The 54,937-nt window shown below is 34.6% G+C and overlaps 2 protein-coding genes across 3 annotated transcripts; one reads left to right on the top strand and one right to left on the bottom strand.

Annotated features, from left to right (window-relative positions):
* The first annotated feature begins 19,779 nt into the window (after positions 1-19,779).
* LOC104593478 (non-specific lipid transfer protein GPI-anchored 2-like) lies at positions 19,780-48,505 on the top strand. 2 transcript variants are annotated; one of them, XM_010253343.3, is made up of 5 exons: positions 19,780-20,296; positions 26,191-26,244; positions 43,440-43,493; positions 43,608-43,661; positions 48,113-48,505. In XM_010253343.3, exons 1-5 carry the CDS (start codon positions 19,945-19,947, stop codon positions 48,238-48,240), a joined length of 642 nt encoding a protein of 213 aa, XP_010251645.1. In that variant the 5' UTR covers positions 19,780-19,944; the 3' UTR covers positions 48,241-48,505. The 2 variants fall into 2 exon arrangements, with proteins under 2 accessions (XP_010251645.1, XP_010251646.1); XM_010253344.3 differs by lacking the exons at positions 43,440-43,493; positions 43,608-43,661; positions 48,113-48,505 and adding an exon at positions 29,211-29,614 and having other exon boundaries at positions 19,882-20,296.
* A 127-nt stretch (positions 48,506-48,632) lies between these two features.
* On the bottom strand, positions 48,633-50,758 carry LOC104593479 (hyccin). The gene has a single exon (XM_010253346.3). It carries the CDS (start codon positions 50,078-50,080, stop codon positions 49,046-49,048), a length of 1,035 nt encoding a protein of 344 aa, XP_010251648.1. The 5' UTR covers positions 50,081-50,758; the 3' UTR covers positions 48,633-49,045.
* Positions 50,759-54,937: the final 4,179 nt, after the last annotated feature.

Raw genomic sequence — 54,937 nt, 5'->3', positions numbered from 1 at the left:
GTAATAGCTTATAATATGGAAATTTTAAATACCTTTTGTCCTTAATAGGATAACAGAATGGATGATGTGTAAAGATTACAAGGTTATTTCGAGAGAAATCTTTACAATACAACATATATTAGTGCTAATAGATGTGTGCATTAGGAAATGGAAGAAAAATGGGGAAGAAAATAAGTGCCCATGAATTAGGTGGGAAAGCTGAAAGGGAAAAAAAACTAGCACAATTTAAAAACAAGTTTATAATATAAAGAAATTGGAATTTAATTAGATGGAGTGATTAATGATATTTGACTTAAAATGGAAAATAACATAAAAAAGTATCAAAGGATATCTTAAGAGAATTTAAAGGAAAATGGAAAATAGTAAAGAAACTTGGTGGTAGAATGAACAAGTTGAAAATATAATCAAATTAAAACAAGCATGTTACAAAGAATGACAAAGTAGAGATTTAAACCATGTTAGGTGAACCAAAGGGTATTGTTAAAAGATGAGAAAATCAAATAAAGATGGAAAAACTATTTTAATTAAAATTTTATATATTTATAGAGATATCTTTGAATCTAATTTCTAATGCAACAAACATAGCTTAATTTGGAGTTTTCTATGCAAAGTTATGGCCATTTTATGAGAGAGATATGTTTAGACCAACTAAGTTAGTTGGCTTAAAGAAGACCGACCAAACTACTCTCAGTAATGTTGATAGTAATGGTTGGTCTAAAGTGGATTGATCCTCCATAATGCCTTTTTTTTTGTGATTCCTCTTCTCCAAAGATTGAGAAACAAGAAGAAACCTAATGAAAATGAATCTCCTACTCAAAAAGCTTCTTGTTGAACTAGGATTGATAACTGTTAGAGGATAAAACCTATTCAAGGATCTCACTTAACAGCTTAAGCTTTTAGGTTGAATGGTTCTTTGAGATGGTATCAGAGCGACTTTGATAAAGTGATTTAGTGCTTGATCCTTGTCACCCCCATTATAATTAATTAAGTTTCAGCACAAGATATGGATGGGCCTGTGCTTATTCACACTTCAAGCCCAATGGGCTTTCGTGTGAGGGGGCATGTTAGAGAATAAAACTTATTCAAGGACCTCACTTAACAATTTAAGCTTTTAGGTTGAACGGTTCTTTGAGAACCTCCAATCCAAGTATAGTAGGATCTCCTACCTCTTCCATAAATACTCTCTCCTCCAAATTTGTAGAGGACCTTTGGTAAATCCTTCTAAGAGGCCTATAAGCTTGAGGGATCAATTAAAACTCGTGACTAAAGCATCCTTTGAAGAAGAGACAGCTAGAAGATTCAACAAGGCTATTAAAGCACCAAAAAGAGACTCTTTCAAGTCAAGCTCAAGCATTGGGGAATTGATTACATTCTCCCTAAGGTAGCTAGGTTCTTATTGTCTCTTTTGTTTGATTGATTTTTTTATTGAATGAATGCCATAGGTTGTAGCCTTGTAGGTAGCTTTTCATTCATTAGTTGCATGTTAATTTCCTTTTCAATGCTTATAGTTCATTGTTTGTTTGTTTACTTTTTCTTTTATATAGTATTTTTTTCTTTGCATCCGATTTACTTGATTAATTTGCATCTTAATTGCTTAGTTTACCATTCCACATCTTAGGTCATGCATAAACCCTAGGGTATCATGTTTTATCATTATATGTTCTATTTTGCATGCATCATAACTAGGTTGCATTCTAGCTTCATGCAGTTGTTCTTTTTGTTTCTTTCTTCATCTTCATGCTTCAGTTTTTGTTTGCATTAGATCTTCTTCATTGGCATTTACATTAAATCCTCAATTCACCATCTCCTTTGCCAGCCAACTGCTTTTTTTATTCTCTCACTTCACTATTTTTCTTCTAGCTCTCCTATCTGGCAAAGATGTGGCATCCACTGGCATATCAGTCTCAATTATAATTGGGTCCATCAAGAACTTGGCCTAGTTTGGGACCATGAAGACATGAAACCGATATATATACAATATATACTGGTCCTGGTTTGGGTTGTTGATGCATAGAAATCACTTGGAGCAATATATACAGCTCAATGTATGGTGGAGGCTGAATCTCATAACTGGCTAAATCATCCTTTAGCATGGAGCGGTTGTCTGGCAAAATGAACATAAAAGCCTCGTGTAAGGTGCCAATCAGCCGGTTGTCTTGCATCTGAATTGGGGGTAACCCCATTGTGTAATCCTTTAAAAGAAATAAATAAATAAAAGAAGCCTCTTACCAGAATTTGTTTTCTAGGAATAATGAGAGGCAGAGGCCCATCAATTGTGTACAGCCTCCAGATTTCAACGTGTGAAAGCACTAATTCTAAATCACCTATATATATAGTTATTAACTGGTGAGAAGGATGAAAATGTCCATAAGGCCCAAATTTACAGTCCTTCAGCCCCCGCCCCAGATTGTTTCTTCATCATATAACTTACAACTAGTGGGGATTCAAGCATGGAATTTATTAAGGGAAAGTGAATAAACAGAAACTAATAATTATTATAAAGAATAAATGTAATGTTGTTTAATAAGATAATTATTTTTCATATTGCCTGTTAGTGTTGTATTTTGTTTATTTTATCTTATTAGTGATTAAATATTATAATTTTTTTTGTAAATATATAAAATTAGGTGGTTGTCATAATTAAACTAATCTATAAATTAACTTTTTATTCATAATTAAATTAATCTAAGCCTGAGCTTGAGGTCTAAGATTTCGGATTCGGCTTGGGTTGATACTCAACCTAACCCAATCTGCCCAAGTTGCATCCTGATGAGCAATGTGACATTTGTAATTGGACTAAGCCAAACCAAGTACAACCCATGCGTGCATTATTTTTGGGGTTTTAACTATTTTTAGATAAAAAATATTAGTATTGAAGCCATGAATGAGCTATGGGGTAATGGATATACCCTCATTGTATAGTCTGATGAACCAAAAAAATAATAATAAATAAAAGATCTCAATCCAACATTTTGATAGTGTATTAAGGTTGCCTGGCCTAGCCCAACCTACACCCCAAATGTAGCAGTATTTGTCTAGGCCTAGGACATGGAGTTAGGGACATGCTTGCTTATAAAACTATAATTTTTTACAAATTAAAAATTTTATTTAATTTTAATCTATTATATATATATATATATAATTTCTAGGTTGAGCTTAAGTATTGCTCTCTAGGGTTGTCAATGGACTTTGAAAGCCCAATACTCAATTTGACTCAGAATTTGATTATCTTGGATTTAGATGTTAGAACTTGCATCTGATTGATAATTGAATTAGATGTGGATTTAACCTCATCTGATCCAATTAAAATTTGAGTCCAATAAAAATTATGGAAAAGTACACTTCACCACACTGCAAAATTCTGAACACCATTGCAACCTTACACAATTCAAATTGACAAACACCCCCACTCTAAAACACCAATACCTGCCCGTGTATTGGCATCAATTCCAAGCTGATACCTACCCCAACTGTATGGTGGGGCTAAGAATTCTTAGGGTGGGTTGAACAGTCATTCTCCCTAAAAATTATTATTTTATGTATATATGTAGTATAATTATGTATACATACAGATATTATGTATAATTATATAAAGTTTATAATTGTAAATTTAATATCTTATGTTTATACACATTTATTATACATATATGCTTTAAAAATAATTAGCTTTTAAGCTTTTTTAAATTTTAGTCCTTTTAAACACAATAAGATGGTTGTGGATTAAATCAAAATCTGATATAACAATCAAATGTAGATGTAGGTTTAGATATTTCATAATTGGATGTGGATATGGATGTAGCTAGATCTTATCTGAATCCGATCCAATTATAGTCCTATTTTCTGCATTATGTGTGGGCTTTGTGCAAATCTAAGTTAGACCTACCTTAGAAGAAAATAATATCTTGAGCCTAGAAATTTGTAGGTCTAATCAGGTTAGGATAAGTTATAGATGATCATCCCTAAGTAGGAGTCTCATGCAAGGTTTAAAGTATCGGAAACGTAAGGTATATTGGAAAGATAATTTTAAGAGACGTATCGGGATACGCTTTGGATACGTATAGATACGGACGAAAAATCAAGATACACATAAATATGCTAAAAAACACAAATAAATCCTAAAAAATATATTAATAACGATAAATAAAGTTATTTAAAAGTAAAAAACTGTAATTTAATTGTCTATATAAAATTTGAGATATAAAGACACACTTAGTAACTATTGACAAATGATGGAACAAGTAAAATGTGAAAACACAAAAAAAACTAAAATGTATATTGATATACATTGGTTTTAAAATAGTCAATATAATTTATCTTAATATTTATTAATACATAAATTTTAATAATTAATTCTAACATTTATTGATAAGCATATACTAAGAAAGAGAGAAAGTTTACTTAAAAAAAATGCATAAACTTATAGCAAGCAAATGGGCATGGCTTAGTGGTGATTGGTTTACCTCTAGTTCTTAAAGTCTAATGGCTAGGGTTTGATTCTTGCTATTTGCTAATTTGTAGTTTTTTATACTAAAAAAATGAATTTAATGAGAAAGAGGGTTATTAATTAACGAAATTAATGAGAAGAGAATTCCAATTAGGCGCTAAAATTGAAATTGAAATTTAAAATTATGCATTAAATACATGAGTAATTAACTAATTAATGACAGAGAAATTCATTTAAATATAGGAGTAAATATAAAATTAATGAGAGGTAATTCGGCCTTAAATATAATTTAATGAAATTAATGAGAGATAAGGGAACTTGTATCAGGCTGTATCGGATTGTTTCGGCTGTATCGAACTGCTTTGGAACCGTATCGGCCGATACAGACCTTAAACAGTCTGATATAGGGCTAGGGCCCGAAACGGTCCGATATAGACCGATACATACGAAAAGAAACGCTATAGATAACTTCTATGCGTTCCGTGTATCGGACTTGTACCAGAACGATACGTATCGGCCGATGCGGTCCGATACGTTGCGAAATTTTGAACCTTGGTCTCATGACATTTTTATAATCAGAATGCAAATGGTTTGTTTTATTACTTTTAATATATGCGTGCATATTCTCTCAAAAAAATATATATGTGTGTTTATACATGTATGCATGTATTTTATCAATAAATAATGTTATATTCTACATGTAAAAAAAAAAGATCTCCCCACATCAAAGTGCAGAGTTATTGCCTTAAGAACTTTGCATACACATTTAATGTACAACCCGGGGCCTGGTCATTGGGTCAAATGGGACAATGGTCCAACTGCCCAAGTCAAACAATTTTTTATCAGGTCAATAATTTTGATCAAGTTCTTGATTTTAATTGAACCAGACCTAGAATTTTGGCCAGGTAATTGTTCAAATGGTTCAATCAAGCTGATCAACGACAAGTTAAAAACACTATTACTAACAGACTCCTCTTTTTATTCTCTCACTTTACTATTTTTCTTCTTCTAACTATCCTGTCTAGCAAAGATGTGGCATCCACATGCATACTAGTCTCAATTTTAATTGGGTCCTGCTTTGCGTTGTTGATGCATGCAGTTGATAGAAATTACTTTGGAGCAATATATACAAAGCTCAAATGTATGGTGGAGCTTGAAGCTCATAACTGGCCAAATCATCTCTTTGGCATAGAGTGGTTGTCCGGCAAAAAGGACATAGAAGTCTTTTAGGGGGCATTCTTTTTTGGATTTTGAGAGGGGAAAAGTTGGTTAATGGGATTTTAATTCCCATTGACCAAGAAACCCTTGTTCTTTTTTTTTTTAGGTTTATTTAGGGATCAGGGAAAATTTATTTTCCTGAGTATCATTTAATTGAGTAAGTGGAACCTATTTCTTAGGTGGATAAATAACTTTCTCATGTTGGGAGAAAATCACTAACACTTGAATGGGACAAAAAAAATTCTTTTTAATAATAAATTTTTATGAATAAAATAGTTATTACCTTATTTACCTGAAAATATAAAAACATAGGTAAGGAAAGACTTATTAAGATAACTACATTTACGTGGATAAATAACTTAAATAAAAGTGAAGAGAGCCTTAGAAGAATAATAATTCAAAGTTAATCCATCAGAGGCCGTAGAGCTCAACCCAAGCTGCTCAAAACATGACTCGAGAATCGAGATTTCAACGTGTGAAAGCACTAATTCTACATCATTTATGGAGAGCATAAAATGCCGGGGGACCGGCGTTAAATTGATGCACTTGGACAGTTGGAGTTTCTTATCATTCTCTACAATCTACAATGCAAAAAGGATGAAAAGCTTTTAAGCCACAAAACCAAGCTGATGATGTGTCCGATTGGAAGGCTTTTTCATGGCAGCTTTTGGCTTTTCAAGGTGGATCTAATAAATAATTTTTGATGAATGTCTAGAAAGCCCAAATTTATTGTTCTTCAACCCCTTTTTAGCACTTTTTAAAATCGGATTGGCCTGGACGGCTGGATTGGAAAAACCGGGAACTGGTCATTTGTTTTCCTCTAAAATTACTTTTTCTCCAAAACTGTTGATTTTGATCAGTAAACTGTTGAACTGGACGACTAACTGTTCGAATAATTTTGACCATTTTCCAATTTTTTAAAATTTGTTAAAATCTTTTTATTTTTTTATCAGAATGGACCGGCTATTCAAATAAAATGGCTAGACCGTTTGAACCAAAAACTGGACCCCTAACCGGTTCGATCACCAGTTCGTTTTTAAAAACCATGCTTTTTAGTGTCCTTCAACTAATTGAGGGCTGGCTCGAACCAATTGAAGGTTGGATTGTTGGTGTGTTAACGTTGACGTGAAATTGAATCTCGCAATCAGCATTTTGGGGAAAAAGGGGGTAATGGTGCATGGCACCGAATACTAAAATAAAAACCCTTATTAGTGTCGATTTGGGAGGGATGAAGTTCCAAAATGGGCCCTACGTGGAACAACCTATAAACTATATTCTTGGTAAAAAAACTGGAGAGCCCAAATAAGCTGTGTCATTCAGTCATTTAAAGGGTTATCTGCTTCAGCTTCTTTTAAGTGTCTGTTTGGGAGGTTTTTTGGGACGTGGCTTTTAGCAATTCCAAGAAGCTATGTTTGTAAAAGTTTGGAAAGCCAACCACTCTGTTCAGGACTCAAAAAAACACAGCTAAAATGAGGTTTTATTCCAAATAAGTTTTCCGGATCACGGGTGCTCAACCACCACAGCTGAATTAACGTACCTCGCAGTCAATGCAGAAACCCTCTCGAAAGGACTCCGAAAGTAACTTAGCTGAATCTTCAGCTTAGACCCCATTTGGTAGACCCTCAGCTTCGATTGAACTGTGCTAAAGTTAAAATTAGTTTCACTAAAAGTTGATTTCTTGACTGAATTAAAGTTAAAATTAGTTTCACTTGTAAACTCTGCATATAGAGCTCACCTTGCAAGGCTAAAATCTGTTGCTTGACAACCTTCCGAAATGAGATGTATTCCTACTAAGGCTAGGCTGTATTTGGCATTCCTTATTTTAAGGATTTATCTCCGTTTTACTTTTAAAAAATAGGTGTTCACAGAGTTATTTTAATTTTAAAAAAGAGATAAATCCTTAAAAGAAGGAATGCCAAATGCAGCCTTAGTTCAACCAAAAGGCACGCAGCAGCTCATCCCCCGTACGTGCATGGTCAAAGTCTCAAAGATAACGAGTTCTTCTACAAGAAAACACCTGGCTTATTTAAGATGCACAACCTGTTTGCTCCTCACAAATGGGCATTTCACATGCACATCCACCGTGAATATTCACTAATAAGTATGGGAGATGTTCCCAATGCATAGTAGGATGTGCGTGTGAGGAGCAGATCCGGTCTCATCTGCCATATGCTACACTAATGCCTTCCAAGTGTAAACTGCCATAAAAGTGGTGATTAACTAGGAACCAAACTCATAGATTATTAGTTGGCACCCTATTAGACCTGGCAAAAAGTTGGCCCAACCCGCATGAACCTGACCCAACCCAACCTGAAAAAACAGGGTTAGAGTCTCATATTTGCTACCTGAATGTGAAAATGACCTGACCCGAAAAAAAGGGGTTGGGTTGGGTTGGGTCATGGGTCAACCCGCTGACCCGATTGTCAAGTCTAATTAGGATTATTTATACATTATTAGAAGTTTCCACTCTTTAATTTTTTCTATTTAATCTTACTTTTTATTGTTCTCTTTAAATTGTTAAATGTTCAAGTTTTTTATTTAATATTTGGAATTTTAAGGTTAATTCTTTTAATTTTGACATTTTTATTTAATTTTTTTATATATTTTTTTAATTTCAATTATTTTTTTGGATGACCCGAATTGACCCATTGGTCAACCCTAACCCAAATATTTAGGGCTAGGGTCTAACATTTGACAATCCAACCCGAAATCCAATCTGGCCCGAAATCAACCCAAAATACTTTGACCCAACCCGAACCTGACCTACCCAACCCAATTGCCGGGTCTACACGCTATACCAGTTAAGGCTGCATAAATGCTTTCGGTGCTTTTTGAGGGAACCTTTGAAATATAAGAAAATTATACATCAAATCCCACCCATCTCCGGTCGCAATGACGTGTGGGCAACTACAAACGTGTAAGCCCTAGTATAATATAATCCCACTGTCTAGTAATTTTTGTTTTTTCTAGGGGTTTTATTGCAACGCGTGGGTAGCCCTCCCTAAAAGAAAGGGTTTTATTATTCATTCCACCCCATAAAAGGGGTTTGTTTATTTTTCAGATTTTGAGAGGAAAAAGTGGGTAAATGGGAATTGAATTGAGATATCCATGTTCTCTTTGTTTCCGGCCTTCTAAGTAAACAGTAACTATTTCTCAGTTGGATAAATAATTTTCTCATTTGAGAAAAAAGTTGCATTTATATAGGTATTGTCTTATTTACTTGGAAAGTAAAAGAATATGGGTAAATGTATTTATATGGCTTAGTAATTTCTCGAAAAACAAACGGGCCTAGTACAATTTATATAGTTCGAACAGTGACAAATGGGGGAATGAAGGGGGAAATGAATCATAGGTGGAGGTGTTGACAACTAAAAAAACTAATAAAAGTCCATGAGGTGGACTGAATTCTAAATTTCCCAAAGAAAAAAAGAAACAAACTTAACCTAAGCAATATTTTGAGGTGGCTGCTCCTCCACCTGGAGTAAAGCTTGGGGATAAAAAAAAAGAACTTGTCCCTTGTTTTGTTGGCCAATCCATAGCAAAAATTGCTTCTCTTAAGACATGGGGAAATTGAACATTAACCTACCAACCCTACACCGAAAGGAGTATTCGCTATGATGTTGGAGATACTCCACCAAGGCACAATCAAACACTTCAGGCCATGGTTTTCGAATTGCTGTTGATTCAAATGGTTGGACCGTTTGGCCTGAAAATTGTCCAAACAACTAGTTTCGTTTTACCTCAAATTTAGTCCTTAGTCAAAAATCATTGATCCCGTTAACAATTCATTGACTCAGATGGTTAAATCATTAACCTATTCGATCCGTTCAAAGTGTTTGACCATTTTTTTATTTTAATTATTTTTAAACTTTTCAATTTTTTTATTAAAATTAGTCATCCATTCGAACCAAACGATCAAATCGTTAACCGATAAATCAGTGGCCACAACGGTGGTTTATAGTGGCTATTATTGCTTTCCAAAACTGACCAAGCTTCAGCAATATTGATCGAATATGATGAACCCAACGCTTTTGCAGTTAGCCTCGAGAACATGCCCCAACTCATCTCTAACAAGTAACAACTCAACCAATAGCACTCTCACCGTCAACTTTTCGTGAAGCATCGAAATTGATCTTAATTACTCCCTAATCAAGCAGAGCTGTCGAGTAATTTTTTCAATATATAAATGCTTTCTGTGGTTCTAAATTGCCTAGTCAAGTAATCTTCTGGATGCACAAGTAATTGAATTGACTTGGAAAAATCCCAGTTTCATTTTAATGTAATTTGTCTTGGAGCATAAGGCACAAAATGAGTGTTCTATTACTCTTGTCATGGTGTTGTTGAAATCATGGCAAGGCATATAAAATTGTGGGTCACCTCATCAATCTAAATTCCAGAGTGAGCGTGTGTTCATTATATATTATGTCTATAGCGAGTCCTTAATCTAGCTAGCAAAACCCTATTGTGTGTTCATTATATTTTTTTACCAGTTGAGAACAAAAAAGAAAATAGTGTGTGAATATATATAAAATCCTAATGGATAAATGGCTCATCAAATAAAATGAAAATAAAAGAAGAAATAAAATATATTTCAGCCATGGTTTTGAAAAGTGGACTACATCGGACGGTTGGACCAGTTGACCCGGGAACAGTCAGACAATCAGTTCCATTTCACTCCAAAATTGCTCCTGAACCAAAAACCATTGATTTGGTCAGTGATTCACTGACTCAGGCGGTCAAACCATCAATCCGGAAAATGGTTTTTGGCCATCATTTTATTTTAATTTTTTATTTTTAAATCAGAACGGGCCATCTGTTTAAATCAAACGTCAGACCATTCGACTGGGAAACGGTTCCATGTCTGGTACAGTTTTTAAAACCTTAATTTCAGCAATACTACAAAGGAAAATAAAGTAAAAAATTACTTCATCATTGGTGAATCTCTCACTATATTTACCATCAATAAAAGATATAATGCCATAAGAGTATAACATCTAACAAGCTAATAACCAATCAACAAGTATTCCAGTGGTGAAACTCACCTCTTCAGACTTCGTTAATTACTATAGAAATTGTTCAATAACTATTGAATGTCTCTAGAGATTATATATAAAAGGATGACCAACCTAGTAGATACGCCTATGACCAGTGGCGGAGTCAAAAATTTTCTTTTGGCTAGTCAAATTAAACAAGAAAATAAGATAGAGAGTAGAAGTAGGGTTTCAGTAAAATGGCCTGAGAATTAATGTTTGGGTCTATTACATTTTTTTTTAAATAGAAATAAAAAACCTCCTTTTAATTTTGAGAGTTGGAGGAGAATAGTTCAAATTTTGGGGGGCTAAGGACCCAGTTTATTATGTTTTTGACCCAATCTCCACTTAATAATCATATTAATCATGATTTTTAAAAACGAATCGATGATTGAATCGGTCAAGGGTCCGGTTACTGATTCGAATGGTCTGGTCGTTTGACTCAAATAACCGGCCTCTTCTGACAAAAAAATTGGAAAATGGTCAAAACTGTTCAAACAGTTCGAACGGTTTGAACGATTAATCGACCGATTCAGTAGTTTACTGACCAAAATCAATGATTATGGAGAAAAACAAAACCAATCAAATGATCGATTTTCGGTTTTTTCGATCCGACCATCCGATCTGATCCAATTTTAAAAACCATAATATAAATAATGATTCTAACAAAAAGTTTGAGAAACGAAAGACCCACCAATATATTTGGCTCCACCCATGCCTATGACCTTTTTTTTCTACACCAAATGACCTAATAGTTGAGATGATGATCACTTGGCATTAACATCCTTCCAAACATGGAGGCGCAGGTTGATTTCTTGTGCACCTACTCTGTTCCCACCTTATTCCATTAACGTGTAATATATAATAGCAAAAGAACCCCATGGTACAGACAAAAACCAGATAAAAATATAGAATATCAACCCAGTAATCGATATGGTCACTTGCACCCCTCCATATGGAAAGATTGGGATCAAATCTAAAAATAAAAGAAAGAAAAGAAATAAAAAAAAAAAACAAGAAACCAGGACTCAAAATGTCATCAATATTATTTTTGTTTTTTTAAGATTTGTTTTCATCAGTTCTCCTAATAACTTAATAAGTTGGAATAAAAAGTGCTCATATATTGGAAGTCCCGTCATTGCCAAAATACCCTTGTGTGAAAAGACAGAATACCCTTCATGTCAACAAGTGTGAGTAGACCTCTATCTTGGATTTTTCCCCAAGATGGGTATCTTTACCATTTAATGCTAATATTTGCCTTAATTTCACATCCAAGCCATAAAAATTAAATTAAAATATTTCAATATCATCATATAATGTTATTTCAAATATTTTTTATCTTTATTCCAATCAATGAGTTAATGTATTTAAAGAATCACCAGAAAAATTTATCACCAATAAATTATATAACTTTTTGTCTTTTCATCCTTTTATTTTTACTTGCATGCATAGCACGTGCCTTCCCACTAATATAACTGTGTATAAGTAGAGTTCATCCTTACAAGTATAAATTTTGTTATCATTTCACATTTTTTTTATTTATGTTTTGTATTTTAAAAATATTTTCTCTTTAACATCTATATAATATTTCAAAACAACATAGAAAGAGTTTCTTTTTTGAATAATTTGAAAAAAAAAAGTCTTCGAAAATAAGAAGTATTGTGGACATGGATTTGACTTGTACCTCATCAAACAGCGTGGGTTGTTTTGGGATGCTCTACACTTGACACTTGCAATTCAGGTCTTCATTTGTCTTTTCAGTTAAAAAAAATATTGAGTGTAAATACTATTTTATTCACACTCGTTATGAGATGTCATTCAAGCATGCTCCCATCAATCTAAATATTTTAGGGAGAATTACTGTTCAGCCCAGGGTCAGAATTTTTAGGCCTAAATACAATTAGGGTACCGCGGGCATTGATACATAGAGTGAAGGTATTTGATATTTTGAATGTTTATAGATTGCAGTGGAACTCAGAAATCTGCATTGGATCTATCCGTACTTTTTCAAATGTTTATTTTTATTTTAAAAAGAAGATGATTCAAGTGAGCTGGGTGATGGAGCTTTCAACCATTAGGCTGGAAACCACATAACGTCAAAATGCTGTGGTGGCATCATGGCATGAGCCAAATCTTGGATTATGACCCATCAGTTTAGAGCCGTACACTTGAAGCATTACTTTAAACAGAAAATTGTGGTTGTCTTAATTTGACAGCTGGACCGTCAACAGGCCTCTCCACACATGATATCTTAGTTCACACAAACTTCTTGTAATGGTATTGTGTTAGATAAGTAATGCAATGGCTGTTTATGGAATATGGAACCAATAATAGTACCCTACACTAACCATTAGTCTAAGGGAAAATCTATGATGCGGGGAAGATATGGTATGGATCTATGGAAAGAGTTTTGATCAATTAAAATCCACCCATGAATTTTGATAAATAACACCTGATTGACTATCAAATTTATGATTCGAGTTGATTGGTCAGAAGTTTTTCAGATATCATATCTTTTCCATATCATAGTCGAATGATTCGAACCCCAGCCATAAATGTTAAGTGAGATGTTGAATTGGTGTGGGAGTCATGTATTTGTGAGCGGTATGGGATATTATCCTTAGTTCAATAGTTCTACAGTCTGATCAACGGCCATTATTTCAGTTAATTTGATCTCCTAGATGCATAATAGTCATGCAGGAAGAGCACTATTGGCAGCCCATGCAGCCAGGCTGTTGAACATGGATAGTTTTCTCATTTTAATCGGACTTTAAAGCCCCTATTTGGTAACACTTTAATAAGGACTTATTTGAATAAATACTTATTTTAAATGGTGGGGTCACACAATAAATAGAAAATATACACTTATTCATGTTTGACAAAAAAGATTAAACTAAACGCTTATTTTGAAAATAAGAACTTAAAAAATAAACTGGAATTGGGTGGCTTTTTTTAGTGTTTGTTCAATAAGTACTTATTTCCCTTTTTTTCTTTCTTTTTTTTTTTTTTGAGAGGGACAAGACTGTCCCCAATGTTGTGTTCGTTTTCCAAGGACAGCCCCCCATCTTCAAAAGAAGATCAATATTTACTTCCTTCTCCTTTAGTAGTGGAGACTCAAACCAGCGGTGATCAAGCACTCTTCCATAGAACCACCACCACCGCCTTCTCTCTCTCTCTCTTCTTCTTCTTCTCTCTCCTATTCCTTCTTCCGCTGTTGAACCAAGTCTTTCCCAAATCACCAATACCTCTCTCCTTCTTTTTATTTATTTATTTATTTTTAAACTTTTCTTTTCTTTTCTTTTCTCTCTCTCTCTCCTTTATTTCTTTCTTTCCTTCTTCATTTCTCTCTTAGTCTCTTTCCCTCCTCTCTTCCTAACACCATTAATACCATTGTTGCAGTGAACATGGAAACTAGTTCAATTATGGGAAAAATATTTATTTATTTTTTATTTGTCTTTGTGTATATCCAATATATGGTTAAGTTAGGATTGTAGTGGTCATTTCTACAAATATAAGTACTTATAGGATAAGTGACTCAACAAATACTGCATCACTTAAAATAACTATAAGTGATTTGAGAAAAGACCTCTCAAACACTAATAATAACTTATTCAAAGAAGTACATAAAAATAAATACTTATGAAATAAGTACTAATTATTTTCTAAACATACCCTAAATCATGTACTAGAACCAAAGGATACTTGCAGCAATGATGATTGATGAGGGCGGATTTGGCCCTCCAATGATATTGTGACACATGGCACCTCGAAACAAATAGGTAAAACCTAGAACAACTTGCCTTAGCTAAATTGATGGTGTCCCACCTAGCGGCCCAGGCACGGCCTGGTACAGGCGTGACCTGGCATAGGCGCGGCCTGGCCACCTGACCCTGGCGCAGCCTAGCACAGGCGTGGCCTGGCCCTGGCGCGGCCTGGCCCTAGCACGACTTGGCGGCCTAGCCCAGATGCGACCTAACCCTGGCGCAAGCTGGCAGCACAGGCACGACCAGGCAGCCTAGCACAGGCACGACCTGGTGACCTGGCACATGCGCCGACCTAGCGACTTACAAGACGTGCTTGCCAACGAATTCAACATGCATATCCAAACACTTCCACGATCCTTGGAAGTTGGCCCATGTGCCGAACGATCTGGAGGGTGGTCAACGTGCATGGCGGTTACCTCCAGGAATCTCGAACCACTTAGATGACCTCGCAAAAATCTCGGATATGGTGCATGAAGCCCACACCAAACAATGCCTATATAAAGGCACCAACCTCAGAAGCAAGTAAGCATGCAAGCAAGTAAGCAAATTCTAGCTCTCAGCTCGCAGTCTACTATGAGAGTACTGACTTAAGCATCGGAGCGACCTCGCCGGGTTAGCCACCCCGGGTCCTCTGACATTTAGTTCCTTGCAGGCCTCTAAAGAGCAACGAAACTCATCAATCTAGTTCGCCGCCTGGTCAGCTCGACACCTCACAGGCAGCCCTGCACCTGGTTAGCTCGGCACCTCACAGGTATCCTCGCACCTGGTCAACCCGGCGCCTCACAGGCAGCCCTGCACACTGCACCTGGTCAGCTCAGCACCTCACAGGCAGCTCGACACCTAGGCAGCTCCGCTTCGGTCTCTGAGTCATCGGCCACTTGGAAGCAAACCAAGTGATGAAATACTTAGCCAAAAGATTGATACATGACCAAAAATTAATTCTTCAATTATATATCTTGTGAAGGCCCATATATCAAACTTTTTATATGACCATGATCCATTATTATGAGTAAAACTACAAAGAATTTTATTTCTTAAATTGATCTTTCATGAGGAAAATATTAAGTATAATTTTGATTTTTTATGCCAACAAAAGAATGGAATAGGAAATTCTTTGCACTAGTTTTTCTTGTTTCTAAAAATATGTACAAATCCCATTTTGTGTTATTTCAATATTTAGTTAAAAATTAAAATGAAAAATATTTTCGTATTCTTTCTTCCTCATGAGTGAAACTTTACCTTAAGAATCATGTTGTCCAAAACCTAAATCTAAATGGATAAATAGCTAGTTAAATAAACTAGAGAAAAATGAAAATAAAATAAGAAACAAGATATTTTTGGCTCCAAGAATTATAGATGGAGAGTATTACATGCATGCCTTCAAACTTAAGAAACCCAAACTAGTGAGGGAAAACACAATTAGGGTATTTCTCCTTTTTTGTCTTCTTTTTGGAAAACAATACAATTGGAGTTTTCCCCTTTCTTTGATCTTTTTTTATTACCATATAATGACCAAAAGATCCATTTACTACTTACATACCTTTGGCATTTCAAAATGTCAAAAGTTAATTATTTTTTTACACTTTCAACCACCTAAGTCATACTTAAACTAGTTTAAAAAGTCAATTAACCCCCTAAAATACATGTAACTCCACTGCTAAGTTGTAGATAATTTTAGAAAATAATAAAGGTGTATTTTTTAGATATGACTTTTAAAAACAATGCATTTTTATGGGAAAGTAGATAAGAGAATATAAAGAAATCAGGGATAATTTATAAGTTCCTTCTACATTGGGAGTCTAAATGGATGGAGCTCTAGTGAAAGGGAAAGGTATTGATCATGTGTGTTGTAACGATAACAAACTCATTAAGAGTACTAAAGGCGTGCTAAGTATATAGCTAATCCAAGTAAGCTTCTTTGAGTTACACTTTTATAGTATCTTGCTAAAGAAGACGACATGGAAGCACTGTTTGATTCAACTGAATGATCTAAACATTGTCAACACCATTACCACTCTCTCCAAAGTTTTGGATTGCTCGAGGGATCTCAAATAATTAATGAACTATAAAGGCTTAGAAGGTTTAGGAGCAACTCAAAAAAACTTTTGCTACAAGTCCTCAAGGAGGAAAGAAACATTAGGTCCATGGTCTAAGTGTCATATCTTTTAAGTTATTGATGTAATCATTTGTTTGATATGCACAAGCACAACACAAGATGCTCAACAAGACCAAACTCAGTGAATTCAACCTTAGAGACCAATAGCTAGAATAGATTTAGTTCCTACGATTTCGTGGACTTAAAATAAGATCTGAAATGTTGAAAATCATTTTTGAAAGCTAAAGGAAGAATGCCCAAAGCTTTGGATTAATTTTTCCAAGGTTTTTAAGTGTTGGGATGCAAGTACTCAACTACCCTTGGTAGTTGAGGCATGAAATGCCCTGGTAGGCCGGTACTGTTCTATAATGGATTGCTCAAAAATGCATAGGTGACTAGCCTTAATAGTTAAGGCATGAAATGTCCTCGCATTATGTTATAGTCGACTACCTAAAAATAAATAGTTGACTACCTCTAACAAGTTGAGTTTGAAAACACATATCAGTCAACTGATTAGAGGAACTAGTTGATTAGAGGAAAAAAGATTCCTCCCTTTGTTTGATAGGCAACTACTAACTAATTATTGTCATCTATTTTGTTAGATTTTTTTATCATTTGAATACCTAATGACTATTTCTATTTTTGGTATGCTTTCTATCTTGTTGATGGAACCTTGAATCACTTCCATGAATGGTTAAAGTCCTCGAAGAATTAAAAAAAAAATTACTTGCTTTCCATCTTCTATAAATAAGAGAGGTTTTGACTTGAATCAAATAAAGAAGCAAGAAAACAATCTGTTCATACATTGCATATAGTGTATAGTTGTTTTGAGAGGGAAAGTTCACAAGAGTCTTTTTTCTCTCTTGAAGAAATTTTTGAGCTTCAATAGTTCTAAGAGTGAGATAAGTTGAGAAATCATTGTGCTTGTACAATCTCACTAAACTATTGTAAATCTCTTTAGTGAGTTGAGCATCTGAGTTATCTCTAGCAATTGAATAGTTTTTGTTGTATCATACTATATCTGCCTATTGAGAAGTTTTTTGTCCTGCTATATTTTGTGCTATATTATAACATCACTTGAATGAATGAAGTTTGTTCCACCACTAATGGTTTGATTGGAACCTGAAATTTCAATCAGGGTTTGGTAGAGACCTTGAAGATCAACCATATTAGGTTTGGCAGACACCCATGAAGTTCTATTGAATGAGTGTAGTACATGTAAGAAAGTTTTTAAAAGGATAAAGGTGTAACTGAGACATAATGGCCCAAAAAAGTGAGGCATAAGCCTCAAGGAGTTGTAAGGTATAAGGCTAAAAAATTAATTAAATTTTATAAATGATAAAAGTTAAGAATGATGGAAGGTACATATATCCATAAAATAGAAGTTTATAAGAAATAAGTATTAACTTTTAAGCATTAAATAAAATAATAATTAATCATCTAACAATTATAAGCATTTTATGTTTCGGTTTCAAAATGCAATCTTATGAAATTACACATGAAGAATCATCCATATAATTGATATTAGATTTATGGTCATCTAATAGATGGGGAGAAAAGAAACAACTTAGTTGATTTGATCTATGCAAAAAAAAAAAAATAATAATAATAATAAAAAGAAAATAAATTCATTAGGAAAAGAAATGAGAAAAATAACAAATTTGGGATGTTAGAAAAGAACAATAGAAACAATCCCACTTGATTTATCTAAGAGAAACTAATAACTTGATTTGCCCGATTGGTTTTTCATTGTTACTTTTTTATTTGGCCCATAATTATTAAAGTGCTTCTTCGATATATTTTGAAGTTTGAACTATAAAAATGCATAAAAATGTGTTTTTTTTTTTGCATTAAATCGCTAAATAATGTCGATACTTGAGGCTTATACCTTTTTATGCTTGACACCTTGAGGCTTATGCCTCATTATAACAATGGCTTAAGCTTCAAACCAAAGTTGTAAGGCTTAAGCCTTGAGACAATACCAACCGAGGGGTCACTCGTTGATTTACTCCAACATTGACGTGGAATCGATTCTTGCAACCAATGAAATTGGGCAAAACGCTGGGGGGGGGGGATATTAGTGGTTTGTGGCACCAAATACCAAAATAAGAAAAGCAAGGCAAAATCTGTTTGCCTCACCTCAAGGCTTAAGCTTCTTAAAATATTACTCATAAGTTTATCCAAGGTTGTAAGAACCTTGAAAAACCTATGCTTGTAAAAGGTTTTGCTGGTGGTAAGGTTTTCCAAACCTTTGTGTATGCACTTTTCATTGCTTTTCTTGTTCTTTATTTTCTACTTTACTTTCAAGTTTTTGTAATTGCTTTATTTCTAATTGTTACTAACATCTTAGTAATTGCCTAAACTTGAATATCTAGCTATCTTATGGCCTGCTCTTTACCCTTGCCTAATTTTCTTTTCAACTACAATATATAGATATCTTGGTGCTGTTATACATCGAGTTACTAACATCACTAACATTTTACTAATTGCACTAACATTTATTTTCTAGCTACAATAAGTTTTGAGCAGTTATTTGGATTTACTGTTCATTTTTTAGTTAACTAATTTTATGTTCTCTAAGCCTTTTATTCCATTATAACTTATTCTATTTATCAAAAAGCTTAGATTTAGTTTTTGGAAATTTTTTTTAAGTCATATCCATTTATCTCCCCTATTGGAAGGAAAAAACATATAGAAATGAAATAAAATGCAAAGAAGGGAAAAAAAAACAAAGAGAGGGTGAATAACATGAAAAGCATTATTTTATATTCCAGGTTTTTTTATATATTAATTGAATAACAAAGTATTAATACAAACTCAAGGGTGGCCAATACCATCACATGCAAGATTTAGCAAAAGATTTTGCCCGTTGGGCAATAGTATTGGCAGCTTGATTCTTAGTTGATTATTGTTATTTTTTAATAATAAATAAATACTCGGTGGTGTCCAGCTACTACATTCAAATCAGCCTCCATAAGATTGCCCCTACACTACAGTACATCACTGCAACATCTCCCGATGACATCATTTCAGATATTATCATCGGGAGATATTTTCAATACACGGCCGAAATGTGCTGATTTGATCTCCCATGGAAATTTCTTACGAGAACCCAATTGGCCGAATGTAAATCCCAAGTGAGTACTGAGTACTAAGAATTTAGTATCGGTAGGTGGTCGGTTCATTTCATTGTAGGGGCTTACAGGCAACCGGCTGGAACGGCATCGTCTTATTTATAACGTAGCCAACTGCCCATCGCTTTGTTCACTCCTTGGGTAGGTTGCCTGTCACTGTCTGACCTTCATTGAACCCTATATCATCGTTTACCCGTCTCCCCTTGCCAAGTAGTAGTAAGTCTCAGAAACTCCAAGCGAAAGAGAAAGGAAGAGTGAAATGGGGAGTACTGGAATCAGGGTTTCCGGCGTAGTGGTGGTGGTAGCGGCGATGGTCGTCCTGATGGCATTTTCCGAGGTGAGGGCTCAGGCGCCAGCCCCGGCGCCGGACTGCTTAACGAAACTGTTGAATTTGTCGGACTGTTTGACGTTCGTGGAAGCCGGAAGCAATCTGACAAAGCCGGAGAAGAACTGCTGCCCTTCGCTTGCAGGGCTGGTGGAGAGCAGTCCGGAATGCTTGTGCCAGCTTTTGGGTAATGCCAATAGCTTTGGAATTCCAGTCGACGTTAGCAAGGCTTTGAAGCTTCCTTCCGCTTGCGGTGTCAGTACTCCCGATCCTAGCTTGTGCTCAGGTAAGCCTTGTCTCAAATCTTCAATTCATGATTTGGGGGGGCTTTCCCGTGGCGGCTTTCGGCTTTATGAATGAGCCCCACGACAGACCGGAAAGCCCAACCAAAGCTTCGGGGAGAACCTGTTTTGGTGGATTCTCCAAAGCAGCTCAACCAAAGCTTGTTTCGGTCGTTAGCCACTTCATTAGCTTAAGTTTGTGTTTCTTAATTCTTATATTGCACCCTAGTGCAAGTTAGCCGCGCTGCCTATAAGTTTGCTTTGATACGCCGGTGATAAGTGCGCATTGTCATAATGGCACCGCCATCACCGGCCGATGGGAGGTTGAGCTGTGCTGTCGTTGTCGAATTCCACATATGGGATGTGCTGTGGGGCACTTGTGCGGCGCCCACTCTCGTCGTTGTCTTATTTTGCCCTTTTAAAAAGATATTATTATTTTATTTACAGAAATTTGCGATTTTATTTATGTTAAATAAAATCATATCCTGAGTTTTTTAAATGTACTTGAAAGAGAGTTGGATCCTGAGTTTTTAGGGTAAATTAATGAAACCTAACATTCCTCAAGCGGCATGAAAATGCTCAAATAACTATGTAGTTAGTTTTGATCAAAATGTTTATTTCATAAATTTTCTCTTTGCATCAATCACTATTCCAAACCTTTTTATCTCTTTTGGGAAATTGATTTATTTTCAAAAAAATTCCCTTCGTATCAATCACTCAAAGGTAAATTCTCTTTTTTTTTTGTTATTCATAAATTTGTAAAAAGTTTACTTGCAAGAGGTTTCAGCAATAATTTACCCATATTTTATTGTTGTGTGGGATTCACTACAAGATCATTCAGGTCATTTAGGGACATAGGTCATGTTGGAAGGGATATGTATATATTTTACTTGCAGGCGATCTGATTCTCCTTTCCTTAAAAGCATTAACAGCCATTTGCATGTGACATCAATTAGTTTTCACGAAATTGGTCCTCACAACACTTGTAGCCCAGCATTAAAACATCTTAGTACTTCTATATTTTTATTTATGGAAATGTTTCCAATGCATGGCTTCAAGTGTTGTCACTAATGACGGTGTGAGTACAAGTTTTGTAAGAGAAAATGTGGGTTCCATCAATTGACCCATTTAAGAGTTTGGATAATCTACCAAATGAAGTGGTTCTGTGTGGTGTACCGGTCAAGAAAAATTGAAATAAAAGGAATCATATGACATTCCAAATGGGCATATTATTATCTTTAGTTCATGGATATATTTTATATAAATAGTTTGATAATTTAGATGCTTTTAAATCAAAATGGATGATGTGATAGGTCTCTTGTCAATTTTTCAAAAACAAAAATAATAGTTTTAATTAGTGTTTTCAACCTGTCGTTGCCCCGACTGGTTGAACCAGTTGAACCATCACCCGGTCATGATTCCAGGTCCAACTAGAGTAAAATCCAGAGAGGAAGGTAAAAAACCGTCTGACCTGGATGGTTGGACCGTTAACCCGTTCGACCCGGTGGCTGGGTCATGAGTTGCACGCTAAGTGTGTATGCAAACTTTCGGAGCCTATAACTTTGCATTCTGATGTTTGACTGAGGTGATTTATTTTTATTTTGGGTAAATTTTTGAGATCTATGCATCGCAAGGCGCCCTTGCTATTTTTGCCAAAAAATCCCTTTTTTGGCATCAAATTGCAAACTTTAATATTTTTTACAAATAAAAAATTTAAAACTGAATTAAAAATATAATTTAAATATAAAATAATACGTACATTACATGTGGAACATATACATTATTACATATCTATACACATATATGTTTGAATTTCTGTATGGCTGATGTGGCACGGCCTAACCCGTTCGACTCGGATGGTCGAATCAGTGACTTGTGACCCAGAGGTAAAAACAGTTTGGCCTCCAGATCGGTTTTTAAAACATTGAATTTAATCAAATGAAACTCTCAATACACAAATTTTGCTTATCAAGAGTATGAGAACCATGATTTTGTCTAGCTGATTGAATCACAAATAAGTTGTAATGAAAGCATTAATTTTCCTATGTTGTCATTAATTATTAGATTCAACTAAATTACCAAAATTATGAAAATTGATTTACATAAATGACCAAAATTAATTTCACAAATAAGAAAATTACAATAATTAAATTACCAACATTACCAAAACGTTTATCAAAAATTAAAATTTTTAGGAAAATTAATATACGAAATTACCAAAATTTATATAACAAAATGAATCACAAATTTGTTTTCCAATATAACCAAATTAATCACCATTCACCAAAATTAACAAAATTAGTGTACAAAAATTATCAATATTACTTCACTTTTGAAAATTAACAAAGATAATAATTTCCTAAGATTATTCATTCATCAATTAGAAAAATAATAATTGTTAGTTAGTTGTTAACTTACCAAAATAAATCAAAATTAATTTGTGGGAATATACCAAACTTTAACAAAATTTCCAAAACTAATTTATCTAAATTGCCAAAATTAATTTCCCAAATAACCAAAATTACAATAATTAAAGTACCAAAAGTTACCAACATTACCAAAATTTATTTACAAAAAATTAAATTTTTAAGGAAAATTAATATACGAAATTACCAAAATTAAAATAATAGAATGGATCACAAATTCAATTACCCATATAACAAAATTAATCACCAAAATTAGAAAAATTAGCAAAATTGCTTCAGTTTCATAAATTAATATTTTACGAAAAAAAATCAACAAAATTACCAAAATTAATAATTTCCCAAAATTACCAAATTATTCATTAATAAATTAGAAAATAATAATAATTTTTGGTTAGTTGTTAATTTACCAAAGTAAATCAAAATTAATTTAGTGAAATTAATTTTTGGGAATATACCAAAATTGACAAAATTAATTATGAAATTTACTAAAAATAATTTACACTAATTGATTATCTCTAATTTGATTTACCAAAATTAAATAAATTAATAAAATTACTGTTTGATAATTTTTGGTATTTTATCTAAATGTTATTAATTTACCAAAGTTACCAAAACAAATTACCTAATTTATCAAAATTAGTTATGAAATCTACCAAAGTTAATTTCAAAATTACCAAAAATTAATTTACGTTATCTTAGGAGAATCTAGCAACATGTGGGATGGTTGAGAAGTGTAATCTAATTAATAATTATCTTAAGAGACATGATGGAGAAGGTTTCATGAAGAGAGTGGAATGTATGGGATTTTAGGAGAAAAACGTGTATAATTTTCTAGTTAACATGAGAGAGAAGATAACGGGAGAAATTTTAAGAGCAAGTGGTTTTAAACTTCCTCAGATATTGGAACCGGGCTGCCATTGATGGATTCCCCAATTACATGACTTTAAAAAGTAAGAATAAAGGAGAATTTTAAAATGGGGATTTTGATGTAAATTTTGAAAGAGAGCAAGGGTGACACATGGATTGCTTTGCTTTATATTTATTTATAGTATAGATGTATGTATATTAATATTTTTAAAAATATGATTGAATATATTTGGGTCTTTTATAATAGGATTGTAAATTTTAATTATTTTATTTTTCATTTTTTAAATGAAATAAAAAAAAAACAAAATGATTGACATTATAAAAAAGTCACGGGGGGTGGGGATAACCACCTTGGCCAGTTAGCGGTGGCAGAAACAGGGACAAAGTAGGGATTTTTGCAGGGATGGGATGTGGAGTGGATTCCCGCCCCTGCCCCGCCCCGTTTCCATTCCTAGTTGGAAACAAGAAATTAGTCCAATGATCTGACTGGATGTTCCACCTATAAAAGCAAACTGTGGGCCATAAAAGTTTGTAAATAAATGTTTACAAAAAAAAAAAAAGAAGTTGGTAAACATTTTATTGAATCTTCTTTTATTGTTAGAAAGCTGGTTTAGAATTAATTTTGTCTTATTGTCAGACAATCTGATTAAGCGAGAAAATGTTGTTTCCTATCTGGTCAGAGGATGTATGTCCAACCAAATACATTTTACACAAATTTTAGGGATTTAGGGTTTAGACTTAAGGTTTAGGCTTTAGGGTTAGGGTTAAAGGTTCACGTATAAAAATCAAGAGATGGTTGGATGCTTTCGTCCGACCATGCTATGAGCAAACTAAGGCCCTAATTAAGCTTATATTTTGTAGCCATTATTCTAGTTAGAATCTGTTGTTCTTAAAGACTGAGCAATGCTAAAGCATAAAATCTTGTTTGGTTGCATGCCTTACAAAATGCATCATACATCACACAGATTTGGATCATTGTGTTGTCACTTCATGGTGCAAGTGAGTCTTCCATCCGTCTTTAGGCCATGCACATAATATTTTATTATTTGGTGTAAAACATTGTAATCAATGTTTGGTTCCCTTCTGAGTTTGTTTCTCTGTCAGTATTTTTTTTAGATTCAAATATTTTAATTATTATTTTTTTCCTTTTCATCAAAACTTGTTTCCCTTCCCTTTGGTTATGTTTGGTTAGATAGAAAATAAGAGAGAAACGTTAAGAACTTTCCCTAACTTTCTGTTTCACTCCTATTTTCTATCAAACCAAGTACAACGTACTATTTGTTTTGATTTAATAGACTTTTGGTGTCACAAGACCACTTAAATGCAATCTGAAACTTCCCACTGTTTTTCTGACCCCAAATTTATTATATTTGATTGATTGTTCAGAACAACCTGGAACATGGAAGCCTTATCCTTCTAAGAATCCATACAAGGAAGCCATAGAAATTATGACAGTTCCTCTGTTAGTTCTTCATCACATCTGAAAATTTCCAGTTGCTAAGACATGGCTACAAGAATCAAAAGACAAGAAGTTCAAATAAAAAATTCAGTTGTTTATGAGCTATGGAAATGTAGAGTTGCCTGGCTAAGATTGAACAGAGATAAGGATGCTAAAGCCACATTGCCAACCTTTAGTCCAATCTGATCTTTCGAGGTTGGGTTAGGGTTACCTGCCCAAGTTTCACCTACCTACTAACTACTCAAATTGAGTCTCCAAAGGGACCTTGAAAGTTTCCTATATTACCTCAAGCTTTTTGTAATATCGCTCTTTTACTCTACACACCCAGACCATTAAAGATTCTGTGCTCCTGTTTAGATCTTTCAAGTCTTAGATCCAAAAGTTAGAAAACAACTTAGATGATAAAAGGTTATCTGCCTATTTTTCTAATACTTTTGGTGCACTTATCTGAAAAAAGAAAAAAAATATAGTTCCCATGGTCCTAGACTTAAACAACTCATTCTTGTTAATGGAATTGGCTAGGGTTTGAGGACACAAGATTGCTAGTTACAGTGTTGGGGCCAATGGGCCATCACAGCTTACCACTTGGAAAGTTGATTCATGCTTCATTTTTAGAGCTTTAAAAGAGTTTAAGGGGCTGTTGATAATGGCTGAAGTTTCTGAACTGAACAACTTATTTCTTTGTCTTTTAGTGAATAAAATAATTAAATAATAAAATATTCAAAGGAATAGTAATCTACCCAACTTCAGCATCATCTGTTATTCACTAAATATGCTTTTCAGTTCAGCCACTTCATCTGTTATCAAATGGCCCATAAATAAATTTTTTGACCACTATTCGAATTATTACTTCAAAAGGCTTATCACTTAAAGCTGATTTTTCGGAATTAATCTTCAAAATGGGATCCATTGAATTGTGTGGTTGTCCTGATTTAGGAGAAATGACAACTTCATGGAGGTTTCCATAAATTTAGTTTGATAACCCTGTTGTATAGTTTCTGTATGAGGTTTTCTTGTATCCATATTTTCTGGTTTGTGCAATACCTCATACTGTTCAAGAAAAGGGGTAACTTAATGGGCCCCAAATAGGTGTCCTAGATCTTAGTTTTTGCCTTTTTCTCATTTCTGTTTTACCTTTCTTTTGCAGTATTTGGGGTTCCAATTAGCAGTCCTACAGCAAGTGAAGGTCCCACTGCATCTGGTAAATAATTTAATTTCTTTAAATTTTCTTTTCTTTAAAATATGCTTTTAGATACAATGAGACTACATAATCATGCAATATTATGACTGACCATGGGGTAAGTCAAAAAACGCAACAAAGACTACAATATTATGACCACCATATTAAAATTTGATCACTTGTTACTTTATTTCTGATAATAAAAGAAATTTTCTTAAAAGAAAAGAAGGCAAGCAATAAGTATACGGGGATGCAGCCCAAGCATCTCACAAGCATTACTTTTGGTTCCATTTCTTTCAATGTACATGGGGTGGACCAATTTCCAAACTGAAAATTCCCAGCTATAGTTTTAATCATTTATGTCAAAAACGTTTGTTGTCCACCCATTTTATATCAAAATAAGTGCTGACTTTTTGAAATATGTTAACTTTTCAATCTGACATAAGTTAAGAGTATTAGATTGAGAAACCGACATAAGGTTAAAGCTAAATTTGGGGGGAGGAGGATCTTCAATGTGAATTATTGTCGTTATTGAGATTTCAAGAAAAATTGGTCTTACAAAAGATTTGAAAAACATTATTTTCTTAAAATAGAAAACACATAAAACACCTTTCTCCCTTAAAGGTGAAACCAGAAATTTAAAAGCATGATTTCTTGCTTTCCCCTACTGGTTTGATTTTATGTCTCATAAAGCATACAATGTTCCGATAGACTTCTTGGTTGAATGGATATTAAAAATGTTCTGAGACTGAGATCAGACCTTTCAAATCAGGGACAAGCATCCAAAACTGTTTTTTGCAATGTTCAGTGAATTGGACTGGTCATAGAACAGGAAAAGGGAGAGGTTCAACTGGGGTCACATTGGAGCTCGAACCGTTATGACTTATGACATGGCATATATGTATATATACTACAAGTCATATAAATACCATATATAATATATTTTACAAATTTTATCATATACTTAAATATGATAGATGGATGGCAAGTTTCATAAATTTTAAAACAAATAACCAAGGTTCAAGCCTCTTAATTCAACAATGACCAAGAGCCATTAATTAACACAAATAAAAAATAGATTAATGGTAATTAAGCAATACATGTAAATAAGAGGTTATGGGTTCAAGTCTTGTCACAAACACTTGGAATTTTCAATTATTTAGTGACCTGGGCAGTTTCATGATATTGGGACGAGATCGGCTTCAGTCAGTGCAAGGCCCGTTCGAACACTGTTCAAACAGCCTGAACAGCCTTGCATCAGGAACATCTCTGTACTTCTATGCTTTATTTCATGGGGAGATATTCCCAATGCAAAGCTATGATGGTTGTTTGAACTGGCTTTGCACTGATTGAATCTCATTTCTATCGGGACCGGTTCATTATTTCTCCAGTTAAATTGATTGGTCAGCCAGTTTTGACTGATTTTTTGAGGAATTTGGGTTTTTGGGGTGTGATTGAACCACCCAGGGCCCTGGGTCACAGTTCAACTGGTCCAACCGGGTAGTCCGCTCTGGTTTCCTAAACAATGTTTTCCTTTTGAAAAGTTGAGTTGGTCAAATATATTCAAAATTCATGTATTAATAAGTGTTATAACAAATGCTTTATTGTTTTCAGCTTACTTTGATGCAAAACATCAAAACAAAATGGTTTTACGTAGGTCTTCTGGCAATAATGGATATTAGTTCACATTTTTTTCTATATTTTTATTTATACTTCAGACCGAAGTCCATTTAAATGTGAGTTTATATGATTCATGGCCATGGGGGCTTTAAAGTAGCACCTTTAAGACGGTCCATGGCAAACTTTGGTGTTTGAGCCATACACTAAATAGTAGTTCATATCAGTCTTGTGGAATTAGAAACATGCTTTTGTTATTGAATGCATCTTTTTGTTGGTTTGAGAAAACAAAGCTACTTTTCTGAATTGAATTGGCCAAGTTTTTACTTTGTTTCAGGAAACCTGCATGCATTTTTGATGGCATTCCTTTAAAACAAAGATAAACAAAAACATTTATGTCAGATGATGTGGTGCATGCATATCCATTTGGATTGGACCCGTTCAATTTATAGACCGGGTGTCTAGGGAACAACCCAGAATAAAAAGGGAAAGAATAAAAGTTGAAGTGATCGTATCATCATTTGAATGCATTTATGAGGAAGGTTACTAATAACTCACACCCTTCATTAGCTCGAATTCTCTATAGTGATATGGTATTCTTTCAGTAGAAATACTTTGAAGTGCATTTACAAACAGGAAATTTGTCATTTATTAGACCATTCTGGTAACTGAAGGCCAGTCTATAGAGGCTCAGTTGTTAAACCCTAACTTTATTCAGGATAGGAGAGCTTAATTGACTATGGACGAGTTGGCATAGCTTGAGGATCGATTTTCTTGCTCATGTTTTCAACTCCAATATTTCTTTTTAGTTGTGCAATGCAATTTTAAATTATTACCCTTTTCGCCTAACTCTAATCAGGGTTTAAATCATGTTGATATTTCCATCTCAAGCTAAACCATACTGTCCTAACTATTACTCTGAAACTGGTTATACTTGGATTGAGGAAATATCATTTTGGTTGTGCTCATGTTCAATTGGCTCAGGTTTAAGATTGGGTTGGGCTTGTGTCCAGTCAGCCTAGGTTTTAATAATTTCGTTGAGTGGATTTATATATATCTATATTGACCCCAACCAAATCTGATAGAAGCCACATAAAACAGTTGGAGACCCGAGTATATATTCTGTGGCCTTCTTCACTGGAAGGACCTTCATTCTTACGACATGTTTAAAGAAAAATTCCATGTTATACAAGATTACTTGAAACAAATTCCATTGTCCATTTTGTTCTTCTCTGTCTAGGCAAATTCCATGTTAGTTACACCAAATAAACGAGTAAGGCTATTAAACATGTCAAGGAGCTGCATACCTTTTCTTTATAGTATTTTTCCTTCTAAACCATGCTTTCTAATTCTACAAAATTATATGTTAGCATCTGCACCATCACCAGAAGCAGGAGCTCCTTCAACAAAGGGCAGCAGCGGTGGCTCTCGCATTTCTGGAGACTTAACTCTGATTTTCCTTGTTGGCTTATCAAGTGTGGCAGCTGTTTTCTTCTTCTGAGATTTGAGGATATCATTAGAAAACCATAGAGGGAATGATTCTAGGACTTCTATCTCAAAAGTTTCAATTTCCTCATTACAGTTTTAGGGTTCAGTCCAACCAAAAGAACAAAATAAAAAAAAATGGCTAGCCATTTTTATTTTTAAGGACTAGTAAAGCATCAAGATCAATAATCACTTTGTTCTTGTTGAAATTTATTTTAGGAAAGAAGTGCATATTTGATTGTATTAACAATTTTTACTTTTGTAGTGATTAAGCATTTATTGAGTTCAATTTCTATTTTCTTTCCCTGTAATTTTGGTGGGGCAAGCAGGGAAATTTATTTCCAAGGTTGGGCTAGAGAAGAGAAGGAAGATTAGATGAAGAGCTGATTGATCGTGTGGAATTAACAAGGAATGAGAGCTCAATTGGATTTCTTCCTCCACCCCTTTGGGATTAGTTTTTGAAATTTTTACTTCATGATCATGTTGATTGAACCAGTCCAACATGGTTAAAACAGAAAACCAGTCTGTCACCTACTGCATTCAATGCCCAACCCACTTTAAAACTTTGCATTGAATCTCTCCTCATGACCGAATAAATGCAACTTAAAGGAGACGATGCGAATTGAATTTGAAGCACTCTCTTTCAACCCCCTCATTGATTGAGGTGTTGGAAGGAGTTAGCTTTCAGACCAGACCATTAATCTGCATGGCCCATCTCTTTCCCTCTCAGTCAAGAAAGTGAGAGCAGAGTGGAATAAAAGAAACTGCCTGAGGTATGGAGGAGCACTGGAATTAGGACCTCCGTTGCAGTGATGGTGATTGTAGCGGTAGGCGGTAGAGGTGTAACGGCACTGGCCGGACTGCCCGAGTTCCTGTCTCAGTCCTGTGACGCTAATAGCTTTGGAATCCCAGTTTTTTAATCGCCATTACTAGAGCCCTTGAGGCCATCTTCTTTTGCTTGCCGTGTCAGTACACATGACCCCAGCTTGTGCCCATGTAAGCTTCCATCTCAACTCTCAACATATTTTTTCATGCTTGCAACTAAATAAGTTCAGCTAAATGACACACCCAATAGTATATGATACTAATTTTGGGTTTGATAGAAAGTAAGAGAGAAACAGAAAGTTGAGGGGAATTCTTGAAGAATCTCTCTCTCATTTTCTATCAAACCAAAAGCAGGGTAAAGTTATTTTATTTGATGGGAGTGATCTGATTCCGTGATAAGTTTAGGGTGCCTATCATTCATGATTTAATAACCCTAAAGGGAAGGGCCATTTGGTTTGCGGAAATAGGGGTGTGGAATTGGAATCGAAATGGTCCATTTTTATTCCAAATGTTTGATTGAGCAGAATCGGAATCTCATTTCCATTCCTGGTGGAATGGCATTCTCCTATTTGAGGGAATAATCATTCCCTCCCCCTTCCTTGGGAATGAAATCCTATTCTAGCTTATTTCAATTCTCATTCCAATTCTTCTCTGAACCAAACAGATTATAGGAATAAATCATTCTAATTCCAATTCTGGAAGAATTTGATTCCCATTCCAGTTCAGATTATGGACCAAACGGACCCTAAAATTAAGGTGATGAAACTGCACATTCTCGCTGCTATGGTGAACAGTATTCCACACTCCTCTCTTTTGCCTATTTGATCATCCTATTTGCTAACCAGTGGGAGTTGTACCATCTGGTATGCATGGTTTTTTTTCTCCCTTCCATATCCTTTGAGAGAGAGATCATAGATCCCTGATCCCATTTGATTTTACAAGGTTCATCCTCAATCTGGCCTATGATGGCTGGAATATATATATATATATATATATATATGACTAACTGAGCTTGAGCTAGCTGATATCATCTCCCATTGTAAGTGTGGGTATTACGGATGGTTGGTCTCCTTACTTCCATTGCAATTTGGAATGCCATAACAATGCTCCTATGATTCCCCATCTTGTGCCCATATTCTACAACTTCGATTTCAGTTTTAAACTATGGAAAAAGGTTCACAGTCAATCAATGAGTATGTCTAGAAACTTATTGCTTCCAATGATCTTCTTTACATTCTGGACTCGGTTTAAAATATACGAATACTTTGTCACCTCTATCATTACTACGGTTGAGACCGACAACCTCACAGTTGATGATCTTCACTTGTAATTATCAAGTTGTGAAATCAGGTTGCAATAGCACCATCATGGCTCTATGGATCTCCCACTTCAATAGCAAACTTAGCCAACAACAATACTCGTTCCTTAAGGTTGTCTTAAACTAGTAACAATAGAAACCATAAGGGGCTTTGGTGGTTGTGGTTAAGGGTGTCAATGGACCAGTTTTGGATGGGACCCTGTCCAGTCGAAAATCAATTTGGACGGGTTGCACGGACCAACAAGACATATTGGATTGGACCAATTCGGTCCAAAATATTTACTAGATTGGATTGGACCTGGTCTGTCCCTAATAAATTTATATTGGATTGGGTTGGATTAAGCCAATATCTGGTCCATTGACATAAGATAAGAATACATGTGTCAATGGACCAAGTTTAGGTTAAAACCAATCTAAATCAAAATGAATTGGATGGTCCAGACATTGAATTGGACCGGTCCAAATTGGCCCAAAACATTCATTAGATTGGATTGGACCTGATCCATTTATAATGGACTCACATTGGACTGGATCGGATTTGACCAAATTCAGTCCAATTGACACCCCTAGTTGTGGACCTTGTGGTTATGGCTTTTACATATAGGTACAACTCTTGGAACATTTCTTCCGTTATTTGCCAGCTTTTCTCTTGTCCAATCCACTTGATACTTGTTGGTATCAATTTGATAAATCTTACCATAGGAAACAAGACAATTTTCACATGTAATAGGCTTTCCGTGCTTCTTCTCTATCTACACCTTTAGTGGTATAAGTTTTGATTTTGGGGCTACCTACAACTACAAATAATCTTTAAACAAGATCCGAATTTTCTGGTTCTACGTAAAAGTCCAATTTAGTAATTGCTTAGGTTTGAACATAAAACATGTTCAGTCTTCTAAGTAAGTCCAATTTCTTGAACTCTATCCTCATTATTTTACCATCAAGGATCATACAATAGGGATTGGGGAAGGAGGTTCTTTGGGGCTCAACAAAGTTAATCTGTAGCAGCATGAACTTGGTTATATCAGTTTGAACCTTTGGAAGCCAAGAAAGAAGCCCCTCTTTGGATCAGTGGTAGCGGCGGTGACAAAACCCTTACCTTAGGGCTTTTTCCAAACTGAGCCTAAGGTGAATTTAACAACTTCCAAGCTAATTTTGACTACAACAACAACGAAGGTGTGATCTTGCACTAATTGTTTCAAACATAGTCATGAAGGGGAAGAGTGCAAGCTAAAAGCTCAAGCCAAATCCATAGTGATCTGGTTCTGTCCAAGCTACTGACATGGAATGGGGATGCAAAAGAAGTCTCAAAGCCTCCCCCTGTTTCTAATGCTCTCCCATTCCCCCTAGTAGGGTGTATCGGCCTGTATCAGTGTCTTTTTGTGTTTTATTTATTTTTCTTAAAACCGATTTAGAGGGATCAGTTTAAATTTCGGTTACCCTCTGGACCATGGTCCGATTCGATACACCCCCATAAGGATGTATCGGGAAGACCCCGATAGGTAACAATATTTTGAACCTTGGATGCAACTGGAACCACCAGTCATTGATACCACAATCTCGTTAAGGAGGATGAGCTTTTGGACAAAGAGCTTGTCATTGAAGACATAGAGGTTGTTAATCAATGTGGAACCTCCTCTTCATTGGATGGTCAAATTTTAGAGAGTGCCTCCAAGTTTAGATGATCTATGCCAAGACAAGGCAGGGTTTGATCAGATTTTTAACTCAAGTAACCTTTTCCATGAGAGGCTAGAAGTATTAGGTTTGGACCTAGGGGAGAATCATCAATGGTTGTAGTCTTCGACATTGGGATTGATGGAGATGGAGCAACCAAATAGTGAGAGGTATTGATAGATAGTGATGGCTTTCAACGGGTGGTGAAGGGTTGTGACAAAAAAAAATAATAATAATAATAAGAGGAAGGAGGATTCAGAATAGATCGAAGTAGTAGAGCTCAGTCAAGCCAAGGTAAATCTACCTCCTTTCTATGATAGTTGTGGTAGAGCCAATGGCTAATGTCCATAGGTTGCAATCTATTGCTAGAAGGTCAATTCTAAAGGTTTTTATAGTAATATTTTACTTAACAATAAAATCTATTTTTTTATGGATGGCTTGGAAGTGCATGTTCTTTCTAGGTCTGACCAAATGCTAACAATCTTAGTGTTTTTTGGGTTTGGATGATCTTTTAGGTTGTGCTTAGGAAGTATTTTGGATAATATTTCCTATGTTTAGTAAGTATCCTTGGATATTGACAACAAGGTTTTTAAAATCGAACCGGACAATTAACTGGTTAGGGGTCCAGTTCTTAGGTTGAATAGTTTGACTGTTTGAATTGAATGAACGACCCATTCTGACAAAAAAAACAAATAAATAAAATAAATAAAAATAAATAAAAAACAACCAAAACCATTGGATGGTTTGATTGCTCAGGCCAGCGATTTATTGACCAAATCAACGTTTTTTGACGAAATAACGGTTTTGGGCTCGATTTTTATAGTCCAATCGTCCAATCAGGTCCGGTTTTGAAAACCATGATTGACAAGAAGATTGCTAGTAATAACATTGTTCTGAAGTTAGATATGGTGAAAGCCTAGGACAAATTATATTGGGGCTTTATCTAGAAGGTTTTGTTAAAGTTTGACTTTTGCTAGTGATGGGTGGATTTAGTTATGAAAACTATTAATAATTGTTGGTTCTTTGTCTTGGTAAAAGGTGTCATCAGTGGTTTGTTTAAGTTTTTCAAAGGTCTAAGGCAAGGAGATCCCTCTCCCTATATCTATTTGTTCTTGTTAAAGAGGTCTTTAGTCATAGTTTGCACAAACTAGTGGAGAGGAATAGGATTGTATTTCATGCCCTTTATGCGGATGATGTTATTATCTTTACAAGGGGTGTTGCCTAGATGATGTTATTATCTTTTCCCCCAACTAATGCTTTCTAAAACTTTGAATGCAAAACTTGATGGAATGGAAGGTGTGTGTAATGCAGTATGATGCAATTAGCAAAGTAAATAAGCAAGTACATCTACTATAATAAAGTATAACACACAAGGATTTATAGAGAATTGACCAAACCCAGGTGTACATCCTTTCCTCAGACAACCTCTTGAGAATTTTCATTAGATGGACTTCTGGACCTCTTGAGAATTTCATCCCCAATGATGTGATAACTACACTCTTTTCGAGCCTAAAGGTACCAACTAGAAACTCTCAAATTTCCATCAAAGAAGGCCTAGGCACACTTCCCAATGAGCATAGAGAATAGGGATTGTTGAATGATTGATCTTTGCTTCACCAAAAAACAATAGGTTCACCACCTTTCAAAGATTGTATCTTTAGAGAGATCTCAATCCTTAGAGGACTAGACATGTGGGGGTAGTATTTGATTATTTAGGTTGCATTTGGATGCGATGTAAATCAAGAACCGAAGTAAAATTTACATTAGTTCGATTTTGTAGACATTTGGAAGGAGGGTGTAATTATGATTGACGTAAAACTCCACTCTGGTTTAGATTTGTTGGCGTTTGGATGTGGAGTTTTACATTGTGAATCGATGTAAAAGCTCATAAAGCATAAAGTTTTACATCGATAATCAATGTAAATACTACATTGATTTTCTCGATGCAAAACTTTACACTTTTTTATCACGGTTTTCAAAATGTAACAGTCACCTATACATACGGTTCAGTGTAAAATGTCGTAGGTATACTTTTACACTGATAACGTTTTACACTGGATCCAAATGAAGCCTTAGGAGTAAAGATGGATGCAAAATAGGGTCTCTCTCTCTCTCTCTTGTTTTTTTTTCTCTTTTAAGAGAGATCTCACTCTTTGTTGCTTACCCTAACAATAGGAGTGCATCTCTTTCCTTGTAAGTTCTTGCTAATTCTTTGGTGGACAACTAGCATTCTACTTGCTTTTCCATTCACATTCTTCATCTTTAATTACCTATTAGCCTCTCATTCACCCTATGAAACCCATCGATCCCCATATTTCAAATTAGTAGGGCCATTACCTTATCCTACATCAGTTTGGAATTGAAGCTAAATCTTGAGATATTAGATCCATATTTGAAAGTATCTGAGCCATATTTAGAGATACCTATAGGTAAACATGAAAGTGAAAATGAAAAGTCGGTTTCATTATAAACCTAGGATCTCCATAGTGTATTTGATTATTTTTAGTTTTTACATTATTTCATACTTATAGAAGCTTGTTTATCATGTCCAATTTAAATTGTTTGATGAAAATCTACTTTACTGCTCGATGCAATTGGCCAAATCAATTCCTATAATGGAAGTTACCCTACTCCTTTACTTTGTATCTTTTCAACACTTAATTCTGGATTTGTTGGAACAAGAAAGTGCAAATTGAATTCACCTTAGAGGGTTAGTCAAATTGCACTCTTCTAAGCTCTCTAATATATCATATATCAAGAGAAGCAAATTTTTAAGGGAGTGTGAAATCCTATTAGGGTTACTATCCTTAAGCAAATTATAACATAATATTATATATAATAAATGTTTATTATAAATATTTTAATAGATATTACATATATTCATGAGTTAATACACGTCAACTAGTTAACCCTTATAAGAGTTAATGGCACCAAGGTTTTTAAAACCGAATCGAACCGAACAGGAGAGAAAGCGCAGGATCCAAGTACTTCAAAGCTAGTTGAAGAGTTGGATGCAAGGACAATTGTGAAGAAATTTAAGTAGATCTTTTAGATGACAGGCAGAATGATTGTTAGGAACGAAAACTTGGGTGATTCACATGAGGTGGAAGATCATGGTGATCGAAGGGAGAATATTGTTTCTAGGTCTCCAGTCCTTGTAAAAGATTTTGGTGATGATATAGAAACTAACAAGGAGTAGAAGGAGAGGTTTCAGATCCAGTTTAGTTAGCTTTATAGAAGAACCCTTGGAGCAAGAAAAAGTTTTCAAGCAAAAGGTGTTTGATGTTTTACTTGAAAAGGTGTGCAATACATACTACAAAAGAAATAACCATGAACTAGATATCTCATTCCATGCAGGATCTATACATGTCTCACAAGAATGCGGAAATGTTGTTCGATGAAATTCCGGTATAGAATCTGAGAAGGAATGTGAAGTTGAAGATGATGGAAGTCATTACGAAGATGAGATGTCGTATAAGGATGGTGATGAAAGGCAAAATTTCTTTCTCCTCATAGTAAATCAATGATGGTTATCACCTCCGACATACTTCTTATTTTTTTTTTTAAATTTTCTTAATTTTTTGAGTGGTTTTAGAGAAAACTTGCTCCTGATGTACCTTTGAAGGTCAAGTCACCTGCCCTTACTTTATTCTTTTGCATTGATAAACTTTTATTTACCAGAAATAAATATTTAAAATTTTATTGTTTAGTTTTATAGACTCAAATGTCAATAGTTCATATTTCAAGCCCAAGGTTGGGGTTAGCCCAGACTCGAGCCTAAATTATAATCTTATCATAGGTGCTACGCACAACATCAGCCCAACTTGACTTAACCCTGATCACTCCTAACACTCACATGGTAGTCTGCAGCCTCACCTCAATGGTTGAGGCTTGGTATGGTGTGATCTTGATGACCAAGTTCCTTATGGGCCTATCCTAAGGGTGAGTTTGAGCTCTCCCCAATGTTTGAGATCAAACCACCATTAAGCCTAAGCTTAGCCCATGAATAATGTTTTAAAACGCAGAGGCGTGATGTGAGGTGTTCTACTACCTAAAGGTGTGAGGCGTAGTTCAGAACGCAAGAGGTGTAAGCTTCCCGAATACAAGGAGTCTTATGCCTCTTTAAGAGGAGAGGGGTTAGGAGGAGGATGAAGAGTAAGGGGGGGATCTCATTTTTCTTTATTTTTAATAAAAATCTTTTATATTAAGAAGAACAAAAATGCATAACATTAGTTGAAATGGAGGGTCTTGTCGAAGCGGGGGCAAGACCCCCCTAACTCAGAAAAAAAAAAAAAAAACAAATTGGGTTGCATCAAAAAGGGGGCGGGAGGTCTGGAGGCGAAGCCCCCCAGCCGAAGGGGCAGGGGAAAACCACTTTCTTTCCTCTTATCTTTTCTTTCTTTCTTTCCTTTTCTCTTTTTTTCTTCTCTTTCTTTTTCTTTCGCTTCCCTTTCTTTTCCTTTCCTTTTTCCTTTTTTTCTGTCTTTTTATATAATATGTGCATGAGGCACATGAGGTGTACGCCTCTAGCATGCCTCATGAAAAAAGTGCAAGAGGCGTACGCCTCAGAGGTGTCAGCGCCTCTGGCATACATCTCAGGAGAGCGCCTCACCTGGAGGCGCGCCTCTGGGCGTACGCCTCCCACGCCTTTTAAAACACTTCCCATGAATAGGTTTTGTGATGCATCTCTTGGATTTTTATAGACTGGATACATAGCTTAGAAGCTTGTATTGGTGCTTTTTTTATGTTTTATTTATTTTTTTTCAAAACTAGTTCAGAAGGGTCGGTTTAAGTCTCGGCTACCCTCTGAACCATGATCTGACCCGATACAATCCCTGTAGGGGCGTATTGGGAAGCTATCGGCATGATACGTATCGGTCAAATACGGACCAATACGTGTAAATACTTTGAACCTTGGGTACAGCATGGCAAAAGGCAAGAAGGCATTTTTTGCTGAAGAAAAAATGAAAGAAATGGAACGTATTTGGTGGATTAAACATATTGAAGTCATGAGAAGATCTACATTTGAACCAAGGACGTGGGAAGACATGAAGCAAGCTCTAAAGCATCGCTTCATGCTTGGAAACTATTAACAGTGTTTGCATCTTCCACTTTGTTGTGCAAAAGCTTGAAACAAATATTCAAATGGCACAATAAAATAGAGAGAAAACAGTGATAAAGAGAAGTAAAGAATGGAGAATACACAGATTTACATGATTTGGCTTATAGCCCATGTCCACGGGCGAAGGAGGAGCAAAAATCTACTATAAAAACAAAAATGGAAATTACAAAGTTGTGCACAACCTCCCTAACAGAAGCCCTAAACCTTAAAACACCCCAAACCTCTTGACTTCACTCTAAAGCCAAAAGATACATAGTAGAGAAAACCCCAAATTACATAACTTGTCATATTCGTGTTGGACTCAAAAACCGAATATGGATCGGATCCATACCACCTTAAGCTTCCACCACAAATCACTATAAAATTTTGCCTAAGGATTGTTCTCAACTAGATTCGGAGTGAATCATGATGCGGGTCACAATAAAGGTTCTATTCAATTCAAGTACAGCATGGTTCTAATAAAGGTTCTATTCCTATCACAGCCTGTCCAAGTAAGCCATTTGCGTCTACAGTTAATCAAAGTAGTACAAGTCATTCATCTGTGGCTAACTTTACGAAGGATATAAAATGCTTTTGGTGCAAAGGATTTGGTCACTTCTCATTGCCTAAACAAAGTAGTAGCCCTTACTAATTCTCTAGAGAATAATGCTATTGAAAATGAAGTTATAGGACCTGAATTTGATTCAATAGAGGAAATTATTTATGAAGATAATGAAGATTCATGTATGGTATTTTGAACTTTATATACTACAGGCTAGGGATGTCAATGGGTCAGGTTAAATGGTAAATCTGCCTTAGGGTCAGGTTAGGGTCAAGTTTATTTGGTTTAGGGTTGGGTTAGGGTTTTGATTCTTTGACCCGAGTTAGGTTTGGGTCAGGTTTGAGTTTTGGTTGATCCGTCCCGCCGGGTCATGATACCTTGCATAAGCTTAAAGTTTATAATTTATTTATATGCTGATTTTGATTTTCTTTTTTTTTAATGAAAAGAATAATACCTTAGAATCTATAAAACAATTTTCTTATTTAAATTAATATATTTTAGGTCTTTAAAATGTGTTAAAAAATACATTTAAAACTATACGAGTTAAGTCGGGTCGAAATTGGGTTAAACCGGAGTCTATTGGTTCGGAAATCATATATTTTTAAGCCAGGTCAAGTCAAGTTTAAGTTGGAGTGCTGGAAGGTCAGGTTAGGATTGAGGCAAACCCATGCGGAATCCAAGCCGTTGACACCACTACTACAGGCTAGTCAGTTCTTGGGAATGAATACTGTTTTTAGTAGTATTTTTCAGAAATGTATACAATGCCAAAGGACAAGTTTTTGTATCATGATGATTAATAGTAGCATCTGTGAGGAAATTGGGTCAAGTGGAACCACACACTGACCAATACATACATGGTGGCATGGGTTAATAGTAGCAGCTGTAGTCACTAGTGATGCTTAAGCTATGTTTGGTTAGAGTGCAATTTTATTTGTGCTAGTACAAATGCATGAAAGTGTAAATGAAAATAATGTAAAATCTGGTTTAATTTTATTTTGGATGTTATTATAGTTTACTTCAAATCTTGCTTTACTTCATTGGTACTATAATAAAACAAAATAAGATAAAAATTGAAATAAAAATAAATCATAATTTGCACTAAAATCATTTGCACTGCCATGATTTTACATCAGGGCAAATAAATTCACACTACAACCAAAGACAGCTTTAGTGACTTATTCCATTGGCAATTTCAAATATATAGTGCATTGCAATGTTTTGCTTATCAGATTACAACAGTCCTGATCAAGTGTGCCTATAATGGATCATGTTTGCAAATTAACCATATCCTTATCACAGATGGTTATTTTCTTTGAATTAATATCATGTTACAACAATATCGAAAAATCTCTTATCTGTGTTACAGTTTACAAGAGATAAATGGCCCTAATTATAATTTTGAAATTAAGGATAGCGCGTTAGAAATGGAGGTTTAGCTTGAACCCATGAAGGTGTATACCAACTTCAGTTAGGTGTCTCTAATTAGAATAATGTGAATGGTGTGTGGTGTCCAAACTTTGATTGGAGAACGAGTGGCATCTAAGTACTAGATGGCATCAACAATTGTCAATTGGGTCACCCTTCATTATGAATAGTTAAGAAGATTGCTATGGTTTGATTTGTGAAGAATATAAAAAGTTGGTAACTTCTCTTTTTATCTATTTTTAAATCTCATGGCACCTAGGTTTTTTTTTTTCTTTTTTTTGATTGATATGGGGAAAGTTGGTCAATAAAATTTTGGTTCCCATTGATCAAGATATACATATTCTTTTTTCAAATTTATGTGGAATCTACAGATAATTCATTTTCCTTAAGTGATACCTATCTCTCATGTGAATAAATAACTTTCCCACTAAGAGGGGAAATTGCCAAAACTTGGATGGGACCAAATTTCTGCTTTTAATAATGACTTTTTATTGCTAAAATAGTCATTATCTTATTTATCTGAGAAATAAAAAAAAATATGGCAAATGCACTTAGCTAAATAAATATTTCCAAACACTTGCCAAATAATTGCATTTACCAGGGTAAGTAACTTCTCGAAAAATGAACAGATCTTACTTTCCACTTGATTTAGTTTTATTTAATTTTTAGGATTCTACCCCCTCATTCCGTATTCTGCCCCCTTTGACTATGAAAGCACATCCTCTTCAAGAGGTTTATTATGGCACTAAAGCAGGCTCAAGTATCTTATACTTCAGTCCATCCTATGGTAATTTGCAGTTGAGAAAGTGTTCATTGTGCTTGTGCTCTTACCCTCCTGCCTCTCATCCCCTACCACAAGCTCTACACTATCAAAATTTCACGCCTTGGTTAACAATGGGGCATAGTCTCTTGGCTCCAACTATGTGGTGCCAACATTGTTACGTCAAAGTGGTGTATTATGAAGGTTCGCTTGCTTCACACGAAATCCCATTGGGCTTGAAGCGTGAACAAGCACAAGCCCATCCATACCTTGTAATGAAACTTATTTAAATGTAATGGGGATAATCAGAATCGAACACTAAACCACTTGGTCAAAGTGGCTCTGATACCATCTCAAAGAACCATTCAACCTAAAAGCTTAAGTTGTTAAATGAGGTTCTTAAATTGATTGATATTCTCTAACAAGAATTGGAATAACCCATTCCGGTTCTGATTCCAGATCCCTATTCCTGCAAACCAAATAGGGCCTAAATGGGAGTCTCAATAATGCTTTGTTAAATGGGAGTCTCAATGAAAAAGTACATAAGATTCATCTACAAGAAATCATTGATCCTCATTTTCTCATCATGTTTACTTTCATAAGTCTTTATATAGCTTGAAACAAGCACTTTATGTTCATTTTTTTTTATTCCATTCTAATTTCTTAAACTTTGGTTTTAATGACTCCAAGATAGTGAATTTATATATAGATGGGATTCAATGGTGATGTTTATTTTGGTTTGTGCTGTTGATATCTTAAATGCAGGGATTTCTACTACTAACCTAAATTCCTTCATTGCTTGCCTCTCCCAGTGTGCTATCTCAAGAACACAAGTGATGGGCTCCCATTCCATGTGATTGTGTTTTTTGATTTTGATTGGGTTAACTATCTAGATGACTGTTGGTCCACTAGTAGCTTTGGTTCTTGGTCTTAACTTTGTTCTATTAAATGGTTATAGATAGGGGTGTCAATTGGACTGGATTTGGTCCAATCTGATCTGATCCAATGTGAGTCCATTATAAATGGACCAAGTCCAATCCAATGAATGTTTTGGACTAATTTGGACTGGTCCAATTCAATGTCTAGACTATCCAATCTGTTCAAATTCATTTTGATTTAGATTGGTTTCAACCCAAACCCAGTCCATTAACACATATATTCTTATCTTATATCAATGGGTCAAATATTGGCTTAATCCAACACAATCCAATATAAATTTGTTACGAACAGACATGGTCCAATCCAATCTAATAAATATTTTGGACCGGATTGGCCCAATCCAATATGTTTTATTGGTCCATCCAATCCATCCAAATTGATTTTGGACTGGATGGGGTCCAATCCAAAACCGATCCATTGACACCCTTAGTTATCCGTGGTTGCACGCTTAATTATTGAAGCTGGATTTTGAGCACTTTCTAAATGTTACCACTGAGATTATTTGGTTGCAATCTCTTCTCTTTGAATTATTAAGCTTGAAGTCTTTTCAATCACCACTGGTTCATTTTGACAATATTGGCATGGGGCAATATATCTTGATATTCATCCTATTTTCCATGCCCCTACTAAATATGTCAAAATGAATTTTCACTTCATTTTCCATGTGCTTATGCACAAATTGTTGGATATTCTCTATTTGTCTTCCATGATTAGGTTTTGGGATTTTCACCAAAGGCTTTGTATCTTCTTGATTTGCTCTTATTAGGCCCAAAATGTTTAGTCCTGCTCGTTCTGCTTAAGGGGCCTGTTAGGCTATTTTTGGTTTGAAGGGAAAGGTAGGGAAACCTTTACAAACCTTGTATTGGTTTCCCTATCTTTTCCTTCCTTTAATATAGTCTTAATGAACAAGTAGAATCTTGTGATTCTAATGAAAAACTCAAGCAGATAGAACCCCATGTTTGTAGTGATAAATTTCAGTCTCATCCAATCACTATCACAAAGAAAATGATAGAGAGAGAGAATGTCTGTGTATGATCAATAGTCTACTCTTTGACTTACATCAATTTGCAAGATGCAAGAACTCTACCCATATCTACCCACAACACACTACCCCGTGCATTGGACACATCTCCTCCATGCATAATACTTTGTAGGAGGATGAGATGTTCTCCATGTGTGGCTGAGATGTTATGTGGGTAGACGTAGGCAGAATTCTTATAGGCAGTAGATCCGGACTCATGTGAGGCCCCCAAATCTTATACATGGCTAGTATTCAGGAAAGACCCATCATTAGATGGATCCGCTTAAGAAAAGCATATCAAATGTCTTAGACCATCCGGTAATGCTTCATTTCGAGAGCTTTGAAAGAGTTCTGATGAAACTTTTGACCACTATTTAACTGTTTGGTTCAAAGGAATTCTATATATTACTTTAAGCTACTTTTACCTAATTGATCTTGAATATTATTCAAGCAAATTAATGGAGTTATTGTCATTCCTTTTTTTATCAGCACCCGGAGTCCCAACTGGCATACATAGACCAAGCAAAGCTCCTACTGCAACTGGTAAATAATTCATCTTCTTTAAGTTTTCTTTTCTCTTATATATGATTTTAGATCATAGTTTTTTTTTTTTTTTTGCTTGTACCAATTATTGCTATTCCTTTCTTTTATTTGCAGTGCCTAGGGCCCCAACTATCAGCCCTATAACAAGCGATGGTGCCAATGCAACCGGTAAATAATTCATTTTCTTTTAGTCTTCTTATTTCTAAAATTTGCTTTTGGATACAACAAAAGTTACAAAACTACATAATTATTCAATATTATGACCCATGGAGTTAGAAGACCCAAAAAAAATGAAAATTAGAACTTACAACTCTCCTTTTAGCTGTGTTTGGTTTGGTTGAAATAAGAGAAACAGAAAATTGTGGGTAAGTTCTCAACAGATTATGTGAAATTCCTTACGAACTTCCCTCAACCTTCTGTTTCTACCTTATTGTCTTCAAACCAAACATAGCCTATGGTTATAACAAGAGAAGGGTTAAATTATGGCACCATTGTTCATTTGTTTGTTTTGGTGTACAAGGTGGAAATGTTTTCAAAATGAAAATATCAGCTATAGTATTAATTATTGAAGGCAAAATCTTCGTTTTCTAACCGTTTCGTGTCAAAGAAAAAGCAGCTTTATAAAATATGAGAGATGTCTCAATTTGATCATAAACTAAGACTGGGTAAAAAGTTTGATTAGAAGGGTTCCAGAAATGGTTTGAAAAGTATTATTTTCTTACAACAAAAAAAAAAAAAAAAAACTGTGTTTTTCTTCATATTTACTGAATCTAAAACCAAGAGCACATTTTCAAATGGATGTAAGCAATGTTCCCATTGGTTCGGAAGATCAAATCTCCTACCCATAATAACTCTACCCACAACAAACTACAGCCAATCAACGACAACACCAGATCTAATAATAGAATTAATCGATGAGAAGAAATATCTTAAATATATGATTTAATGAGAGAGAGAGTGAGAGTTAATACCTTAGATATATACTTAATGAAAGGGATCTGAATGAGGTTAAAAGTAATAGTTCAAATTAATTACATTTTCTGCCCACACAATTAGAAAATGACTAAATTAGATATCATGCTTGTTTTTGTTTAATATAATGAATATACAATATTATAGATGTCCCCAAATGTTTTAACAAAATTTATGCATTTTTTCATTTGTGTGGTTTTTATCTTTTTTTAATAATTTTTATTATTTAATTATGACATCAAATGCTCACACATTTGACCTAAATGTTTAATTGCTGACCTACCACCAAACGAGAAAATAATTTCATTTTTTTTTTGTTGACCTAAAAGTTTAGAGATGTGGCCAAATTTTTCTACATTTCTTTTTAATTTTTTTGTTTGATATGATGAATATATAATATTAAAGATGTGCTTAATTGTTTTCTACAAAATTTCTACATTTTCTGTAATTTTTTTGTTTTTATCTTTTTACCTTTTTATTATGTAATTATGATATCAAGGGTTGACACATTTGACCCCCAAGGTTAAATTGTTAACTAGCCCTTGACCAAATATGAAAAACAATTTTTTTTTCAGATTTATATTTTGTATTTCCTTTCCATCATCAATAAAAATAATCTTGTGTATCACACTTATTTTTATTTAATATGATTAATATAATATATTAGTAAATTTTTGTATTTTTTTCATTTTTTATGTTTTTATCTTTTTTTAAATTTATTATTTAATTATGGCATCAAGGGTTGGCACATTTGACCTAGAAGGTTGAATTGTTGAACTACCACCAAGTAGGAAAACAATTTCATTTTTGGGCTAGTTTTAAATTTTTTATTTCATTTCCAACGCCAATTAAAACAATTATTGTTTACTATATGCATTTTTCTTTAATATGATTAATATAAAATCTTAGATATGTGCTTGGTTTTCTACATTTTTTTTGTATTTTTTGTATTTCTTTTTATTTAAAAAAAATATTTTTTAATATATCATCATGGGTTGATCCATTTGAGATTTGACTTGGATGGTTGAATTACTTACCCACTACAAGGATGGAAGAATGGTGTCATTTTTGGATTAATTTAAAATATGAGCTTGATATTGCTAGAAGTATTGGATATAGATCTAATTAACAAAATTTATTTAAAGCAAAAAATGATAGAATATATTAGTGAGAGAAAAATAACTTAAATATAGAATTTAGTGAGAAAGAATGAGAATTAATACCTTAAATATATTTAAGATTTAATGAGAAGGAATTGAATGAGGTAAAAAGAAGTAATTCAAAATACAAACTCTAACCTCACAATTAGTGAGGGGCCAATTTAAAAGATAAGGGCACTTTTGTCAAGAATAGGATTCAATGAAAGATGACAGTAGTTAATACTTTAAATATAAGACTTAATGAGAGGGAATTAAATAATGTAAAAAGTAGTAGTTCAAATTACATTTTCCCACTTTACAATTAGAGAGGGACAAAATTCAAAAATAGGAGTATTTTAATCAAATGTAAGTTTCACATTTTCATTTGTACTTTTAATAGTAATATAGTATGAATATAGATATAGATTGGTGAAACACATACTTCATCTAGACAACCTATTAAAATGGAAAAGAAGAAAAGTAAATATAATAATAATAATAATAATAATAATAATAATAATAATAATAATAATAATAATAATAATAATAATAATAATAATAATAATTTTAGAAGTCCAAAGAAAATTTGGTTCTCGAACAAATTTGCAATCTCTTTTTAACCATACAAGTCCTTCAGCACCAATAAAGTTGCATATGATAAAAATATTCATTTTAAAAAGTATAAATTAGTTAATATTATATATAGATAGATAGATAGATAAATAGATAGATAGATAGATAGATAGATAGATAGATAGATAGATAGATAGATATAGATATAGATATAGATATAGATATAGATATATAATGTGAAAGGCCATTAAGTATAATGTTGGTCCTAGCTATTTGAGTGTTGAGAGGGGTGGAGTACTAGATGTGAACCTAAACTTTGGCACTTTTTTTTTTTTTATTCTTGCACAAATTAAGTGGTTATACTCAAAATAAAAAAAAAATGAAACTAGAATATATGAAAATTAAATAGAAAAGTAGAAATTAATATGTATGTAAATCAAGTGAACATATTATTTCATTTAAGTATAGAAGGTTATAAATGTTAAACAAAAACAGTGTTTGGTTCGATTGAAAATAAGAGAGAAACAGAAGATTGAGTGAACGTTTTCAAAGAAATTTGTCAAAATTCTTATGAACTCTCTCAAATTTCTGTTTCTCTCTCATTTTCTATCAAACCAAACGTAATTTATAACTGTTTCTTCATTCTCTTTATGTTGCATAGCATGTTGTTTCATCTTTACCCTATAAATCATGATTTTCAAAAATGCAAACAGAAGTTCTAAATTTTTTGTAATTGCTTTTTATTTATTAATTGCTAACTGCAGTTTAAAGCAGGAAAGTTGTCATTTATTAGACTGGATAGTCTACCATTCAGTCTAGATACCCTTGTTCACTCTGGTTGGATTGGCATAGCTTGAGGGTTCTCTTGCTGATACTTTGAACTCGTGCAGTGCAATTTAGAAAAGAGAAAACTTATTAAATACATATTTACACAGCAAACAATAGTGCCTGTATATGTTAAAAGGGGGCCAGTTAGGCTATCATTGGGTTAGGACAGAGTCAGGCCACCCAAAGCATCAACCCAAACAGGGAAAAATCATGGAATTAATGACCCAGGTGTGTTTCTCAGATTGGGCCAACTTGACTCAAGACTAAACTCTGATAAGGTTTCTTGCTCTGCTGACCAGCCATTAATTTCTTGGGTCTTGGCCAGCTGTTGAAAGAACTCTCAATTAATCCTCTTTTGGTGCATCTTTCAGCGCGGGCTGTCAGCTGTTTAGAAGCCCGGCAGCTGCATTTTTGTCTTTTCTCGTTTGTTTGGGAGAAGATCTAGCTGTTGAAAGACTCCATCCCAAAAAGACATGGGAAGCCTGTTTCAAGCTATTTTTGGGAAGCTCAAAATGGAGCTTTTCCACTTTTTTCGTCTCGTCTTTGTGCAAAAAGATACGCCTCCAACCAAACGGTCTGTGGACTGCCAAGCTATGTAAAAGCCCACTACATCTTTTGGTTGTCAGATCTCTCAGAAGATCTTTCAAAAAAGACTTACCAAATGGCACCTAAAAATCAGCTACATTAAAATCCTGTTCTTCCATCTTGCTATGTTAAGTGCCTTGTCCATTGTTAAATTACAAGTCCTAAAATCATTTTTAACTGCCTCAATCAATCTCCTTTGAAAGCATGGGTGTCCAACCTCACATCAAGAACATCTCTCCATGAATTTAACATATGCATGTATGGAAGATATTCTCAATGCGATCCCTGCTTCTTTTCTAGACCCCTTAACTTGTAACATATCAATAGCACTAGCTAATAGAAAGACTATAATCAACAAAAGATTACTATTTGTTTAAGAAACCCTTCCTTCCATTCTCCATTTTGTATACAAGCTAAGAAGAAATGCTAGTAAACATTCTTACCTGTCAAGAAGATGCATATCACTTCATAGTTTTTTATCTTTCGAACTATTATTTGATCTCTACTTCTGAATGTTAACAGTTGCACCATCGCTGGAGGAAGGATCTTCTCTAACAAAGGACAGCAGCGGCTCTCCTAGCATTCTTGGAGACTTCACTCTTGTTTCCCTTGTTGTCTTATCAAGTGTGGCAACTTTTCTCTTCTTTTGAGATTTGAGGACCCCTTAGATAAAACCATGGAGGCATTAATTCTAGAACTTCTCTATCTCAAGAAGTCTCAGCTTCTTCATTACAATTGCAGTGTTCAGTCCAACCAAAAGTGTGTAGTGCTCAGACTTGCATTTTGAGGATTTGTATGCCAGTCTTCTTGTTTGTGTTGAAATTTGTTTTAGGAAGAAGATGCATGTTTGATTACCTGAATAAATTTTGCTTTCGGCATGATGAAACAATTATCAGTTTCTACTTTCTACCTCTAGCTTTTTTTCTTTTTTATTCTCTTTCAGATGTGAAGTTTTATACATATCTATATATGTAGGGGTCTAGGGGATTAGGGAGCAACCTGAATCTCTCTAGTCCAGGGATTGAATTTTGCAGAAAAAAGCAGCAGAGAAGAGAGATGGTACTGGTAGGGAAAAATGAAAAGAAAAAAAAAAAAGCATCCACACATCCGCATTCATTTACATAAGAGATTCATGTGAGGGAGAAATAAATAGCACATACCATAAATTTGTCTATGTAAATAATCTGCAGAAAACCATATCTATTGAAAGACATCAGACCCACCATGACAGGTTGAATGTTTTGTCTTGGGCAAACCTATTTTTTAACCAAAGCATTTACATGAATCTTATGATAAAAACCCTAAATTCACAGCAAACTGATTTTTTTTTTTTTGGATCTTTTTCAGAATGAAGAAAAACTAACATGAATTTTGCATATTGTTGAAAATCAAGTTACACTGCAATAGAATTATTGAGAAAGGATAATCCACTGAACCAGAAAACTGGAAGAATCATTAGATGGTGATAATGGGGTTGTTTAAATCTGGGATTTCGGTGGGGTCCGTTTTGTCTGTTGAATCCGCCATTGCCAGCTTCCCCAGTCTAAGAAGACTTCCAGTGGCTAGAATGGCTTGAGGGTTGACATCATGCAACGCCCTGGCGTACAAACTCCTAGAGGCAGCAGATGCAGCTTCCTTCAGTTCCTTTGAATCATTGGGACCCATGAGACAGTGACCCAAAACCCTCAGAGCTGGTTGCAGTAGCTCCCATGGCAGAGGAATTCTTCTCCCTCCCTTGTCTTCTCCATGCTTTCTCTGTGGTTTACTCTGTTCAGAAGGATCCTTCTGATCATCCTTGTACATATCTCCATCCTGACCAGCCCAAGCCACACAGAACTCACAGAAATCCATCTTTGAGCCAATGGGCATGTGTGAAATTTTACTGTAATACAACTCCAAGGCCACTCCAACAATTCGAGCTCTCTTGGTAGATCTGACTGTGCCATGGGGTTCCAAACTTGGAGAGAAAATGGCTAAATTTATCCCAGTTGCATTGTTCTTGGTGGTCACCTTGGTTTCGTGATAGATACTTGAGTGGGAGAGATCCGGGACGTTGACTGTTAGCGCTTGGCCACCTCGAGACGTGGTTTCATGGGCGTATATGGCTAGTAGTACAGCCTCGAATCCGGCCAGAGGCACACGCAGAACGACTCTAGAGAGGTAAACTCCGGCGATGATGGGTAGAAATCTAAGTACGACGAGTTGGAGGGTGGGGTCTGAGGATTGGAAAGTGTCGTAGAGCCATCGGCAAAGGTGGTTGTCACCAGCGCCGGAGTTGGGCTGTCGGAGGTGAGATGAGATCTTCCGTGCGAGGTCGGGGTCGTGAAGAAGGGAAGTGGCTGGGTTCTCGGAGGAGGAAAGGGAAGGAGGGATGTTATCAACGATGGAAATGAGGCTTTCAATCGCTGATTGGATTTTTGAATTAGTGGAGCTGCCGGACGAGGATTCAGGTTCATTGCCGGTGGTTTCAGGGATTTCACTTTCTGACATCTGTTAGTTTTGAGAGAGAGAGAGAGAGAGAGAGATGTGAAGGGGGGATGTGAAATTTTTACGATGAATTAATGGTGTCAGAATAGGAAAGAATAAAGGAGGAAGAACAGGAGAGATTTAAGGATTTTTGCAGGGGATTTCAATGAGGGTGGATCTACTTCAGCAGCAAAACACGAAACTGAATCACCATGAATGGTTGAATCTTTGGGCATTTTGTGAAATGCATCTACGGTTTTGGAAGGCAATGGCATTGTTTTAGCAGCAATTTCGTGCTCAATTTGAACGAGTCTTTGCCTCAAAGCTTGGAGCTTTGATCTCTCACTTCATGAATCATGATAAGCTCGTTTCGGCCCTATGATCTCTCTTTGACCTATATTTACATTAAGTTTGTGCCAAGTGTCCCGTTGTACGAGTATAAATAGATACCCATTCATCCGATGAGAATATACATGTGATTGGACACAAGTCATATTGAATTTTGAATGGATGTGAAGGAGAAAGTGTAGGGGATATGGTGTAAAACTGTAAATGTATGGGAGTGCAAATAGGTTTGTGTTGGGTCAGTTTGGAATGTATATGTAGAATACAAAATCTTTTATTTTGTATGTATTTTTTGTACTTTTTCCAAAATGAGCCTTAATGTTAGCCACTTTTTTTCTTTTTTTAATCCTTTGTCAGTTTAATGTACCAGCTCATGAAATGGAAAACATGCTAGTAGCCAACTGTGGAAGCTTTTCTTTGTGCTGCTTGGGCCGTTTGGCTATCTTTTTAGGGTAAATTACATATAGGTACCCTGTACTTTGGGGGATAGTGACTAGTGACAAATGGGTATTTGGTACCCTGTATTTTGGGGTAGTGACTGAGTTCACATGTCCGCCCCACAGCACATCCTCACCGTGTATTGAGAACATCTTCTGATGATGACATCGTCGATTCTGGTACTATCATCGGGAGATGTTTTCAATACATGGCAGGGATGTGTTGTGGGGCGGAGATGTGAACTCGTAGTGACTAGTGATAGATGGGTATCTTGTACTTTCAATTGCAACACTTGATTACCCTGACCGAATACTAATGGATGGATAGTTATTATGTAACTTAATAACTTATTCAGTATTAATCATACCGTATAAGTTTAATCGATAGAAGGGTAGTTTTGGTATTGCATAATGTTTAATTGACGGAATACTAATGAATGAACCCAAGTGCCTATCTTTGAGAGTTCAAGGTACTTAAATATATCAATTGAAAGTTCAGGGTACCTATTTGTCACCAAGCCCAAAGTATAGGGTACCTATATGCAATTTATCCATCTTTTTATTTAAAGGGTCATTTACTAGAACACCCCTATTGTTTCATAGATTTACTTAAACCTATCATATATTTTGCATTTTACTAAAATACACCTTCTAGTTTGCACCTATTTACTTAATTGACCTTTCATCAAGAAATATTTATTTTGCCAACTGAAAATAGTAACGTGATCACTTAAACTAAGTGGAAAATGTTCAAGGGCATGGACCTATGGTTGTTTATTCCAAAAGTATCCCTAAGCTAAGTGGAAAATGTTCAAGGGTATGGATCTATGGTTGTTTATTCCAAAAGTACCCCTAACACTTTTTTTGTATAGAAAACAAAATTGACCAAATAGAGAAAATTAAAATAGAGTGATTGTCCATGTTTTACTAGGGGCAACAATGGCATTTTGTTTTAGTTCTTTTGATTAAATTTATTTGAATGGATATCGGGATTAAAGCTATCATTTTCCATTTTCATCTAATGGAAGTTTAATTAAGTAAATTAATTGGAAACTATAGGGGATGCTTTAGTAAAACACAAACTATAGGGTAGCTTTAGTAAAATCATGAAACTATAGGGGTGTTTTAGTAAATCACCCTTATTTAAACTTTGTATCTTTTGTCTTACGATTAAGTTATTTTGTTCGGGAAAAAAAAGTTTAAGTAGGGGTGCAAGTTGGGCAGGTTGGGCCAGGTTTATGGTCAACCTAGGCACGGCCATAAAATTTAGGCTTAAGGCCCGAGCTCGAGGCCAAGCCTGATTTTCCCAACCCGAGCCCAGCCCGCCTTGTAATTTGATGCACTTGGGTTGGGTTCACGCCTGGGCCGGGCTCAGGTTGGTCAATGAACCCACTCTAAAATATATATTCATATATTTATGTATGTATGTAAATATGTATGCAAAATATTTATATAAATATTATATGTATGTATATATATATATATGTAAATATGTATGCAATATTTACATATATACGCATATATATGTATAAATGTATATAACTAGGTCGGGCTTGGGCCGGGTTCAGGCTACCTAAGGGATAGGCCTGAGCCCAACTCGAAAAAAAAAATCCAACTTCTTAGGCCCGAGCCCAGTTCGAAGAACGAAAATTTAAGCCCAGTCTATATAAAATTCCAGATTAGACCGGTTCAGACTCGAACATGGCTCAGCCAAATTGCACCACTAAGTGTAAGGGTTTGTTTAATTAACGATTAGGATCAGAATTGGAATTAGAATCGAAATCCCCTGAAATCAAAATTAGAAATGCCTATTTTGTTAAGGGAAGGGCGATGAACACTGAAGCATTCCCTCAATGACCAAATTGCCAAGCGCTGCCCCAACCTTGGCAGTTTCAAACAAGACACTTTATTGTCCCTCGGCAACTCCAGGCCGCACCTCACGGAGTCACCAACCTGACCCAAAAATTGGATCATACCTCACCTTGTGATGTATTCATAAAAAGTAAATTGGATCATACATTTTACAGGCTCAACCTGACCCAAAAATTTTGGACTTGGGAGCTATATTTTGTTTTTAGGCTCGACTTGGGCTTGGGCCCAATACTTCAAGTTAAGACAGGTTGAAGCACATATTATTTTATATTTTATATATAAAACTAGCAGGGATCCGTGCAATGCACAAGAAAATTTGAAAGATTGAATAATTTTATTTATTATTAATTAATTGATAAATTAATATTCAAAATTTATTATTAATTAACTAAAAATATTCAAATTTATTATTAATATTTAAAATTTTAATAATTACCTTTTTCATTTAATGTTGATTTACAAAGAATAATTATTTTTAATTATATTTAATATGAATAAATATTTGTTAATAAATTTAACTTTATTAATCATTTGTAGTAATTTTAATAATTGTTATTATTTTCATTAGTTTTAAATGAAACTTTGATTGACTTTAAATAAATAAAAATAATTACAAAAGCTAACATTTTTATTAATTTCACTAATAATTAACAATTATATAGGAATGGCAATGGGGCGGGTCACCACATCCCTGTCCCTACCCCATCCCTAATGTCTGGAAGGTTCAGGGCAAGGCACCCACTCATCAAGGATAGGAAATCCTTAAATTTTCCGTAACTCGTCCCTAGTGTTAGGTGGATTCAAGGCAAGGCACCCACTCCTTATCAACCCAATATTCAATTTGATGACAAAAATGATCAAAAGGAGATACTGATTATCAGCCACATGGTAAATTTCTAGAAGTATACTAAATTGTCTTTAATTTTAAAAAATGTAATTTTATGAAAATTTTGGAAAATTTGTTATATTTTTTGTAATTTTGAAAATTTATTCAAATTTATTTTTTAAATGGTTTACTTACAGAATTACACTAATTTATCTTATACTTTCTAATATAAACTAATCAATAATTTCTTCTTTCCAATATTATACTAATTTATCTTAATAATTTGTGTAGTTATTGGTTCAAATTATAGTTTTCCCTTTCCCATACTCATTTATCTTTAACAAGTTTCAATAATTTACAATGAAAACTATAAAATTTTTCAATAGTATTCCAAAATCTATCAAATGTAATAAATTTTCAAAATATTCCAATAATTTTTAATAATTATTTAATACATTTTAAATAAACTTTCTAGCGGGGCCAACAGGGCACCCCTCCTTGTTCCACACCCCCGTAGTCAAGACACTCTACCCCATCCCGGTGGCGGGGTGGGTTCCGGGCATGACACCCATTCCCCATCAGGGTTTGAAATTCCCCAAATTTTCCCCACATTGAGGCAACCAACTAAAAATAATCTAATTTGTGGATATTTTACAAATAGGATTATGGGAAATTAGGGGCATTTTAGGAATTGGATTGTGACAACTTTGGGGTATTTTATAAATGGAATTATGGGATCCTAGTATTATAAGAATATGAGGAAAACTTAGAGATATTTTAAAAATCAATATGAAGTCTACGAATATTTTACTAACTTGCCATTAGGTTCGGGGAATTATGGGGTAGTAAAATTTCCATCCCTACAATTATAATAATTTTCTATAACTAATTAACTAACAGTAAACTAAATAACAATAAATCACAATATTCTATGATAATTTCCAAAAATTATTGAAATTGCTTTTGATTAGCGGTAATGTATAGTAAATTAATTATTTACATTAACAATTAATTAACGCGAATTAACATAAATTATTTACTTTTTAAGCCTACATTATTTACAACTAATAATTTTCATAAATTATTTAATAATTATTTATTGAAATGATAATAATGGATTGTTACTTAAATAATTATGAAACAATTTCTGATATATCAATTTCCTAATTTAATTTTCCTAAATTTTTAGCAATTATTGTTGGAGATATCTACTGCACTTGGCGCATGACTCCTGGAGTATTTAAGTTGGTTTTGGATTACTCTTACTTATTTGTATAGCTATAACACGAATTCGGATCTGCCCACAACACCCCTTGTAGTTATCTTGTTATCTGTCATACCTATCTCTTGATACAAGTGTAAAATTCTTGGACTCTCTAATTATAAATATATTGAGTTCAG

The sequence above is a fragment of the Nelumbo nucifera genome, chromosome 7, assembly GCF_055504915.1.
Source record: "Nelumbo nucifera cultivar China Antique chromosome 7, China Antique-T2T, whole genome shotgun sequence".
NCBI classification, from domain to species: Eukaryota; Viridiplantae; Streptophyta; class Magnoliopsida; order Proteales; family Nelumbonaceae; genus Nelumbo; species Nelumbo nucifera.
The sequence above is the reverse complement of the archived record's forward strand: the minus strand, read 5'-3'. Positions and strand labels throughout refer to the sequence as shown.

Bases quoted from the DNA above. Each gene is read 5' to 3' on its own strand.
- LOC104593478 (XM_010253343.3), top strand. From the start codon at position 19,945: ATGGGGAGTACTGGAATCAGGGTTTCCGGCGTAGTGGTGGTGGTAGCG. The intron at 26,245-43,439 runs GTAAATAATTTA...TTTTTTTATCAG, and splicing joins TGAAGGTCCCACTGCATCTG to CACCCGGAGTCCCAACTGGC. The intron at 43,494-43,607 runs GTAAATAATTCA...TTTTATTTGCAG, and splicing joins CAAAGCTCCTACTGCAACTG to TGCCTAGGGCCCCAACTATC.
- LOC104593479 (XM_010253346.3), bottom strand. From the start codon at position 50,080: ATGTCAGAAAGTGAAATCCCTGAAACCACCGGCAATGAACCTGAATCC.